The sequence below is a fragment of the Mytilus edulis genome, chromosome 6 (genome assembly GCF_963676685.1).
Source record: "Mytilus edulis chromosome 6, xbMytEdul2.2, whole genome shotgun sequence".
In the NCBI taxonomy this organism is placed as follows: Eukaryota; Metazoa; Mollusca; class Bivalvia; order Mytilida; family Mytilidae; genus Mytilus; species Mytilus edulis.
This window is the reverse complement of record NC_092349.1, coordinates 78,169,818-78,230,050: the sequence shown is the minus strand read 5'-3', so window position 1 is coordinate 78,230,050 and position 60,233 is coordinate 78,169,818. Positions and strand designations below refer to the sequence as shown.

The 60,233-nt window shown below is 31.9% G+C and overlaps 4 protein-coding genes across 8 annotated transcripts; 1 reads left to right on the top strand and 3 right to left on the bottom strand.

The window, feature by feature from the left end:
- Positions 1–4,036: 4,036 nt before the first annotated feature.
- Positions 4,037–18,486, bottom strand: LOC139528506 (uncharacterized). The gene is made up of 14 exons (XM_071324525.1): positions 18,403–18,486; positions 16,446–16,532; positions 15,958–16,068; positions 15,557–15,655; positions 14,713–14,912; positions 13,572–13,920; positions 12,923–13,114; positions 11,789–12,066; positions 11,315–11,570; positions 9,173–9,542; positions 8,718–8,771; positions 7,907–7,945; positions 6,407–6,448; positions 4,037–4,463 (listed from the first exon to the last, which is right to left on the bottom strand). Exons 1-14 carry the CDS (start codon positions 18,430–18,432, stop codon positions 4,162–4,164), a joined length of 2,409 nt encoding a protein of 802 aa, XP_071180626.1. The 5' UTR covers positions 18,433–18,486; the 3' UTR covers positions 4,037–4,161.
- A 5,628-nt stretch (positions 18,487–24,114) lies between these two features.
- LOC139528496 (BTB/POZ domain-containing protein 6-like) lies at positions 24,115–29,234 on the top strand. The gene is made up of 3 exons (XM_071324502.1): positions 24,115–24,255; positions 25,288–25,540; positions 27,771–29,234. Exons 2-3 carry the CDS (start codon positions 25,293–25,295, stop codon positions 28,840–28,842), a joined length of 1,320 nt encoding a protein of 439 aa, XP_071180603.1. The 5' UTR covers positions 24,115–24,255; positions 25,288–25,292; the 3' UTR covers positions 28,843–29,234.
- Positions 29,235–30,231: 997 nt separating this feature from the next.
- On the bottom strand, positions 30,232–56,464 carry LOC139528494 (4-hydroxyphenylpyruvate dioxygenase-like). Of its 5 annotated transcripts, none has more exons than XM_071324498.1 (13): positions 56,381–56,464; positions 56,261–56,287; positions 51,587–51,649; positions 51,012–51,162; positions 46,669–46,751; positions 46,348–46,541; positions 42,730–42,807; positions 41,708–41,870; positions 39,542–39,613; positions 38,754–38,870; positions 36,446–36,568; positions 32,187–35,326; positions 30,232–32,042 (listed from the first exon to the last, which is right to left on the bottom strand). In XM_071324498.1, exons 1-12 carry the CDS (start codon positions 56,381–56,383, stop codon positions 35,252–35,254), a joined length of 1,149 nt encoding a protein of 382 aa, XP_071180599.1. In that variant the 5' UTR covers positions 56,384–56,464; the 3' UTR covers positions 30,232–32,042; positions 32,187–35,251. The 5 variants fall into 5 exon arrangements, with proteins under 5 accessions (XP_071180599.1, XP_071180600.1, XP_071180602.1 ...); XM_071324499.1 differs by having other exon boundaries at positions 32,243–35,326; XM_071324501.1 differs by having other exon boundaries at positions 30,232–32,082; positions 32,355–35,326.
- An 882-nt stretch (positions 56,465–57,346) lies between these two features.
- LOC139526646 (uncharacterized) lies at positions 57,347–58,504 on the bottom strand. Its single transcript, XM_071321807.1, has 2 exons — positions 57,842–58,504; positions 57,347–57,427 (listed from the first exon to the last, which is right to left on the bottom strand). The coding sequence occupies exons 1-2, from the start codon at positions 58,502–58,504 to the stop codon at positions 57,347–57,349; spliced, it is 744 nt and encodes a 247-aa protein (XP_071177908.1).
- Positions 58,505–60,233: the final 1,729 nt, after the last annotated feature.

The following is a 60,233-nucleotide window of genomic DNA, read 5'->3' as shown; positions in this document are numbered from 1 at the left end:
CAAATCCTGGTTTTCCTCTTACCAATGAACGCGTCACTGTTAAAAGCAATAACTACCTGTAACAAACGCCAAAATTATTGTCAGAAAGGTTTATCAATTCTGTTCGGCACGTTTTGTGTTCTGTTTTGCACCTTCTGATTTTGCCATTGTTCCACCCATTACAATGGGTTTTGGCAATTATGCGAGCGAAACTTTAAAGCTTTAAATGTTTTTCTGCAGTAGATTCTTTGACAGTTCAGTTAATTGGAAACATTGTGGACATAAATCTGTGCAAAATGGCATTCAGCAATTTGAATAGCAGTTGACGTTGCGGCCGTAGACCTTTCTCGCAAATGACGTTGCGTAATCAAATTCTATTGACGTTGAATTGTCACTACATGTTGATCTGGTCATTGATGGTCTTCAACAAATCCAGTCTACCGATACATTGTCGGAAGGACAGTAAGACGAGTTTCTGACGTCAAATTGTCTGGTTCCAGCATGTTCACGTTTGCCTGTTTGCAGTATTATAATGGGTTGACTCAGTTTTTTATTCCTTAGTCTTAGCAATATGGAGATGCAACATTTTTTAACTGATTCAAGTGTGGTCAAGGATTGAAAGACCTGTTTCACAAAAATAACCCGAAAAATCTTTTATCGGTTCTAAATTTTGCTTTTTGAAATTCGTGCGATCTAAAAAATCCGGTATGTTCAATAATCACAGGTAAGTAAGATGTTGATCGTTTCGAAAGAGAAAGAAGTATGATAAGCATGAATAGTAGTTGTATGAGGATCAAACATGATTTGGCAAAAAAAATCTACAAAATGAGTGTTGCGTTTTTAAAGCCAGTCAGTATAGGTTTCTATTGCGATCAAAGTGTTTTACCTTTTTATACATCTTAAATAGCGTCTTTTCTTAACGGATATAAAAATCCAAATAAATCATTGACTTGTAACTGATAATTTTTTTTTATTCTATTTTATCATTTTTTTTTTGTTAGTCGTTATTTATAGCAAAACAATAATTATATATCTTCAATGTCTATCTTTATATATCACTGCATGTGAAAGATGAAACAGCAACCATTTGTATGGTACAACACAGATCTTCAATAGAGTGAGGGTTTCTTAACATTATCTGTGTATAATTGAGATTTATTATTTAATTTTGGCAACAATGATGTCAATTTGACTTTGAGTTATCAGTTTGACAAATGTTTTATCTTCTTATTTATGCATACATTGTATTATTTTAATTTTAGTTTCTTGTGTACAATTTGGAAATTAGTATGGCGTTCATTATTACTGAACTAGTATATATTTTTAGGGGTCAGCTGAAGGACGCCTCCGGGTGCGGGAATTTCTCGCTACATTGAAGACCTGTTGGTGACCTTCTGCTGTTTTTTTTTCTATGGTCAGGTTGTTGTCTCTTTGGCACATCCCCCATTTCCATTCTCAATTTTATACATAGCATACAAAGCAGTAGACGTTTGTCCTGTAGATGCGCATATTCTCTTCTTAATCTCTTGAGAGTCAATATGATTTGAATTGCAGTTTTATGTGTTATCTTGGTATGGTTATCATAATTTAATCGTGTTATGAGATTGATATAACCTATTGTTGCATTGCCTCACCTCTGAGACAAAAAACATTGGTAAAATAGTGTTGCCTTAAAGTCATATGAAACGAGTCCTTGGCGAAAAATAATGGTAATACAATTCTTGAACCAATGGATGCATATATCATAAACTTAGTCTTCTATGCACGATTTTATCATTTTTTAAGGTAGCCATATCGTCCTTTCGTCAAAAACATATTAGGTCAGGGTTGTTGTGAAAATATGGCAGCTTTTAATTAATGGTCGTGCTTTGAAACCGAAGGTTATCAATTGCCACCTTTGTAAACAATGGCATACGGAAATCATTCGGCGAAATATTGGCTGGAAGCAAACAATTATAAACAAGTACATTTCCGCTAAAATTGGACAAATAAAAGAACTTTCTACAGGAAAAGTTATGTATAAGTTTTATCATAAAAACTAACCATTTAGTAACAAACAAGAATGTGTCCATAGTACACGAACGCCCCACACGCACTATCATTTTCTATGTTCAGTGGACCGTAAAATTGGGGTCACAACTTTAATTTGGAATTAAAATTAGAAAGATCATATCATTGGGAACATGTGTACTAAGTTTCAAGTTGATGTAACTTTAACTTCATCAAAAACTACCTTGACCAAAAACTTTAACCTGAACTTCGCACTATCATTTTCTATATTCAGTGGACCATGAAATTGGAGTCGAAACTATAATTTGGCAGTAAAATTAGAAAGATAATATCATGGGGAACATGTGTACTAAGTTTCAAGTTGATTGGAATTCAACTTCTTCAAAAACTACCTTGACCAAAAACTTTAACCTGAAGCGGACGGACAGACGGACGAACGGACGAACGAAGGCACAGACCAGAAAACATAATGCCCCTCTACTATGGTAGGTGGGGCATAAAAAACAAGGGAATCATTGTTTTTTTAAATTGAAGTTTCGTATGACTTTAATTCACGCTGATGGGACGAAAAATCGGAATAAGTGATTAAATACTATAATATCGTCCACTTAAAGAGTACATGGCATGTCTATTCAAAATTTCCAACAGTTATACCGGGTTATTTTTGCAAGAAGTTTTAGTCAAACTAATTTTGTTCATATTGAGATTTTAAATTCCGTGGAACTTAAAAACAGAGAAAAAGTCAGAATTTGTATTAAAAAAAAACGAGCTCCAAGGAAAATTAGAATCGGAAAGTCCCTTACAAAATTGCAAAACCAAAAGCTGAAACAAATCAAACGAATGGAAAACAACTGGAATAGAATAACTATGGTATGTAAACAACAACACGGTCCTTGAACTTAGTAGAATGTGCAAATTAAATGTTTACAAATAATGTTCACTTTCACACCAAGAGATGTTTATTTCTTGTTTGTTTCATTATTCAACACTTTCATGTTCAAAAGAAACCTTTTTTTTAGTTCTTGCGTTTATATTTTCACGAAAGGTAAAATAGTTATTGATTTACAACATCAAATAAGTTATTGTGAACTTAAATGAATTTATTGATACTAGGAGTGATTAATTACTCCTCTGTTCCATTGCACGTACTGAAATTGAATCTAAAACCTGATTGGAGAGTTCCAGGCACAAGGGATGGTATCGTTATTCTTATTATTAGTTAGATATAAAATCAAGTTCAATCCACCATTTTCTACATAAAAAAAATGCCTGTACCAAGTCAGGAATATGACAGTTGTTGTCCATTCGTTTGATGTGTTTGAGCTTTTAATTTTTCCATTAATTTACGGACTTTCCGTTTTGAATTTTCCGCGGATTTCAGTATTTTTGTGAAATTACTTTGGACTTTTTGACGAGAATGACAAAACAACTTTTAAGATGTTACTCATGACAATATTTGTCCTTTTAATATATTTTTTGTGAATAGGAAAATGAAAAGTCTGCAAGAAAAATTTAAAGGTCCAAATTCCGTATTTTTGTTTGGAAGAATATCAAGTTTTGGACTTTTGGACAACCTTTTATCTCAAAATCGAATTTCAATAGTTTAAACAAACTTATCACATATACAAGGGCTAAATTGCGTATTTACACCAGACTCGCGTTTCGTCTATTAAAGATTCATAAGTGATGCTCGAATCAAAACAAGTTAAAAAGGACAAATTAAAGCACGGTGTTGAAGAGCATTGAGGGAAAAAAAATCATAAAAGTTTTGTCAAATACAGCTACAATAATTTATTACGGAAGTAGAAAAGCCTTATTATATCAAAAATTCAAAAGTTTTGTAAACAGTTAGTTTATAAATATGACCATATAAATGATAATTCATGTCAGCACAAAAGTAGCGATAGTTTCTAAATGTCACGACTTATAGTAGCAAACCTTAAGTGCTGCGTAATGAAACGTGTTTTTGTTTTGCATCAAAGCTTCAATCATACTAAGATCAATTAAAGTTATAATTGTAATCATTTATACAAACATATTCAATATTTTTATATTGCATTAAAATCATAAAGTGTCAAGAGGATAACTGATATACGAATATAAAAAAAAACCGGAATAAATAAAGTTCAAATCAATTGTTTTCAACATCTATGTATATAACACAGCTACTATTTAGTCTACAGAATAACTAAATTCTGATTTATCAGCGTGTGCTCTCCATACAATTTCTGCTTCGGAAATTCTTCCAATTTTTTCTAATGCTTCTGCTAGTACTTCTACTAAAGATGCATTTGGGAGGGTGTGCTTGTACCGCCACTCTTCGAATATTTTGTGCTGAATGTTTTCTTTTCCCTTTAACTTATCTAAAACCTTTTTTTCTATTCGCAAGATTGCGCCAAGTTTATAACATTCTTCGTCGGTCAAAAGGTCTCCAATTCTTCTCAAAGACCCTTTTCGCAGTACCTGTATAGTACCTGAAAGTATTCAAACACGGTTATTTTAACCCGGAAATACGCTGATACTTTTGAAAGTTTTAAAAAACGTTTTGTTTCAATATTAATAAATATAACAACGATTGACATGTTTTCAACGACGGCAAGCCCAATTCCGCATAGTCAGCTACAAAAGACCCCCCAAATGAAAAAAAAAATATGCAAATTAATTGTGAACAAGAATGTGTCCCCAGTACATGGATGCCCCATCCGCACTATCACTTTCTATGTTCAGTGCACCGTGCAAATGGAGTGAAATCTATAATTTGGCATTAAAATTAGAAAGATCATATCATAGGGAACATGTGTACTAAGTTTCAAGTTGATTGGACTTCAACTTCATCAAAAACTACCTCGATCAAAAACTTTAACCTGAAGCGGGACGATCGGACGAACGAACGCACGAACAGACGGACGGACGCACAGACCAGAAAACATGATGCCCATCAATGGGGCATAAAAATTAACGAGCTAATTTGAAGTCTTTCATGTCTGTTATTTTTATATTAAATCTTGATCTGAAACGGTACGATCATTTTAAGTGTCAATCAAAGCATTTGTTGTAGAAAAACAAAAAACTATCACCAGAAGAAACTAGATGTAAGAAAAAACAGAGGTACTTCAATAGAAAAAATATATTATTGGCGACAACACTCCAGAAACAAAATAAACAGCTGCGCCATGAGCGCATGATACACCCGACGTCTTGTGTGGAAGTTTTATGCAATAATCATAAATAGTTTCTGAGAAAGTTTTAAGCAATAACCATATATCGTTTTTGAGACACGGCGGGGACATGTAAAATCCCCAACCCTGTTTTTTTTTTACAAAAAACTAAATTTCACTAAAATAAAATTTTGAATCAAAACCAAAAAGTATACAGATCTTTAGATTAATATAACAAAGAAGTGTGTAAAGTTTTAAGCAATAATCAAAAATTATTTTTGAGATACGGCGCGACATGTAAAAAAAAAACCTCCCCTGTTTAACAAAATACTCAATAACTCCAAAATAAAGTTTTGAATCATCACCAAAAAGTATGCAGATCTTTAGATTAATATAACAAAGAAGTGTGTAAAGTTTTAAGCAATGATCATAAATGGTTTTTGAGATACGGCACAACATGTAAAAAAAAACTCCCCCTTTTTTTACAAAATACTCAATAACTCAAAAATGAAATTTTGAATCATCACCAAAAAGTATACAGATCTTCAGATTAATATAACAAAGAACTGTGTAAAGTTTTAAGCAATAATCATAAATCGGTTTTGAGATATGGTGCGACATGTAAAAAACCCCTACCCCTTTTTTACAAAATACTCAATAACTCAAAAATAAAATTTTGAATCATCACCAAAAAGTATACAGATATTAAGATTAATATAACTAAGAAGTGTTTAAAGTTTTAAGCCATAATTAAGAATCATTTTTGGGATATGGTGCGACATGTGAAAAAAACACACCCCTGTTTTAGTTACAAAGTGCCGTAACTCAAAAAGTTTTAATCTTATTTTCACCAAAAAGTATACAGATCATTTGACCATCATAAGAAACAACTATGTTAAGTTTCATGAAATTTGGATAAGTCGTTCTCAAGTTATGGTGCGACATGTTTACGCCGGACAGACAGACGGACAGACGGACGGACAGACGGACGGACAGACAGACGGACAGACAGACGGACGGACACCGGACATTTGTATACCATAATACGTCCCGTTAAAATTTTGACGGGCGTATAAAAACCACGATGTGAACTCAATGCGAATTGTTCAACCTTGGCAAATTATCTTTGTTTTTAAACCTTAGATCTTCATTTTCCTGTTTGAAAACTTTAAATGATCTGCAATAATATGATATATATCAACTCTTGTTATTTCACTTTTTGCTCAGCACATGGTGTGCTTCCACAATTTATAACTCACACTGTGGGTCGTCAGGATCAACTTTAACTTTAAACTTTTTATCTGAAATATAAATGATGTGCATGATAAAATAAAACATTAAATAGGACAGCTCGGGTATAAATTAAAGATAACAGCATTTTACTGATGGATGTTCAAAAGTAAGAAATCATTTACGCAAGTTAACAACAAAGCCGGAGGACCAAATGGACCGATATTTTGAGCATCGATGGTGTAAGTATATAAATGCCTTTTATATTGCAAACTATTTCATATTAATTGATGATGTATTGATTAGATTATACTTTATTATGTTTAGAATTGTAATAGTTTGCTGATCAAGGGTAAATACAAAAGTCACATAATGCTGCATATTGTTTATCATTTTTAAATGTAGAACTATGAACATAGCTGCAGAATCTTCTAGAAAATTACTTATAACTTTATATTGGAACTTTCAAGATTATATAAGAAGTCTTAAATTATGTTCTTATCAGGACATACAAAGATATTCAATGAATAGTTTTAAAAATCGTTCTTATCTTTCAGATTGAAGATTGTTTAATATCATCAATGGAATTGTTATCCGTGAGAATCGTATCATATGTGATCAGCTTTTGTATGGATAACATAACCAATGTTGAATTTATTAACTGTGAACTTCAAAATAATAGTCTTGCATTGGATAAATGAGGTAATCAACTTCGAATTTTCATTTACCAGTGAAAAGAAATAAAAAAAATTTTAAGATCTGTCTCTCAGTTGTTTTTGATATATGAAAATAACCTTCACTTTGTAAACTTGTTGAGGCTGAACATAATTTAAAAAACGATTAGCACACATGTGTTTTTAATTTACTGTAAAGAGGATAATCTGGCATATAAAGATCCAAGACTTCGAAAACATGGGTCTACTGAGATGCGACACAGACGCATTATATATTTTAACTAAAGTGATGGTGACCGTTCAACTATGTATTCGATTTCACCCTTGATGTTAATACTTCATCGTTCAATAGGAACCCAAGCATTTCACCCTGTATACATTAAAAAAACATGATAAAGATCATGTTTATTTATTTATTTCCTTCGTCTTCTTAGTATTTCCACCGTTTTCATTTTCATATATTTATTACAGAGCATGCCAGTATTTATATTAATTTATAGTGTATTATTTGTGTAAAAGGAGACAGATTTGTTAAAGCAAATTGCTTGTTTCTGAATCTCTATTATTTATTTCATTTGTATAATATTGTTTAATGTTGATTTATCTGAATAACTATTGTTTACATATTCCTCATTTCACGTTTACGTTGGTTAAACCCTTTTAAAATGGTTTTCTAACGGATGTATTGTTGAAATAATGATAATCGAAATAGAACTTGTAATAACTTAACTTAATATTTCTCTAGATACAACAAAATGCTTGAGATTGTTTTCCTGGTAAACATTATGAGATTTATAGAGAATTTATAATTGAAACATAATAAACAAAATACAAGATATAAATTATTCGACTTACACTTGATCTCTCCTCTATCTCTTCTGGTTGGTTCATATTCTGTAAGATATAAAATATAAGAACAGTGAGAGTAATCTGGATGTAATAATGCAAGTAGGTCAAAGCAAGATTAAAACAAAAGATGAACAATTCCTTGCAAAGAGATTAAAAATTTCTATATTCTGAAATGACGATTTATGTACTGATTTAGTACCGATTATTCGGATTAGTGTGTATAGTGGGGGAATATGTGTGTAACAATTAAAGAAAAGAACAAATATGATATACAGCAACAAACCATACATAATGGTTTATTTTATTCTGACCTGCAATTTGGACAGAAAATACTTAATTGTTGAGTTGTTAATTAAGTTGTTGTTGGCGTCTGAACCTCCACTAACCTGGGATAGTGGTCGTGTCTTGTTTGAGTGTGTGTTCTTTTTGTGGTTCTTATGTAACGGCCGTCATTCACATCTCCTTATATTTTTCGATTGCTCAATTTGTAAAGACATGTTTGATAAATCATTAAGTGTGTGCATACATATTTATTTGTGTTATCAGCAGCAATGTGTCAATGTATCTTGCTCGGATATATCTCTCACATTAGATTTTGTAACAGAAGTAGTAATGTTAAAATAGCTGTTGTGGTGAAATGGTCCAATAAGTGAATCACAAATCAAAATTAACGAAGTCATATATATAAGTAGAAGATCTAAACATTGAAGTAACATAAGTGCCACTAGTCATGAAATATTTCATGGGATCTCAGTACTGTAATTGAGTGATAATTTAAAACAAGGGTAAACAAAATAAATTGTGTGTTGTATATTACCACTTTCGGCAGCTGATTTGTCTTGAATCGCCGCTTTACCATCTTTTTCATTATCTAAAAGTAAATGAGCCATACTTATAGTTTATGTTGTAAGAAGAAGGTTAAAAGAGTCATTTATAGTTTATGTTGCAAGAAGGTTAAAAGAGTCATTCATGATTCATTTAAACCCAAAAGTATACTTACTGATTAATGAAATTATTTTACAGTATTTAAGTAAAACAGCAAACATTGAATGTAAGGTTTGAGTAGTTTTCTTAAAACGTTCACTGTATTTGTATCATGCTATCAACTTATAAAAACTGATAAAGATTTATCCAGACAAACGCTTCGGACGCATGAAATTCATTGCATGTTGTTTTTCTTTTTTCAAAGTATGACAATTATTCACTTTGTTGTTATCTACAATAAAATCTTACACATAATATATCTTTCACGTAAACACAAACAATAAATACCAAGAATAACACATTGTGCGCCTTCAGTGCTGACTGATGAGTCTTCTATGCCGATTGATGTACTTCCTTTGCCGACTGGTGCGCCTTCCATGCCAACTGGTAATGTCAAGCATCTTTCAAATTCAAATTGTGGCGGCTTTTTAATATTCTTCATCCAATTACTGTCTACATTCTCAATTCTTGGCTCGAAGTCATTTTCTTGCTTTGGAGTGACTTGTTTCTCGATAAAAATATACCCTCTAGGTAGTTCGTCTGTCGCTACCAAAGTAAACATTTTTAGACTGAATTCCTTTCTTTGGTCAAAATACATATCCATCTGGTTTTCATTTAACATAACATCATCTACCAGGAGATCTTGCGAAAATGTCATCTAAAAGAAAAAAAATTACAATCAACGTATAATATCGGTTCGATGAAGACGGAAAATATGACAAACAAAAGTTAGCCTCGCGGGCATAATCTGTATTTTGAACACCGTTTCGGAATTTTCTGTTTTTTTATGCTTGTCAACTTTTTATTGATTTAGCTCCCAAACAGTTTTGATTCGTATCACTGATAAGTCTTATTTCTCTCCTTTGGAAATGGTAAAATACATTTTCAAAGTGATGAGTTAGAACTTGCAAAAGAAATCTAGGATTAAAGTACTTTAAAGTGTTCTACATTAGAACAATTGTTATTGGTGTTTAAAAGTCCAAATTTGATCTTGGGAAGAATAATTCGAACTTTCGTTCAATCTTAGAGAAGCATCTAATTGTAATCAAGAACTTTGGCAGTATATACACGGAATGTCGCTGTAAATCATAGTTAATAAAACAAAAGGATTTAATTGTAAAAAGCTACAGTATTCGATGAATATTGTAATGTGTTATTTTCCAATAGTTATGATAAATGTTTAACAAAATATATGTACTTATATATACTAGTAATAATTCTAAAGCAGTGAAGAATGGTAATATTTGAGTAATATTAAATCAAATATTCCATTAACACATTTAGTTTAAACGATAATTTAACAGATAGCTAAGTGAATGTTTAATACAGGTAAAGAGTGAAAATACAATTTTCACGTGAAGGAAATTATAACCAAGTTTTACTTAAATTATACATGTAATGGTTTTAAAGTTTAATTATGTGAATGTTGGTTCTTGCGAAAAATTCATAAAGATAAAAAATGATAATAGCAAAACTAATAATCATTTGTCAAAAATGATAACGATAACAAAAAAAAGATATTATCCTGCAATTGGGTGTTCTACTATACAGATAGAGCCCTACAGATATCGCTATGCTGTATCTGTATACTATACAGATATCGCTTTAAAGCTCTGCCCACTGCCGGACTGAGTATTGTATGAACATGCGTGACCTCAGAATGTGTATTGCAGTCGCATTCCAATGAGGTATTAATTGCCAATTAACGATTAGTTTAATATGTTCTGTTTGTTTTCAAACATTTCTTTTAGAGCAATAAGAATCACACCAATTTTCTGATAATATACACACATGAGCAGCAGTCTGTTCTACGATGACAACTATCGATTTCAAAACTTAAATGTGTATGAACAAAAACAACCATGTCAATTTCAGCATGCATGTTTAGTGAATGTCGAGTCTGAAGCGTAGGACAACTCGTACACTCCTGTTTCAAATTGGACAATGTTTTGTTATTTGTTTTTACTGTAAAAATTAGTTGTTATGTTAAAATAGATAAATGTTCACCTTGAGCGATGTATTATTGTTGATCATTCGAGATTCCTTTTTTGGCAAACCCGTCTTCAGCCAGATGTGTGATTACTGTATCGTATTACTACACGGACCTCAAGGGATTTCAAATCGAAAATAAATGCAAAATATGTGTTTTTGTGTCTTTCAAAACACAAATAATATACAGAATTAATTGCAGGATAAAGACAATAACTGTTTAGTGTGTTTAAATATCAGCTGTATTTGTACTCGGCTCGAAACAGGGGTAATAGCTTGCTTAAAGCTCGCATACACCCTGTTTCCTAGCCTCGTACAAATACTGCTGATATTTGAAGACACACTAAACAGTTATTGTCTATTTATTCAAAGAAAAAAATTTTGAAATTTCAAAACAGGTAAACGATTGTTGATGGACATTTCATTGAAAGTTTTTTTCACCTTGTAAGTACGGTTATTCTGTATGTCTAATGTTTTAGAACACTGCTCGTCAAATTGTCTCTTTGTTTTCCAATATTTGCGTCTTTCTTTTGCTTTTATTTGTATTGCCCACTCTATGACAAGTTGAAAACTGCCGTCTGATTCTTGTTTTACCATAACATATATTTCTAATTTTCTTTCCCCATTGACTGCTTTTGTTGCCTGGCTAAATCCTTTGGAAATAATTGATTTTTTCCTCGAGCTCCCAGCCACATACCTGTAAAATAGAATAACATCCTCAGCATTATTAGGTTTTTAAAGGAAAGCAATTCCATTAATTGAAAATAAGTTCTCTCAAAGCTCTAATCTATAATGATTGAAGAGATAATTTAACCACAGAAGAACAAATACAAATAATACTTTGTAATAACCATTTGTTTACATTTATGATTATGTTGTTGCATTTACAATATATATGTATTGAATAATGCATACCATGAAAAATGACACACCTCAAACACTATTTTGCCATTTTCAATCCTTGCTTTGGTGGTTTCAACAACTTCCCAGTCATTATTTGTCTGTGGTATAGCCTGACTAGAAGACATGATAACAATGTCAGCTACCTTCACTGACTTAGAATGCAACGGTAATTTCAGTGTGACAGGCGTTTTCGGTTGTGTTCCTCCTGCAACAACTACCTTTAAAACGTTTGTGTATAGTACATCAGTATTTTCGGATTCTTCAAATTTCCAGTCAAGTGTTTCTGCTACCTAAATAAATTGGATTGAAATGTCAACATGAGTTTTGTCTTTAGTTTTCAGATTTGCAATAGTCGTAAGGTTTCAAAAATAGTCATTAGTAAAACTTTAACTTATACATCGTAATAACATGTAGACATTACAGGTCTTAAATAGAACTGTCAAAAGTGGGACCCTCAATATCTGTGTAAGGGGAAAACTGACTGCAGTTAAAAACTATGAGATTTTTCATTCATATGATAGTTTTCAGTGATCGTGATCATAATTCAAATACAAAAATAGTAGAGGTCGTATAATTATCATCTATACGCGAGAGACAAACATGGGTGGATTTAATGATCTTTATGTCATGATGATTGCTATTGTAAATAGAACATATAGTGTGGAGTTGTTGCCTTGGAGTTCAAATAGATAATAATTGCCTTCACCACTATTGGTAATTTCGACAACATCTTAAACAATCACATAAAACTCACCAGAGGTCAAGTTACCGTTAATAGTTATGAATACAAATCTACTTTTAAATCAGTTGTGAAAAAAATGATAGAGAGCTACAGATCATAGTGTGTAGTTTTATACCCCTATTATGTAATACGTCAGTTGATAACAACAAATACATAAAATTGTCTTTGTTTTCGTTGTCATAGTATTTGTTAGCTTTTTGCTGTTTCTTTCCCACATATTATCGATACATTTGTGCGCATTAATGATGATGTTAGGCCTAGTATAAGACGAGAATTGGAACTTTTATTTGCACATGTAATTAAAGAATCAGTAAAACTGTTTGTCATTTTCTCCGTAATTCAGTATATCTATTTACTACAGTTACATAATGCAAAATTTAAGAATTAACTTCAAAACTACGTACATTTACACTTAGAAGTTTTTCGGATGCGAATGTTCCTTCTGGTATTTGAATGCAGCAACCTGGTTCTATTTTGGGTTCGATCGTGGTTCCAGACTTGGGTACTTTAAAGATTTCAGGTAATATCGTTGCAATTGTAACAAACTGTACTGCTTCATCCTTCCCGTACGTTTGGCTGACCAATAGTTCTGTTATCTGTAAATAATCCAGCATAAAATACTGTGGATTCATTAATATTCGTTGGATACCAATTTTCATGGATTTCATAAGTACCTCGAATTTAAATGTTCAACGAATTACAGATTGTCTAAAGGAATGCGTGCAGATTTTGTCAACACAACGAAATAAAATATCAACGAAAATTCAAGTTTTCCTCAATCCACAAAAATTGGTAACCACGAGAAAAATTGAATCCTCAGTATATGTATGTGATAAATAAGTCCTGATAAAATTGTCTTGTCAAACAAAGATTACTAGTGTAAAAAGTGTATGATTGAAGGTTTTATTTTTTAAGAGGATTTCTTTAGTCTTTTGAAGAACACACACACTTTTACCTTTCTTCAACATTTTTATCTACTATTAATCTTTTGCATTATGCACCTACATTATGCTTTATGACTTTATGAGTTCCAACGCTTAGTATTTAACTTACTGGGTTTTGTATATCCTCCGAGCTTTTGACATTGGTCAATTGAACTTTTTGTTTCCTTTCAACTGGTACAACTGAGATACGTTCATTACCTCTGGTGTGTCCAGGTACCATGAGTTTCATTTGTGTGGACATTTTTGCATTACCCCAACATTTTGTAGAATAAATGTCACTGAAAATTCGTTGTTTGTTTTCGAGATATTTTGATACTGGGCTATAGTCTGGAGATATTTTTGAAATAAAGAAGTAAAAACTGTTAGTGTATGTAGAGAACTCCACTTCGGCACCAAGATCGGACAGTATCTTCTTATCATAGTCTTTTCCGACGTGAATCAACTTTTGTTTAATAAGTCTACAATACAATATTCAAGAAAAGCAATAATTACATATTACAATTCAAATGTATTATCAGTTATTATAAAAAAACTATGAGAAATAGAATATTTTTTTTGTATATGATGTCTGTTAATCAAAACTATGCTTTCCTTTTCAATACAAAAATTTCAGGTTGATTTCATTTGTATGAACTAGTTTGAAATTTCAACATTAACTGTATCATTTGCATCAGATGTGCATGTCGTTTTAATGTGTTAAAGTGATGATCGTGGCTAAAATAGTCAAATGAGCAATACCCAATAAAGAAGATTTAATAAAAACGAAAACCACCAATTTTCAGCCAATGTCAGAATAGAATCAGAGTTATGCATGGTGTTGGTAAAGGATGTAAGTTATTACTTGTATAAAACGTCAAGGTAAAATGAAGCAATATTTTGAATGTAAAACAAACCAGTTGGATTTGAAATATTGTGTACTGTAAAGTCAGAAACATTAGGAAACAACCCTGGTGAATCATACCAAATAACGTTAAATATTTTTGTTTTAAGCTGGTAAGCGAGTTTTTTAATCCTTCTTCTTGTTATTTATATTCTATTAATGTCAACTGCAATGATTTATCTTATGAACAAAAATAATGCTACTATAATGTGATAAATATTGCCATTTATAGAGGCTGATGACTTTTAATGAAGCGAAAATTGAAAAGCTGTAATGCACCACACAAACATTCAAAATTTGCTTTTAATGTCTTACAAGTCAACCTTATAAGTTATAGAGAGAATAAAACAATAGTATTTCTATGTTTTACCCGTATGATCGTGCCTTCATTTTTGTGTTATGTTCTTTAACCAATTCAAGTATAGTGCGATCTTGTCCTCGAAGCATGTTTATATTCATCAAAGCCAAACCCCATTCCGTGATATCTACTTCGGCACCGATATCGCACAGAAACTTACAGATGTCAATAAGTTTCTTGTCTACTGCCAGTGAAAGTGGGCTTTTGTTATTCTGAAAGAACAATTTCAAGTAAATTGAAACAACACTTAATTTTTTTTCACTTAATTATGATGATATTTTTTAAATGGAAAGTGTAAACGCATGGATCTTGTCTGATCTATGGTGTTCATTTACTCTACAAAAAATACTTTCAGATGTTATGGGCAGTTGACGTTATAAATTTTGTTTGCATGTCCCAATCGCAAAATGGCAATTGCTTAACTCTGTTCTCAATCTATTACTAAAAACGGGGCTTTTTACATTTTTGATATAGATGTCTCACTCTGCAAAAGTTTTATTCATGTTACACTCTCCAGATGTAATGGATGATATCTAATAACTGAAGGAATATTTGTATTGCTTAAGTTTTTTTGTCGTCTTTGACGGATCTCGTTGAAATGTTATAGATCTGTACTTGTACTTTATGCGAATTTAGATTATTTAGTTGTTTTACTAGTGACTTCATCAACATCTGCTTATTCTAGCAGCTGTTCTAATTGTTTGAACACTGTAGTAGAATCGACATTGCATAAAGGTAGCTTTTTTAACAGAAGAACTTTGATTCATTACAAACTATTTTAAAGTCTGATAATATCTATTGAATTTCATTCCCAAAGTCGATTGGAGCGTCAACAAACATAATAGTGAATACATACGTTATCTTGAATATTAAAGTCAGCTCCAAAAGCCACCAGAGCAGGCAATACTTGAAGCTGATTATGTTTAACAGCGTAAAAGACTGCAGTTTCTCCTTCCTTTTGAAAAAAAAGAAAAAAAAGAAAGGTCAGTGTGTATGTATAGTACAATACCAACTCTCGTATTGTTACTCAATTACTTCCCACTTATAAACAATTGAAGAGAGTATGACTTGGTTTTTTCACTATATTTCAGGATAACGTGGTAAAGCAATAATCACGCTGGAGTATGTCCATTATTGTTTTTAGATTCAGGTTTTCTACATGAAAATATCTTTTAAGTTATAAAGATTTTGTACATAAAAAAAGTGTGGAGCTTAATAAGTTGATAGATAAATTGTATGCATTATTTATATACTTACACGGTTCTTGGCGTTAAATACTTCTGTTTTGTTCTTGTCAAGCTCACCAATAACTGTTATTACATCAACGAGACCATTTGATGCAGCATAATGTAGCACTGTGCAACCAGTCTATATCATGTGGTAAAGAAACATGTACAAACAAAATGCTATGTATTACCTAGTATGCGTTATATATGTAATAACAATTTGGTATTGTAAAGAATAGAAGGATTTGAACATCGTTTTACTGTCCACTTTCACAATTGATATAAACATAGGTGTATTTTAATCTTTTCTTGGTCACCTTGTATCCATTATTCCTCAATTAGCATACTCGTCTTTTATGAGACTTTATCAAAGGATTTTTAAAGTGAGTATAAGATATAATTAGTACGTGATTACCAAAATGATGAAGAGAGAAAAAAGTTAACTACAATCATCGACATGATCGAAAACTGTGTTACGGTCATCTAGAAAAAAAGAACTTGTTAATATGACATACTCACCTCGTCGATATATCCGATATCAACATTTTGTTTGAGCAACCCAAGAACTTCTTTAGAATTTTTAGCTTTTACAAGCTCTAGTAGCCTCTGAAATGAAATGAAGGAACTTTGTAAATATAATTATTTTGCACAAACAAAGGCTGTCCGGGAAAAATCTTGAGTTTTGGTAATTGCTAAAGTTAAGCAAAACGTTTACCTATATCAGTTATAGAAAAAAAATTATCGTGATGATTTTGGCATCAAAGTTTCAAGGTCACATAACTGAATATATATAATCAAACTGGTTTTCGGATTAGAGTTTGGGTTGTGGTTTTACAAATGACGGTTGTTAATAGAGAAGATACATTAAAGAAGAAGAACCCTGTCAATTTGAATTTCAAAGGTCAAGGTCACAGCTGCTAAATAAAGACTGAAAATATAATAATATGAGATGCAATTTGTAGTCACTATGGTACACTTTAAATATGCAATTAGTAAACAGTATGAAAGCACAACGCCTGCTGATTGTGGACTCAAGTCAAGTGTCAACGTCACAGCGACAAGCATAGACAGCTATGTGGGGACATTGTATTGCTGATTATACAATATGCCTTTTACTCATTGTCGGAAGCCGTACAATAAATTATAATTGATTTTTTTTCTCTCTGTAGTTTGAACTCTTGATGGTGGTTCTGGTTGACATACGAAATCTTTTAATTTTTATTTTGTATGAAATTCTTTAAAATCTTGGTTTCTAGATAACATCTCTAAACTAAAGCTTCTTTAATTTTTTATTGAAAATTCATAGTGATCATATTCCTCCACGATCGGAGGATCAATTGAAGATTACTATCTATTTTTGCAATGGTCAAAGGGGGTGTTTCTGTATATGAAGATTTTTATCAATATTTCATGACATATTAAAGTTACATATACATGTAGAATGAAAATCTACCAGCATCTTTTTTGTCTAGATAACATGTTTTGAAAAATCGTTTTTTTTTTAATTTCTATCCCAAACCGAGCAAGTAAATCAGATGCAACCATTCATATATTATTGTCAAAGGGGCACTAGCTGTCAAATTCACGATCACCAATCTGACTCAAATTCTCTTAATAGTTTTATTTTAAACAATGTGAAACATTTATCCAAATTATAAAAAGTCTAGAATAAACAATATACCGGACTAGGATAAACGATATAATCATAAATATAGATAAAAATAGATATCAGACTCGTGCATTTTCATTTTTCTCTGTCTATTTAATTTCATATTATAGATTAAAAATATATGTAAATCATCGTTTTTACCTGTACAACAATGATATTTTTGGTAAATCGAATCAGTCAATCAAATGGTTTACCTTTGTTTCACTTTCAATATTGACATTATTTTTCTTTAAATAATTGAACAATGACAATGAATGCGGTATCCATCTCTAGCTAAGAGGTGAATTGAAGTTCACATGAATACGGATTAAATTAGGTCGAATTATCCGCTTGCAAGTGAATTATTTGTCCTAAATGTTTCTTAGCTTATTTTGACTAAATTAAACCATAATGTAGGCTAACAGCGATATATAATTTCATTATATCACTTTCAATAATAATTGAACAAAACAATCATATTTTATGTTTTTGAATGTCTCGTAGCTAGTGCCCCTTGAATGCCTTGTTAGGTATTGAAAGTATTTTTGATTTCTAGACTGATAGGACATTTTTTCGGCATTTATAATGAGTATCGCACAGAAGGGCTTTTTAGAGCTACAGTCATGGTTAGTTCTTTTATCTAAATTCCACACGGATGTTCCACCCTTTTAAATCCTGAATCCGCAACTGTGACAGTACATATTCCATTCATAAATGCGGAAAACAAACTGTACCCAATAAAAGTTAGTATAGATGATAAAAAAAAATTATAATGCAACATCAAATATGGTCATACACATTTGATATTTGAAAGGAAGGATAGTATACCTTATTATCTGTATTGTCTTTGCTTGCCATGTTTGTACGTCTTTAATACAACTCTACAGTACTTGCTATACTAGTTTATTTCCTATGTGTAATAAAAAGCATATTATAAAAAGTAAATAATTTCAAATAAATTAGCATTTTCAATTGTTTTCTTCCAACACAAACAAAAGAAAACAGACGAACACTTCAGACTACTCAGTATAATTTGAGCAACACAAATTCAAATCCATACCAGAATTGATATCAGTTGCTCAGGAACGGAAATTTAATCATGTTTGTTTATTGATTCAATTATTTTAATGTTTTCTTCCTGTTTTTGCATTTATCTTATTTAATATGTTATTATTTTGGACTTTGAATAGATTGTACTTGCATTTTAAATTCAAAATGTAACCTACACTAATCGCTGATGTTGCAAGCATGTATTTAAAAACAAAACTGCCATATTTGTTTTAATGTTTTTATAAAATTTTGTATCGAAGAACGTCCATATAACCAAAATGAATCAATTGTATCCAATCGACAATATATATATATAGCTTTGCTTTGAACAAATTATTTACTTTTTTTGTTTAGAATGCCTTTCAATTTATTGGGTTAAATATTTAACTTTGGCATTTTCAGTAAAATGTATGGTTTTGAGCTATCTCCTAACATTTATTCTACTAGGTCATCTCTTCAAAAAATATAACCCCATAGCGACTCACGAGGAACGGGTAATTTGTGAATTTTGATTCAGATTGAATGACATTTTAGAAAATAATTGGCCTATCCTCTCTTCTTCATCTTTTCAAAATTGGATCTAATATCAAGCAAATGTCATCCCTTATCACTTAAAATTCGTTGTATCTAACCCTAATATATATATATTTGTTTAATTTCTAAAATCTAAAATCAAAGTTTTCAACTGTTATAAACACATTTGATAAAATAGCTTACCTTTTCTCGTTAAACAATTGTAATTTTCATTTGTATAAATCGAACCAAAAGATAAAAACAGTACTGAGATTTTCTGTAGCTATGATATTTTTAATCTCGTTCTTTTGTATCGACACTTCTTTTTATATAAATTAAATTGTTTATATATATATGTGTTTGCCAAGTCAAAAGCCTTTCGTCTAATGATAAAAAAATATAGTTTACAGGCTAGGATTTTACGTATGTTCTATTTTATACCAATATACCTGTTAAAGGTTTATAGGCATCGATTATCAGTCTAAACAGTGAAGTAAAATATTTAATATTAAATGGTTATTCTAATAAAGATATTGCATATTTGGTTTACCATAAGGTATGGATTGATTTTTGAAAATATGTTGGACACCACTGAGGAGGTCCTCTTTATCAGTACTTCCTTGTTTTTAATATTCAATAGTAAATTCCTACAATTTATACCAAATGAATTGACCTTTGATCGATTGAAACATTTTCATGGGTCAGAGGGGCGAAATTTTGAATTTTGATTTTGGTTTTTTTTCACTGAGTCTCTCCTAAATCTAAGTTTGTTTCAACGTTTTCTGTCACTGAACTTATTGTGGTAGACTCGTGCTAGAACACAGTGTAGATTTAAGTAAGTTGAAGCTTTGACATGGAAAATTAGAATGTCGACTGAATTTATATTTGTTTTTTTAAACACCTGCATCAGTAAAAAAAAATAATATCGGAACATAAGCAATTTTAAAAAATCGACATATGGATATATTGAAGTAGATTTATAAGAACTCAATGTAAATTGAAAGCTTTAAATAAAGAGAGCTTATGAAATCACTGAATAAATTAGAATACAGCAACCAGCTCTGGTATAAACCTAACATATGATATATAGTTTCTCTTTCATATTATCAACTCATAACTGTATCATCATTATTGGAACAATTACATATATGTTGGCGGTACTTGACATTATCATGTATATGTTACAGGCATTTACTAAATTTATGCATTTATTAAATGACTGAATTTTTAGGCAATTTATAAAATGCCTAACTCTGACAGGCATTATACAAAATGACTAAAAATACCTAGTCATTTTGTAAAATGACTGAAATTTTGGGAATAATTTCCACAAATTGCCTGTTCAGTTTCAGGCCATTTGTAGAAGAATGATATCATTGAGATGCATATATGACAAAAGTGGAAAGCACACAATATGTTTCGTTATATATATATATATATATATATATATATAACGAAACATATTGTGTGCTTTCCACTTTTATATATATATATATATATATATATACAACTCGTCTAAACATCAACCCAACAATGTTAGATCTGTAAATTTGCTTTCGCAAATTTTTGGTTCTTCCCTCACCGGGATTCGAACCAATGCTACTGTGATATCGTGACACCAAATCGCCTGCACTGCAGCCGTCCCGCTAGACCACACGACCACCTGGGCTCTCTAAAAAAGAGCTTTCGCTGGCCGTGTGTTACCTTTCTTCGTCAGTTTTAATCTAGCGGCGTACTACAGTACATGATATATAAGGCATGAAGATGTTATTGTTACAGATCAGCTAAATTATCTATAGTAAAGGATCCTACAAATTAATGTAATATACAGTCACAGAAAATAATTATATTTATAAGTACGTCTGAGTCAGTGACAACTCTACAACAGATGTATCCATCGGATCGCCATCAATGATGGTGATACATGGCTGTGTACATAATGTATATACAACTCGTCTAAACATCAACCCAACAATGTTAGATCTGTAAATTTGCTTTCGCTGTTTGGAGTAATTTTCAGACTTATATAAATATTTGTATTAACCATGTATCTCTATCACTCTGAGATCCAGTTGGCATATATGTTGTATGGTTTGTCACTTGTTTAGACTTGTTTGTATGATATACTTATTTCTAGTGACTGTATAATGAAATGCATCATGATCCCATATGATATATAAAAATTGTTGAGTTAGATTACTGACAAATGAAAAATACATTGTGTATAAAAATAATAATATAACATCTACACACGCTTAAAAAACACGTGTCTCGTGTCTATCTCTAGATTAGCCTTCCGTGACAAGGTAACACTACGACTATTGAAGTTATATTTTTATATAGCGGATGTGGTCGAGTGGTCTAGAGCGCTGGACATGAGGCTAAGCGATTGGTGCTGTAGTGTATCAAAGGTGTGAGTTCGAATCCCGCTGAGGGACGAACAAAAAATTGTCAGTAGAAAATCTAACTCTAACACTGTTTGGAGTAATTTTCAGACTTATATAAATATTTGTATTAACCATGTATCTCTATCACTCTGAGATCCAGTGGGCATATATGTTGTATGGTTTGTCACTTGTTTAGACTTGTTTGTATGATATATATATATATATATATATATATATATATATATATATATATATATATATATATATATATATGTCTCTGTTGAAACGACTTCAATACATCAACATCACTGGATGCAACAGCCAATGGGACTACAGACTCATGCGGGACAGAACCAGATTTATCCACATACTCAAATGATAAATCCGCACCACCAAGTGCAACACCATTTTCAACAACAGACCCTGCACTTCAATCCATTAAACGCACACTATCAATATTAACGTTTAACATAGAAGGTTATCGACCAAACAAACTTTATTTAGAAAGATTAAGCAAAAGAGCTGATATTATATTTATTCAGGAACACTAGCTGGTTATACAAGCATGGAAAACATTTAATTGGGTCTGAATTTCCAGAATTGAAATGCCATGTGAAGGCTTTTGATGAAGATATTATGATTGAGCCTAGAGAGCGAACTAGAGGTCACGGGGGGGGGGGGGGGGGGGGGGGGTTGCTATATGTAAATAATGGAATTGAGCAATATACTGAACTAATTCCTAATGGCAGAAACAGGATCGTTGCCATCAGATTAACATTAGAAAAAAAACACTGATACTGATATGCGCCTACATGCCAACTAGAGGTTCTACAATAACATCTGATGATTACCAGGCTGTTTCAAATGAAGTTTCAGAGATAATAGAGAAATATGGCACTACTGCAGACATAATTTTGGTGGTGATATGAACGCATCCATCACTACATAGGAAAGGTGGGATATCAAGAGACAAAACTTTTAGAAACTTTTTGGAAGAACAAAAATTGTATGTACCAAAAACTTGCCTAAAGCGAAATTTATACTTTCTATCATTACAATGGGAGGGATGAATCAAAAATAGACTACTACAATTAAAATAAAGACATCCTAAACTTGTACACAACATTTGAAATAGAACCAGAAAATACTTCGACCCATGACCCAGTACTGGGGATGCTTCCATGTTCTATTCCAAAAGCAGATATTAGAAATGAAAGAAAGATCAAGAAACGTGTTGTGTGGAAAAATATAGATAAACAAAAATATGCTAATGGTAAAGAAAAAGATTTAGTATCCTTCACAGCAGATGTCAATGCTCTAACGTGTGACAATGCAGCAGAAAAAAATAGAACAATTATGCACAATACTTCATGAAAACGCGTTAAAGCAGGTTAAACAACCCCAAAAAAAATCAGAAAAAGGGGAAAATTAATTGGAACCCAGATATAGCCTCAGCTGCAAAAACTAGCAAAGAATGTTATAGTAGATGGAAAATATCAGGAAAGCAGAAAGATCCAACTCAGAAAGCTAGAATATAAAGAACTGAAGAAAAGCAAACAAATTTTGAGATCTATTCAGAGAAAATCTGAAGCACAAAACTAAACGAAAAATATCAACGCATTATGGAACTTAATGAAAGTGACAAACTAAGAAGGATTTTACAAACTTGTTCGTGAACAAAGAGATCCACTGAATTCATGTGCATCCATGTTTAATTTTAAAGGGATAGAACTGAACACTGATACAACAATCCGAGAAGCCTGGGCAGACTTTTTTTTTTGATTTGGCAACTCCAACTGAAAATCTGAACTTTGATCCACTATTCAAAACCAGTGTAGAGAAGATGTACAAAATTTGCATAATTACTTTTCGGAAGAAAACATAACTAACATTGAACCAGTGACAACTAAGATGGTTAAAAAGACTATTTTATCTTTTAAAAATGGAAAGACACCAGATGAACTCAAAATATCTGCCGAACACCTTAAATATGGTGGATCGTATCTAATGACTGCTTTAGCTTTTATAATCAATTTCCTATATAGCCAGGTGGATGTGTTATTGAAGCAAAGAAAACGAACTCAAGTCTTTATATTGCTCTGATGAATGCGAGAAAAGCGTTTGATATTTTGTGGCATATGTGTCTTCTTCGAGAAATGCATAAAACAAAACTTGAAGGAAACAACTGGCTGTTTTTTTTGAAAATTGATACACTGATCTGACATAGAAAAATAAAGTGGATGTGCTTATATCTAGTTTAGTGCTTTAATTGCTTGTGTGTGCTTTTATATATATGAATTTTGCTTATACTTATGCAATATAGCTTTCGTCTCTATATTGTCTATTGTGTGTGCTGTAAAATATGTCTTAAAATATTGTATGTGTTGTTATTGTTATTAATTATCTTATTTTATCTTATCAGAATAGGCTGAGACTACTATAACGTCAGATATAGCTATAGAATGTGCGTAAGCAGTTAATTAATATATTTATTTTTTACACTGTGTTATAGTACTAGTCTCAGGAATTCAATAGGTAACAAGCAACAGTTAATAATAGGAAAAGTTGATATAGAAATACTCGTTTCTCTTCCTTCTCCCTGTACGTCCCGTTAAAAATAAACAGAGAATAGGCCTCGGAATAGGCAATAGTTCTTAGACCCACTAAAACAATGTAAAAACATGTCAGTTTTCTAGTTTTGTCGATTGTTATTGGCCAATATATAAAATAAGTAAGTGCATAGCTGTTGGTTCAATACAAGAATAAGAGGGTGGTAAAGGGGGGCATTGAACACGGAAACACATGAAATTAAAATCGAGAAAACATATTACACGAAAATACGGGAAATAAAAAGGCAGAAAACAGAGCACGGAAATAACCCTTTACCACTCTCGAATAAGAAAAAGCTCTCACTGGTAAGCATGTTTTATCACATAAATATCGTGAGGTATTGACCAATAATATGGAATTATAGTCATTTTGTACCCTGGCATAAAGCATTCGGTATCCTGACTTTGTTACCTTGACCATTTTGTACTTAATCATGTTAATGAAATATTAACATGTATACCATTTAGTACCTCATGGAAAATTTATATTTATACCATTTAGTACAGGATTTAGGGGGTGGGTGGGGGGGGGGGGGGGGGGGGGGTAATCATGGTAATGTAAATACATTTCAACAACAAATGTTTCTTCAGTGATACTTGAGGCCAAAATCCTTCAAAACTCCAAAAATCAAAGCCTTGCTAAAACCAAAAGGGACAAAATGTATAGCCAAAGACAGTAATTGTAATCTGAATTGAAGAAAAAATCTTCATTCAAAGTCAATAAAGCACAAAACCTGAGCCTGAGGACTATTTACTGAACCAAGTCTTCTCACAATGTTAGGTCATCTACATGTACCATGACTACATACTATATCACTAGCCTGAACATTGTACATGGCTGATGCATTCCAGTCCAATCTTAATTGACTAACAAGTCTATGATTCTTATAATTAGTCTTCCTGCTGAAGATTAATGGTTCTCTCCGGGTAATCTGGTGTCATCTGCCAAGAAAAACAGACCACCACAATATAGCAAATAGTGCTGAAAGTGATGTAAAACACCAACAATTAATCAAACAATCATACGCATGTATACTAGTATATATATATATATTCTTTGATACTTATTAAGACATTGATCATGTTGATCATGTTGATTGTGGATACAATTGTATCAAACAGAAACAAGTCTCTCATAGCACTTTTTTTTACAGATAAAATGGAGGACAATAACCATTGGCAGATTGGCAAGTCTGTACTGGAACGTAATGAACATATGCTGACCAATCAGGTGATGTGTGATGTAACCTTCATAGTAGGCCAGGATAAGTCTCCTATAAAAGCACATAAATACATGTTAGCCAGCAGTAGTCCTGTATTCTTTAACATGTTTAATGGAGCAGTGGCTGAGAAAGGCGATGTGAGAATTCCAGATATAAAGGCTGACGTCTTTATTGAACTACTACAGTATGTATAGATAACTGATAGATAGAGGATCTAATTGGGATGTCCTTCATTTCTAAAAGTCTTAAATCATGTTAATTTTTAACCCGTTATGCCCCTTGGAAAAAATAATTATGAACAGATATATCATGTTATGGAGGCCAGGGGTATTTGCATTAAATACCAGTAAAGGGACTAGAATATCAATAGCCACTAATTGATCAATATACCCCTCCAAAATACATATATAATATGATATCTGTTTAAGTACACTGAACATGCTGAATAGATTTTGATTGAAACTCTTTTCAGGTAAGTGGAAATCTTTTTCCTTAACATGTTTTTGCATAATTTTGAGGATAAGTACAGACTATTATGGCATTTATTGTACCATGGGTATAGTATTATACATGTACTAATAAGCATTAATGCTGTCTTTATGTAATTATGTCATGGTATTCATGTGTATTAACATCTTTGTCATTCCTTCATTAACAAATGATTTAATCATTCATTGATTGTACAAGATTGGTGCTGTGTAGTCGTGTTGTCTGATATTTTTATGCCCCACCTACGATAGTAGAGGGGCATTATGTTTTCTGGTCTGTGCGTCCGTTCGTCCGTCTGTTCGTTCGTCCGTCTGTTTGTCCGTTCGTTCGTTCGTCCGTCTGTCCCGCTTCAGGTTAAAGTTTTTGGTCTAGGTAGTTTTTGATGAAGTTGAAGTCCAATCGACTTCAAACTTGGTACACATGTTCCCTATGATATGATCTTTCTAATTTTAATGCCAAATTAGAGATTTTACCCCAATTTCACGGTCCACTGAACATAGAAAATGATAGTGCGAGTGGGGCATTCGTGTACTGAGGACACATTCTTGTTGTTTACAGTTTTCAGATTACCTCTATCAATCAATTTTGCTCCCTCATGTTGCCTTAATAGTCATGAGAAAGGTTCAAAATAATTTTGGGTGGAAGAGGATTTATATAAGGTGTATTTCAGTGGAAAACACATTGCATTTGCTCTGAAGCCTTCATTTCTCTAAGATATGAGCTGCTTCAGATAGAAATCAACATTATGCAAATTAATATCAATACATCTGTTAACGTTCATGTGGACCCTATGGCAAAAATGGCCGTATTTTCACCTCAAAATTTACTCTGAGTACAGACAAACCTGTGCAGCTTAATTTTTTTTAAGGCATAGCATGCCCTAGATAAATAGAATTCAAATGTGCATTGTATGATTTAGAAATTTCATAATTTAACTGGATTTTGCCGTGCACTTTTTTTCGTCCCTGCAGAAGATGATAAAATTAACAAACAGTTGAGTTTCCCTTGATATGGTCCACTCAGATACACAGTTAAATCACCAATTATTGCCAGGTATCTATTGTCCATCTATTGTCCATTCCAATCAATACCGCTCACTTCAATTATTACCTGTGGAGAAGTTCTCAAACCTGTTTCCCAACTTAGTTCATGTAGTTTATTTTGGCACCTTCTCGAGGAATGAAAAAAAGTGCACTGCAAAATCCTGGTAAGTTTTTATTTTTCTAAAAACATATTTGTAATTTATTTATCTAGGGCATGCTATGCCTGAATATTTTTACAGATGTGCAGGTTTGTCTGTACTCAGAGTAAATTTTGAGGTGAAAATACGGCCATTTTAACCATAGGGTCCACATGAACCTTAACCTCTTTTGGGTTGAAAAAAATCTCATGGGGAAGTCTGTAACTGTTTGAAAACTGATTTGTTATAAGAACACATCAAAACCGACCAATATGCACCTTTTAATTTCATATTTGAATGTACCAAAATCGTTCAAAGTCATATAGATGTACATGTAAACACACACTGGCATAAGATTGGTTTCTAACCGACGCAGCTCATATATTTATAAATAAATTTAAAGAACAAAAAAAAAAGGTTTCATTAGTTATTGCCCTTATTATTGCCCTTAGATGAAATATGTGCAACGCTGGGGACATAATGGAACTATAAATTTATTTTAATAAAATCATGAAAATTGAGAATGGAAATGGGGAATATCAAGAATATCATTGAATATGTCAAACAGACAACAACCTGACCATCAAGCAGATCTAACATATTTACCGTAACTTCTGTGATGTTCATGCATCAGCAATCGCCTTTTTATGGTGGACAAATAGTGATACGGTGTATACATATTGTTCCTTTTGTATCTTCGCTACAAATTCTTGATATTAAATTTTGCACTTTATTTATTTTACAGGTTTATTTACACAGAAGAAAATGACATCACCAATGAAAATATTCATGATATGATTTATGTAGCTGATAAATACATGATGGATGAATTAAAGGTAAAATGTGATCTTTTTCTCAAAATGAAAATGAGTGTAACCACAGCAGTTTCAATTTTACATACAGCACACAGTTTTGATTTGGAAGGAACTATTGATAAAGCTATGTTCATTATAAGCTGCAAACCAGAAGACTGCCTTTTGTCACCAGAATTTATTCATTTATCCAGACAATGTGTGGAGATGATTTTGAAAAGCAATATAATGATTTGTCAGGAGGAGGTTCTGTATGAGGCTGCTATGAGGTGGGGAAGACATCAGTTGGAAGAGAAAAATCTAGAGGACAATGACAAGAATATGAGAGATGAGCTTGGAGATCTGATTTTACACATTAGGTTCCCACTCATGAAACAAGATTACTTCTCCAGACAAATTTCCACCAGAGATATCTTAACAAAAGATGAAATAGTCCAAGTTTTTCAATCATTTAATGATCCGCAGTTGACCAATTGCATCTTTAGAATAGAGAAAAGACATCCCAAACCAATATCTTTCTTCAGGTGTGAGGTTAATAATAATCGTGCAGCCAAATGGATAACTAAATGTGAGGATGACTTAGCCTTCAAAGTGGACAGAGATTGCTTTTTAAAAAGTGTAATCTTATTTACACCAAGGGTGATGGGTAAAACTGTACCAGAAATTAACTTGACCATTATCATAAAATCCAATGAAGGAAATAAACAGATAAACAAAACAGAATGTATGGAGACTTTGGATTTAACAACACAAAACAAATCAGTAACTGTTACCCATGTGTTTTCTATCCCAGTACCAGTCAAAAAGGAAATAAGATACACGATTCTTCTTATGTGTGCCTCGCCAGAAAGCTTTTATTTCTTTAACACAGGTAAAAACTATCGACCAACAGTGACTGCAGATGATATTACAGTTACATTTCTTAAAGCAAACGCAGAGACCGAGACAGATATCAATCGGGGTCAATACCAGGGAATTGAACTTGGAAAAATAGAATATACATAATTAGAAACTTACAAGTAATTTATAGAGGCCAGGTATATGACCTTTTATTATCTCCCATTGATGAAATTGCTAAAAGAGACATTATTATATCTTAATATTATTAATTCGTATATTTTAACAAATTTGATTCGTTTAGGGATAGTCACATTTTAAACTATGTTTTCGAAGGTAGAGAGAAAAAGGCGGATAGCAAAATGCATATTTATCGGCAAAAAGCATATTGCACGGTTATTTTTAGAATATCTAAAAACTGATATACTTTGTGACATCATGTAATGAATTTCAGGATATTGTTTAACGTTTTGAAACGAATGATATCTTTGATCGATTATTTGACGAAAAAAATCTTCAAATACATAAGATGTCAAAAAGAAAGTAAATGAAATAACAACTAATATGTTGTTATTGTCAAGGAGACAATGTTATATCTATAAACATGATAAAGTTTCAACAAACCTAAATGACAATTTTGATACAAACATAGTCGGAAATTAATAATATAACAAATATAGCCTTTGTATGAGGTCAATACAGGATATATCGACCCAAAGAAGTATATCGACCTCGGACTTCGTCCTCAGTCAATATACTTCTTTCAGGTCAATATATCCTTGTATCGACCTCATACAAAGGCTATATTTGTATAATATCATAATCACATTATGGTATCCTTAATATCTTATAATAAATGCTATTTTAACTTCAGTTGATTTAAGTACCGCTATATTGACCCAAAAAGTGTATGTTTTATGTTTCAGAGGGTTTATGAAGAATAGTACAAAATTGATATATGATATGCTGTTTAATACATAGCACTCAAACATTTCAGTTGAAGAATATAAGGCTTTGCCTACTCAGAGAGGCATACTTGCCCAAAGCCAGGTTGTCTCTGAGAGAGGATTTTTGGGGTCATAACACTCAACTTTGAAAGTAAAATTCCAATTTTAATTCAACATTTTGTTATGGTATTTGTATGCCTTATTTATGGGCATAAAGGGGGTAGGCCTCAGTAACCCCAAAATTTTCCAATCGTTTAATATTTTTTAAATTTACACCAATGAATTGGTATGCCTCAATGCATGTTCTGGACATGTTTAAACAAAATTGACCGTTTAGTTCTATTTGTCTGGTCTGTGCGTCCGTTCATCCATACATGACATTAAATCAGTACAAGGATACACTTTTATTGCTGTTCTTCATCTTGAAGTCTTTTAAAGTAAAGTTACATGTAGGGTTTATCTTGTTTAAGAAATCCAAATGGTCAAGAAATGGAAAAATTAATTTCGGATCGAGGCACAAAAATAGTAAAACTGCAAAAGTTGTGTATTAAATATGTTGCTTCTATTTGTCTTCACATATATAAGGGATGATGTAGAAGCAGGTTTCTTATTGTCTGCCTAGATTTCACAAAAAATGTTGATATCATTCTTCAAGTGAAATGACTTTACATGCTCCTCCAAGGTAGTACAGAAGATTCATAAGTGAGTATTTTGGGCGAGTACTTGGACAAAATGGTTAGTATAAATATTTGGGGCAAACCTTAAATAGTACGTTTGTAGAATAATATTAACAGAATTGTGTGAGTAAACTTTGTGTATGTATGTTTTACTACAGCATGTACAGTATGCTAATGTAAATATCTTTGGTTTAAAAGTGAATGTTATCATGGTAAGGAAAGTAATTTGTTGAATATGTTTGGAATAAAATCACTGAGAGTGAGATGAAAAATCCTTTCTCTACTCTTTAAAGGCCAAATACAATCACATAGAAAAGTCAAGGTGGGTTTTCAAAATTTATTAATTGTATGATAATTATATATATACTCAACCCACATGTAAATGCTTAAAACAAACAATCTAAATGTTTGTCACTATAAAGTAAACATATACATTTCTATTCTCAATTTTATATTCAAAATAATAATGAGATCTAGTCTGTTTAACAAAATTGATATCCAACAAGCAAGCACTGCAAGTATAGACGGCTCCAGCAGAAATAATACAAAACTTTATATTGTAAATTAAGAAATTATTGCCAGGTTTTTAATATTGCGAAAAATACGGTAGAGTTGTAAACGCAATAATTTAAATTATTGCATAGCAATATAATATTTCCCACAGAAAGTAACCAAACTTTAGCGTGCAATAAATTCGAATATTGCACTAGTGCAATAAATCTTCAAAATTCATGACGTCATCAACGACAAAATCTTAGTTTAAACCAATTTTTACTTTCAAATATTATATTGCTATACAATAAAAGGGTTATTGCATGAATATTGGGGAATATTGTCCCTTGTAGAACATATATTGCACTCGCAAGCTCGTGCAATATAAAATTCTACTCGGAACAATATTCCCCAATATTCATGCAATAACCCTATACTCCCATTTTGAAATATTTAAATAAGTTAAACAAGATCTTTTTCAAAATCTTAAAAATTAAAATCACATTTAAGTCTAAAGTTTCAAAATCGCAATAATAAATGCACGTAATAATTTCTGAATTTACAGTATTACATATGTATGATACCTTCTATCCACATCTGAGTATTGATTTTATTTACATTAGATTGTGCTTTGCAGTTTCCAGCCTCTATTACGGTCATTGGTCTATCTAAACATGCTAATATAAAGGGCTGTATATAAAAGGAGTTTACTTTTTAAATTCAGAACAATGTTTACTTGTCTTTTAAAAATGTTTAAATCAGGGCCTTCTAGATAATTAAACTGACAATCATTAGAACAAATTCTAAAATATGTCAAATTTATCACAAAAGTTTTTCAACCAATTACCTGTTTATATATGGCTACAAAACTAAAGTCCAGATATAATACACCATAAAGCCCATGCATGTGAAATTAACAAAAAAATAACAACACTTAGTAACAAAAACAAATTCTAAATGCATAAAATAAAAGAATAAGTATTAGCTATTTCATTGTCCTTTTACTTACACACCAGCTGCAGTGAACTTGTTTATATATTATTGTGCAAAACAAAAATGTAGGAAACATATTAAGTAAATATGAAATTAACAAACATATTTCGCCTCATCCATTTAACTGATTATGTTTAAATACACAAATCTGCCCATATAAATATATATATATACAGGCAAAAAATCTCAATAAAAATTGAAAACAACACTTTATCATGTTTATAAAATGTATGCATACAAAGCCCTGTTCTTGACTTACCTATACAATGTATGCATACAAAGCCCTGTTCTTGACTTACCTATACAACACTTTATACAATGTATGCATACAAAGCCCTGTTCTTGACTTACCTATACAACACTTTATACAATGTATGCATACAAAGCCCTGTTCTTGATTTACCGTCACAAGGAACACTTTATAAAATGTATGCATACAAAGCCCTGTTCTTGACTTACCGTCACAAGGAACACTTTATAAAATGTATGCATACAAAGCCCTGTTCTTGACTTACCGTCACAAGGAACACTTTATAAAATGTATGCATACAAAGCCCTGTTCTTGATTTACCGTCACAAGGAACACTCAAATCTCAATATTAAAACACAGCTTTCACCTAATCAAACATTGTCATTGATGTAAACCCGAAAAAAAGCTTTGAAAGAACTCCAAAACTCAATGAAAGAAATTTATTAGTTAAGAATGATCTGTTTGTCAAACATTTCCCACATAAAAGCGTGTACATCCATTCTTATTTTCTTGATATTTACACACACATGCAAAGCTGATGTTTTCATATAACATGTATAAACCAAACTCAAAATTGTATACAACCATTATAAGCTGCCTACCATTGGGCTGTTGTTTCTATAGAAACCATTTCATACCCCAATAAAGCTATACCTCACATATTTCAAACAGTATAGAGAAAATATAGAAAAAATTAAATGCATGATCACTCAGAATTAAATTAAAAAATATGAAATAACAAATGAAATAAAAACTATCCATAATATTTACATGAAAACGAGATTAAATCCTTCACAACATTAAACACAATTTTTCTTTATTTAAACTGTAGTAACATTTTTAACACCATTCATGCAAACAATGCAATTTCCATTTGGCACAAAAATGATAATTAAATCTTTATAATATATTTCAAATGTGAACAATATAATGTATTAACAATAAAATTGTACTTAAACAATGCAACAATATGTAATATTTATACGTAAAATTTCCTAAATCGGTGTTCTTTAAATATGGATACCTAAATCTGTTGATGATCAAAAACAGTGTACACAGCTGTACTGGGTAGGAATATGAACGATAATGGGAGTGTGTATCATTATCTATTGTCATGACTGTTATATTTTTTAAAATAATTACAATGAACAATTTTGTTTAAATTTGGCTTAATAATGTCTCATACTGTTTTCTGAGATTATTAAAGTAAGGAGTCATCAGACCAAATTTTACCATCACCATGGTAACATGTTCTTAAATATTACCCTGATTTGTTATCCCAGATTTTTTACTTGGGATTGTTCGAGGTTTACTTATTACAGTTTTTGAAAATAATGTTGTCCTTTATACAACATGATATTACCCTATCTAATATGTCTGCCATATGAGGATTGATAGATTGATTCTTGGTTACCTAAAATCCAGTGACAAATATGTCTGCTCTATCATGAGTGTATATTTCTTAACCTTCTTGAAATTTTCCAGGCATTTACTTTTTTAATTTGTGGAAATAAAAATTTATTCATATGGATTTCATTTTCTTTTATCAAATGAGTATTTAAAACACATTCATTTTGATAACTGATTGTTTTATTGTAATGATTTTTATAGATAAAACATTTCGATTAGGCTAAGAGATCATCTGAATCTTGAGAATTACCAACATAATCTGACTACTCTAAATACATGTATAATACTGCTGTCATTTCAAGCAGCTTGAAATAGTAAATTAAGCAATAGTACTTGAAGTAAGATAAAAAAAAAAAAAAATTCATATACAATACTGCTGTTAATACAAGACATTACCAGTGTAGAATAACAAAAATAAGCAATAGTGCTTAAGGTTCATGTGGACCCTATGGCTAAAATGGCCGTATTTTCACCTCAAAATTTAATCTGAGTACAGGCAAACCTGTGCATTTTGAGAAGTTTTAAGGCATAGCATGCCCTAGATAAATAGAATTCAAATGCATTGTATGAATTAGAAAATTCATAACTTAACTGGATTTTACCGTACACTTTTATTTGTCCCTGCAGAAGATGATAAAATTAACAAACAGTTGAGTTTACCTTGATATGGTCCACTCAGGTACACAGTTTAAATAACCAATTATTGTCAGGTATCTATTGTCCATCTCATGTCCATGTCAAACAAAACAGCTCACTTCAATAATTACCTGTGGGGAAGTTCTCAAACCTGTTTCCCAACTTAGTTTATTTTGGCACCTTCTGGAGGAATGAAAAAAAGTGCACGGCAAAATCCTGGTAAGTTTTTATTTTTCTAAAACACAAAACATATTTGAAATTTATTTATCTAGGGCATGCTATACCTGAATTTTTTTACAGATGCACAGGTTTGTCTGTACTCAGAGTAAATTTTGAGGTGAAAATACGGTCATTTCAGCCATAGGGTCCACATGAACCTTAAAATAAAATTAAAAAAAAATGCAATTACAAAGCAACTGTATAATTTGATTGGTTATAAAAATGACTAGCACATATAACAAAGGACTTAGAGTACACAGAGTTTCTCACTTTACTTGATACATGATATTTTAGTTGATTTCAAGATTTGTTGAAACCTAACGAATAAAACTAACCAGTGCTAACTGAACTGCAAATCTTAAACAACTACATGAACTATTGACCTAATTGTGCTTGAAGTTAAAATCTATAAGAAATAAACATGCAAACCAATTCTTGTTTATAAAAAAAACATGAAAATTGATGATTGATTGAAAGTAGTTCGGATATTTTATATGTTAACAAAATACTGAAAAGTCTTTGGTTTAAAATATGAATAAAAATCTGAATACATAAATAAAGATACTATAAAGCTCTTATGACAATTTATCATACAGAAGCATCATTTAAAAAATAGCTGAAAACAATATTTTCTCAAAAAATATTTTTTATTATAAAATGAACCTGAGGGAGTCAACAACCGAATTATTGCATAGATATCTTATAAAGTGTATGGTTGGATTTGATTGAATTCCAGTAAAAATATTTCTGTAACAAGATTTTCAAATGAAGTGACATGGTCTTTATGCCGTAAAGTTTAAAAAAAAATATCTGGTTCATGTCAATTTTGTATTATGCAATATTGAGATTTCAAACAGGCATAATTGGCTATTAACTAATTATTAAGTAGGTGTTAATTCAGGAATCCCTGGAATGTTTAAGATTGTCTGGTCTCTCGTCTGGTCTTCATCAAATCACAAGTTGCCTCTTGCTGCTTGGTCGATTTCTATGGCTTCAAACAATGATTTGAAGTTTCCAGCACCAAAACCCTAAAATAAAAAGAAATTGTATAATAAATATCAGTTAATTCTTAAAATTACAGACTGGGGTTAAGTGCTTCTGAATTATTCATAACTGTCACTAGATTAATTGTCAGGGTTACAAGATTTAAGCAAAGTGAAAACTCATGGATTAAAGTATTACTTAATCAGATATACAGTACATTTCTTACAATTGATTTTTTCAATCCCTAATTTACATCAAAATCATTATTTATCAGCAAAAGATTATTATTTGAGTTGTATTTCTTGAGGAGAAAACATTTTTGAAACATTCTGAACAGGGTTTCATCGACTAAAAAACGCTGCAATCAATTATTCACTTCAGTTGAAAATTCAGCAATGCATATGTCTTTTTAAAATTTCTAGATGTCCCTAAGAGAATGATTGGTAATGATTGGTTGCCTGTAATGTACATCATCAACCTGACTAATCTCATTTGACCTTGGTCTCTAGTTTAATCAATGAAGGTTTTAAAGGTTTAGTTTTCAGGTTGAGGTCTGTACTTCAGTAACTATAAACAATAGGTCAACAATAATATTGTGGATTTGTTGTAAGTATGTTATTTGTCATACAAGTGAGAGGTTTAGCGCTATAAAACCAGGTTCAATCCAACATTTTCTACATTTTAAAATGCGTGTACCAAGTCAGGAATAAGACAGTTGTTGTCCATTCGTTTGATGTGTTTGATCCTTTGATTTTGCCATTTGATTAGGGACTTTCCATTTTGAATTTTCCTCGGAGTTCAGTATTATTGTGATTTTACTTTTTAGCCAGCTATAAAACCAGGTTGAATCCACCAATTTTTTTATATAAGAAAATGTCTGTACCAAGTCAGGAATATGTGAGTTGTTATCCATTCATTTGATGTGTCTGAGATTTTGATTTTGCCATTTGCTTAGGGACTTCCCGTTTAGAATTTTCCTTGAAGTTTAGTATTTTAGTATTTTACTTATTTTACTTTCTTCGTATGATAATCTATTTTCTATAAAACTGCAATGCAATTAGTGTAAAAAATTTGTATTATCAACTGTCAGTTGCAAAGTGTTTTAAAATATTTAGTATCACACAATTGTTGATGATATAGATATAGGTGTAATTGTTGCATACCTGATGATTATTTCTCTGTATAACTTCTAAGAACAATGTAGGTCTGTCCTGCATAATCTTTGTAAATATTTGTAGCAAGTAACCATTCTCATCATAATCAATCAAAATGTTCAGTTTTTGTATCTGAAAAAAAAAATGTATAATTCATTGTTAAAAAAATTAAATAGGGACAAAAACCTTTTTCTAAAATTATGTCTATGAGCAGCAAATTATTTGTTCGTTTCTTGTTTATCAGTATGCTTCAATGGTCAAGAAATCGAGAAAAAAATTTCACTCATGATTGATTTTAAATTCAAACAACCTGAACTTGAAATTCTTATCTTCTGTAATTTAATCAAGATTGGACATCTTTAATTTCCTTTTATCAGAAATTGACTTGCTTTAAGAAATATCAGTCATAAATCTTGAATTAATGATTTTTTGTTCATAAAACTGTCATCAGTAAAACAGAAAAACCAAACATGTGTAGATAGAGGTAAACCAGTGTAGATAGAGGTAAACCAGTATACCTCTCCTTCTGCAGTGGGATATTTTTATGATTATTATGAATTTACATTCATAAGGGTACTTTTAATTAAAAAGATCATTTTAACCTTCTACCCTAGATGGTGAATTATTCCTAAATGAATCATTATAATCAGTCAGGGGACTTACTTAAATGAGTGATTATTATATATGTTCATAAAGGTTGGAAGTTAGAGTTGTCTTTCTTTAATAATCACCTATTCAAGTAGTACAAATTTATCACTAGACTAAGTGATTGAATTTTATTGTAGTTTTAAATATAGAATACTAATGATCCAGGGACTAATTATGTTTCTAAACTTAATAGAACCAACATCTGTGTTGTCTAGGATGACCAGGTCATGTCAGGTGATGACCTTGTACTGAATCTAGGATAATGACATAAAAATCAGTTGTTTAAATAAGTATCATACCTCAATTTCCTTCCAAAAAATCACTTCTTTAAGTATCATTATTCTAATAACCCCCACTAATTTCAACACCCCTGAACAGTGAAATTTTATTACATAATCTGAAAGATGAAACCTTGAACTTTACAGAAAAAATACTCCCACTGCTGGCAAAAATCTGTTAACCCTTTCAACGCTACACAAAATAATAGAAAAATTGCTGCTGCTGCTGCATTTTTTTTGTGTTCATTCATTAAAACAGTATATTCCTTTTCAGACTGCTGTATCTTTTTTATTATAAGAGATACAGAAAAGGTTATTGCATGAAAAATGCTCAGGAGAGTATGAACTGTAATGTTAGGCAGTTATTTCAGTAAAATTTTTATCAGGTTACCTGCATTTTCAGGTAATTAACAGGTAAAAGGTGTAATTTATTACATTTGTGTTGAATTTTGAAAAAAAACTACTTTTAGTCTTCATCTATTTCGTTTTTTTATCTGCCATATAATAAAGAAGACACCAATTGCTCGATTCCGTAGCGTATTGCGCCATACACAAAGTATTATGTAATCATGGCACAAATCAGTGGCTCCGTCCTCAAAATTTTCAGTCAACCTCCGTTTTCCCCCTTTTTCTATGTCTTGTAATGATCGATCAAATCATATTTCCCACATGAATTGAATGTAATAAACACATTGAGATAACAAGAAACCTTTTAACTAATCCTCGTCGTAAGTTTCGCCATAGAAATGCTGAAATATTTTCATATTTACAGCTTCGTTTCTGATTTCCGCCATTTGCATTTGTCAAAAATTTGTTTTATTTTCCTTCAATTTTCCTTCTACTGCATGATTTTACAATAAAAATTGCCGGGATTTCAAGCGCAAATGAGACCTTGCATATCCTCGATTCATACAAGGAAAAATTAGAGAGGACCCAAATGAAAACCGAATGATTTAAGAGTCCTTATGAAAAATCCGTTGTCATCGCGGCATATGCCACGTGCAGTGGCGGACGGCGTATGTCATCGCGGCATATGCCGTGTATAGTGTTGAAAGGGTTAAGAAAGTAACAGTTCATTAAGTTAGGCCATTATTATAGCATTTTATCCACTAAAATAGAATTTGCAGCTAAATTATTGCACCAAAGGCATAAACCTTTCTACTTAAAAGAAGCAAAAAGTTTATTTTTTTTCAATTTTACTAATGAAAAGATATTATTTAAACCTTTGTGTTTAAAATTTTAGTAAAACTACAGAATCACAATCTTTGACAAAATTTCTAATTTGCTACTTAAATAAGTGATTTAAAAATCACTCATTTAAGTAAGTCCCCTGACTGATAATACATAATTTATCAATCTATGATCATGATGATTATCATTGTAATACATACTGTATCTAAATTTTCCTTGACTTTACATTTAGATTTCTTTAGTCTCTCCCTCAGATTTTTGTAGTAAGTATCTGGTATGTCTAAAAACAACATCCCTCTCTCCCTTAACTTAGTAACCTGTAAAAAATCAAAACTCTATACAGTTAACATATTTTAAATAACAATGTTCATTCCTAATATAGATGATGCCGATGATGGCCGACTACCTAACACTCAGTTGCAAATTAATATGCATATTTAGGATGGGAACATATTAATGTAATATGAATATAACCCTGCTATTTACTGGACCAATGCACAGAGCCGAATGTTTACGTGCTAGTTCATAAGGTAACACAGGAAGACATCACCCCAACTTCTTAATGCTGAATGCTTAGCAAAGAACCAGCAAATACCAATTTTAAAGTTTGAACAGGCCAGTGTTCTAACCCAGGACCTCCTGCACCTGAGGCATGGTCACTACCATAAGGCCACAAAGACAGTATTTCTTATAAAGACTGAGGTGTTATTGGGATCACAGATATTTCTCCTTCAATGCAGTCGACAGTTTTATACAGGCATACCTATTCATTATTTGAACTGTGGATTCATTTATTTTCGTGGGCATCAATTTTCATGGGTTGAGGAAAAATTGCCTTTTCTTGGATATTTGATTTCATGGTTTTGCCAATCTCTGAATACAAAAGCCTATATTAAATTTTTAATTCGTTGAATATACATGACATTTTGTGTTATTTACTATTTTATCTAAGGTTCCTTAAGAGGAGGTACATAAACATGTTACTTACTGATTTTATAATATCATCTGACTGCATGGCAATATGCTGTACACCTGCTCCCCCATAAAAGTCCACATATTCCTGGAAACATAAGTAGATTTTAGTGTTTGGTATGCATATATAACCACAAAACCAAGAACATAACTCATGATTGTTTTTGTTTTGTTTTTTTTTAATTTGGAATTCTTATTCATTTTTTCTTTCTTTCCAAACATGTACACATGAAAAGTACTTTATAAATAAATGGATAATCAAAGTAGCAAAAATCAGCTGAACATTGATCACAATTTTTGTCAAGTTGTCATCATCCAATGAAAATTGTCCAATAAAGTGTGTGGTTCAAGTTTTATGATTTTTTTAAAGATTTTTTACCAAAGAAAATATTTTGTCAAAGTTTTATAATAATTAAACAAGCCAAATTAATTTTAGTCCATGTGTCTTTTGGACATTCTTCATATTTAAAGGACAAGAATATATATTAATTGTGATTGGAATTTGTTAACTACTGTGTATTGTGTGAGCCAACCTGGACACATTTTTTTTACTTAAATCTGACCACTACTTGCTTTAACTCCAAATAGTGTATGCCTACCATGAGCCTATCAAGGCTGTAGAAATGTTTTGAGTTATCACCCCTTTTTTTTGTCATGTGTGTATGATTCATTAATATTAAATTTAAACTGGAACATGAAAACACATATATTATGAATAAAATATAAAATTAATTATACAACTGCTTATTTGTTTTTTCATTCAAATCGTTAAATCAAAATTGATAAGCACAATTCGTATATTTTCTTTTATGATTTTTCTTTTTGAATACAACTATGAAAGCATTCTTCTTGTTGAATATTCTGAATTTTCCTTCTTTAGGTTTAATCTACATTTTCGTACAAAATGTAAAATCCCTTTTTAGCTCACCTGACCTGAAAGGTCAAGTGAGCTTTTCTCATAACTTGGCGTCCGTCGTCTGTCGTCCGGCATTCGTAAACTTTTACTGAAACTACTGGGCCAAATTTAACCAAACTTGGCCACAATCATCCTTGGGGTATCTAGTTTAGAAAATGTGTCCGATGACCTGGCCATCCAACTAAGATGGCCGCCATGGCTAAAAATAGAACACAGGGGTAAAATGTATATTTTGGCTTATATCTTTAAAACCAAAGCATTAAGAGCAAATCTGACATGGATAAAATTGTTAATCAGGTCAAGATCTATCTGCCCTGAAATTTTCAGACGAATCGGACAACCTGTTGTTGGGTTGCTGCCCCTGAATTGGTAATTTTTAGGAAATTTTGCAGTTTTTGGTTATTATCTTGAATACTATTATAGATAGAGATAAACTTTAACAGCAATAATGTTCAGCAAAGTAAGACCTACTAATAAGTCAACATGACCAAAATTGTCAGTCAACCCCTTAAGGAGTTATTGCCCTTTATAGTCAATTTTAATAACTTTTTCGTCATTTTTTGTAACTTGTACAAAAATCTTCTTCTCTGAAACTACTGGGCCAAATTTTAACTTACTTGGCCATAATCATAATTGTGGTATATAGTTTAAAAAATGTGTCCCATGACCCTACCTACCAAACAAAATGGCTGATAAATAATAAATGGCTAACATTAGAACATAGTGGTAAAATGCAGTTTTTGCTTTATATCTTTGAAACTAAGACATTTAGGACAAATCTTTCAAGATTGAAATGTCCATCAGAATAAGATCTATTCCCTCACGTTGTTGGGTTGCTGCCCTAAAATTTATAATTTTAAGAAAATTTTGCAGTTTTTGGTTAATATCATGATTATCTTTAATACTATTATAGATAGAGATAAAATGTAAACAGCAATAATGTTCAGCAAAGTAAGATCTACAAATAAGTCAACATGACCAAAATTATCAGAGAACCCCTTAAGGAGCTATTGTCCTTTATAGTCAATATTGAACAACTTTTCGTCATTTTTGTAAATTGTACAAAAATCTTCTTTTCTAAAACTATGGGCCAAATTTAACCAAACTTGGCCACAATCATTACTAGGGTATCTATTTTTAAAAAGTGCCTACCAACCAAGATGGCCTACATCAGTAAATACAGTAACAGGTGAGCGACACAGGCTCTTGAGAGCCTCTAGTTCTATTTTTTCAAAACGTTTCAACTTAACCCTTTATTGGACTCACCTGAATCTGACTTTTCCTTTTACCAGGGGCTGGTTCATTAATTGGCATTTTGATAGTTTCTTCATAGTTTGTTACAACTATGGATCGTAATGCTGAATATTCTGTGTGCATTTGAGAATCATCAATAGACCAGAACCGATGGAACATCAAATTCTTCTCATACCTGTTGTGTAAGAAATTATCAAACTATTTAAATCAAATCTCAGCACTCATTCATCTTTTTTTAAGCTTGGTTGTGGTGTGAGCGAGTGAGGAGAATTATATTTAGATACTCCAAAAGAATTCTACCCTGGTATGTTGAAAGCGCTTTCACTGCTTGACCACCATATCTTTCATTGAACTCAGATGTATACAAAATAAGTAATTTAAGTGATCTAACACTTTGAAGTAAAACTAACATACATTTACAATTTCATTTCTTTAAATTAGTAAAGTGTAGAATAAATGGTATATGTATAAATATATTCAAGATTTAAAAAATTTAAGCTTGCAGCGACAAAACAAGCAATACAATTAATCAATTCCAATATCATAAGATTTGCGTTACACAAATCTTATTTCTTTAGTGAGCGTCATGGAAACATATCTGACAGTGAAAATGTATGAATTTTTATGCATAATATTATGAGTATGCATTTCTGCACGGACAAAATAGTTCTGTGAACCTTGCTACTTTTTTTTTTAATCTGAATGATATTTTCAAGTCTGGAGCCAATCAAAATCAAGTGGCATGTTTAAAATTGCATTATACTAAAAATGTTTTGCTTTATTAATAAAACACAATGAATAATGTAGATATTTAGTAGATATTAAGTTTGGTAGGTCAAAAATTTGTTTCTACTGCCTGTACTTTCATTCAATATGTTATCTTTAAAATTATTTTTCTACAAACTAATTGATAATATTTGAGAAACAGTTTCAAAGATTTGATATTGAACAATCAGGGCTGCAAGACATTTTCTACAAGACTGAATCCCTGTATATTTTTAGCTGGCTATAACATATTCAGTATTTACACATACCAGTCTGATACTGGTACCATTTCTTCGTCTGGCTGGTTTCCAACGATGTGATCAATGAAGTTTAAACCAATTGTTGGTCTGTAAAAATAAACAAACATTTATGCATCATTGTCCTGTGCAATAATACTTAACTAGAAGATGCCCCCGAAATCAAGGTATACTTTGGCAAGTGTTAAGAGTTTTTAAATTTCGCAGGCAGTATGTCAACTGAGCATGCACCATAGTGTATAAGACACAAATCAATAACAGTCTCTGAATTTGGGTATTTTTCTCCGAAATTGGCCTTCTCCTGTGGAAATAAAGATGTTTCAAAGAAAAATTTAGGAAGTATAAAACACTATATCTATACATTGTCATATCACGAATATTTCAGACATAATATGGTTTCAGAGTAGTTGTGGCTCAACATGCTCAATGAAATCAGTCTCTACCTTTAGTAGTATCGAACTTTCTTTTGGACAATGGAAAATTCTATATACAAAGCATTATAAAAAAAAAATTATATATGATTCAAACACTTTTACTGACAATTTACCCTTTCATAGCACATGAGTTTGTCCCTTTTGATTATAATGTTTGTGGTTGCTCAATCTTTGATGTACAATGTAATGCTTTGTGGGTGTACTGTTTTATTATATAAAAATATAAAGCAAAAGGTGATGTGGTTTGATCACCATTGAGACAACTACCCATCAAGGTTCAAACAAAGTAGTTGTAAGCAATAATAGGTAACAGAAAAAGGGGTGTATGGTTTTCTTCAGCAATGAGAAAACCCTTAAATAGTTGGCTATAAAGTACTGTTCATATTTGTTCTTTAGGATTTTGATTATTGCTTTGTGGGTAGACTGTATATTATTTTTTTATCCATGGATTGTTTTATTCATCTTCTATTGATTTTTGATTCCCATCTTAGTTTTTTGGTTTTCAATGCTGTACAATTATTCTGTAGAGGAAACAACATTTTTATAGTGCTATTGGTATAAATTTTGGACATTCAATTCTGGGGCGTAGCTCCATATACGCTGTCACGCCATGGCGTGCACATCGCGGGGTCTAAAAAAATAATTTACGCCGAAAAATAAAATAAAAGTACAAACGACTAAAAAATATTAAATCTAACTTAACCAATCAAAGTAGAAAACGATACAGTATAACTATTTTAATAACGTCACAATAATATTTCCGACTGTAAAATCAACCCTGACCGAAATCGTTTTTAATTTATTTGCTATAATTTTCTTCTGGTACTCGACGTAAAAAGCAGCGTATAAAACATGAACAGTTTAAAGCGTGACAACCCTGAAGGGCAAACGTTAAACATTTTTTTTTCTCTCACAAAAACGCCTACCAACAGTGGTAGTCATACAGAAACACAACCAGCAACAAATCAGGACAATTTAGACCCCTGAAACGTCATAAATTGACGATGAATGATTGAACTTAGCTGCCACATCAGTGTCATGTCAAAGCCAGTACAAAAAAATCTGAGACCATCTTATCCAGATATTTCTTTGTTGAAAGATTCGAAATCCTTAGGAAAAGATATAAAGTTACAACTTTTGACCGACAAATGGAAAGATGTCCACACCTTCAAATTTTCGACAAGGTATATTAACTCCATTTCAATTAAAAAAATATATAATGCGCATCGTTGAACTAACAGGGTTGCAGGGGTTGTAAACCCACGTTTTTGTTTAGATAAGGGTTGTAAATTTCGTACATTATTTCAATTTTTATCTCTTAACTTTGGATCCGACCCTGAACAATTTAATGAATTACAGTAAACATTTTCAATGAGTTTGACTGTCCCTTTGGTATCTTTCGCCCCTCTTTTATATGTAAATTATGATAACGGTAAATACAAATCTGAATTCCCTCTTTAAATTATTGTTTTGAAAGGCTACTTCATATTGTTCTGTTTTGACACCTTCCTGTCGAAATATTAAGGCGTCAATGCATTAAAAATAAAATAAAATAGCCTTTCAAGACTTCAGTCCGAGAAAAATGATGATAATGTTTGGAACGAGCTATACCAAACCAATCTAGATATAGCAGAGCTTTTTGGTATAGATGAAAATGTTCCTAGGAGGTGTGGAATACAAACCTCGAGTGCTAACCATCCAGCCGAAATCCATAAGGATTACTGGCGAATTTCTTTCTACTATCCGTTTCTGGGTCATACATGTATGATCACGGAACTTGATTCTCGACCAGTCAGGGGACTTACTGAAATAAGTGATTTTTAAATCACTTATTTGAGTAGCAAATTCGAGGTTTTGTCACAAATTGGGATTTTGTAGTTTTTTTCAAAATTTTAAACACATAGGTTTAAATATCATCTTTTAATTAGTAAAATTAAAAAATATGAACTTTTTGCTTCTTTTAAGTAGCCAGGTTTATGCCTTTGATGCTATCATTTACCTGAAAATTCTATTTTAGTTGAAAAAATGCTATAATAATGGCTTTACATAATGAACTGATACTTTCTTAAAAGATTTTTCACAGCAGTGGGAGTATTTTTCCTGTGAAGTTCAAGGTTTCATCTTTCAGATTATGTAATAAAATTCTACTGTTCGCGATAAAAATTTCACTGTTCGGGGGTGTTGAAATTAGTGGGGGTTATTAAAAGAATTATACTTAAAGAAGTGATTTTTGGGAAGGAAATTGAGGTCTGATACTTAAACAAGTGATTTTTAAGTCATTATCCTAGATTCAGTACAAGGTCATCACCTGAAATGACCTGGTCATCCTAGACAACACAGATGTTGGTTCTGATAAGTTTAGAAACATAATTAGTCCCTGGATCATTAGTATTCTATATTTAAAGCTACACTAATATTAAATCACTTCTTCTAGTGATTAATTTGTACTACTTAAATAGGTGATTATTAAAGAAAGACAACTCTAACTTCCAACCTTTATGGAAATAATGTTACTTGAATCAGTGATTTAGAAAGTCACTTGTTTAAGTAAGTCCCCTGACTGTCGACTTCTGAATTAAGAAAACCGTTTTCATGCACAATATCTTCTTCCGTGGTCGAACAAATAACTAATGACCAATTGACCAAAAATACAAAGGGCAAATTTTTGAAAAATATTCAGGATGTTTCTCAATAAAAAATGATCAAATACAGTCTTAATAATTTGCTAATCAAACCAATTTTAGGCCCTCAGAACGCACCATTTTGCGTCTAGCCAAAAAAAAATCTTGGGGGGGGGGGGGGCAATCCCCCCCCCCAAACCTCCCCTGGTTGGCGTGCACTTCAAAGGGACCCAGCTACGCCCCAGCAATTTCTTCAGGTTCCAAACAGTTTTAAACCATAATACGTGTGATGTAGAACTCTACTTTTCATTCTTAATTCTATCAAGAGCTTATTTCATTGGTCATGTTGGTGTTGGAATCAATCCATTTCAATTTATAGAGCTTTTACATGTTTTTGAGCTTTTTTTTTTAAATATTTTTTTATATTTAATAGCTCAGGTTTCATATGGACAATTTTTGTTTGTTTCATCATGTTCATGGCTTGATCTTTTTAAAATAGCTCCTGGTTCATTAAAAATTAGACTTGAAAGAAAATTTGTTGACAAATTTATTATTTATAGTGCAATTGAACTTACAGCATATCACTAAGTGGGTCTTTAAATTTGGATGGTTGGTATCCTGGTAAGAATAATCCTTTGTACTTTGATTTGTCTATCAATGTATGAGTAGTGTCTCCGTAGGTCTGGACCTGAGCTAACTTGACAGTCCCATTCTCATCACTCTCTTCCCATGGCTCCTTAACAACTATAGCACCTCTGCCTACAGCTCTCTAAAACAATATGACATATTATAAATTTTGACCAATTTGTTTTAAAATTGTCAGTGCATTATATTCTCTTTTTTTTATCATTTAATTTTCTACTCACACATGTCATATGAACATGATGAAACCTTACCTTGAAAATAGCTTGTAAATCTTCTACTTCAAAAGCAACGTCCTTCACACCATCACCATGCTTCACAAGATGGGCACCAAATTCTAAAAATAGTACAACATTAATATTATTGCTATGCTACTTATAAATACAGCTACATTATCTACTCTTAACCAGTACACCTGAATAACTACTACAAGTAAATTTAACACTTTTAGACCTTCTTCTGTCACCCTTATAATTTCTCATCTTTAAACCCCAAAATAAACATCAAAGACGCCATCTATCTTTTTTGCTTGTTGTCTGCACAACAGTTATAAATCATGAAAAAATAACTAGATTCTTAGGTTCAAAGACTTAGTCTAATAACTCCTACAATAATTATTTCTTAATGGCACATCTATATTTTATGTCCTACTTAATGAAATTCTGTACTGTGGTTTCAGAGGAGTTGCCACTTAACAAATTTGTTGCAGTAGTATATTTAAACTAAAAAGTTCAAAGGTGAATAACTCCTATATGAAGCATTATTTCCTGTCAATATGCAAATCTTAATAGTATGTCTGTAAAGGGTACTCCTTGTTTATGCTTGTAAAAGTCATTCTTAATTACTCAAGCTTTATAAGAGGTAAATTATAATATACTTAAAATTTACTTACATTTAACCCCATTCAAACCCTCACTTATATAAGTAAACTTGTTATATTCATGTTTTTGTAAAGTGTGTGAATAATCTCTCCTTAACTTTTTAAAAATAATAATTACTTGTACATCATGGACATGTTGTATAAATATATATTTTTTTTTAAATTCTAAACATTTTGGGATGAAAAACATGCCTTGAACAATTTTTCTCTGGTCTCTTTGTTTGTCATTTGTTTATTTTCAAATATTCCTTATTTACAAGCTCTAGGGAGCAATTTTTGGCATGGTGCAGTTACTAAACATCTATGTGCAGTAGATCATATAGATTTCTTTAGTTCTTCAAAAAAAAAGGATGAACTCTCAATTAAATGATTATAAGCTTAATATCATGTATAAACCAGATGCTCCGCAGGGCGTAGCTTTATACGACCGCAGAGGTTGAACCCTGAACGGTTGGGGCAAGTATGGACACAACATTCAAGCTGGATTCAGCTCTAAATTTGGATTGTGATTAAATAGTTGACACAGCATAGGTTTCTGACACAGAATGAATGTGTTCTAATGAACTTAAAATTTTTGTTTTCTCTTAGAGCAATTCACTATGCTGTTGAATATTAATCCTCTCAAAAAAATGTTTGAAGAAATTTTCTTTTTTATTTATGAAATTTCAAATGAGAAAAATTGAACCCAATTTTTTTAATCACATCCCCCTTTCCCTTATTCCAAAACTAATCTCAATTAAAATTTCTAATGGAGTTTGCAACAATAACTACTCATTTAAATACATCATAAAATATTAAGATGTAAAAAAAACTGCTTGTTATCACTGAATGTTATTTATTATAATTTATCAGTTGGTAGTAAAAAGTGAATATACATTGTATATTGTATATAACAAAGATTTAAGTTGATTCTGGACAAAGAAAGTTTAATTTTGGACCCTTTGGACTTTAGTGTAGACCAATTTGAAAACAGGACCAAAAATGAAGAATCTACATACACAGTTAGATTTGGTATATCAAAGAACCCCATTTATTCAATTTTTGATGAAATCAAACAAAGTTTAATTTTGGACCCCGATTTGGACCAACTTGAAAACTGGGCCAATAATCAAGAATCTAAGTACATTTTTAGATTCAGCATATCGAAGAACCTTACTGATTCATTTTTTGTCAAAATCAAACTAAGTTTAATTTTGGACCCTTTGGACCTTAATGTAGACCAATTTGAAAACGGGACCAAAAGTTAAGAATCTACATACACAGTCATGACAGTTAGATTCGGCATATCAAAGAACCCCAATTATTCAATTTTGATGAAATCAAACAAAGTTTAATTTTGGACCCTTTGGGCCCCTTATTCTGTTGGGACCAAAACTCCCAAAATCAATACCAACCTTCCTTTTATGGTCATAAACCTTGTGTTTAAATTTCATAGATTTCTATTTACTTATACTAACGTTATGGTGCGAAAACCAAGAAAAATGCTTATTTGGGTCCCTTTTTGGCCCCTAATTCCTAAACTGTTGGGACCTAAACTCCCAAAATCAATACCAACCTTCCTTTTGTAGTCATTAACATTGTGTTTAAATTTCATTGATTTCTATTTACTTAAACTAAAGTTATTGTGCGAAAACCAAGAATAATGCTTATTTGGGCCCTTTTTTGGCCCCTAATTCCTAAACTGTTGAAACCTAAACTCCCAAAATCAATCCCAACCGTTCTTTTGTGGTCATAAACCTTGTGTCAAAATTTCATAGATTTCTATTAACTTAAACTAAAGTTATAGTGCGAAAACCAAGAAAATGCTTATTTGGGCCCTTTTTGGCCCCTAATTCCTAAAATGTTGGGACCAAAAGTCCCAAAATCAATACCAACCTTCCTTTTGTGGTCATAAACCTTGTGTTAAAATTTCATAGATTTCCATTCACTTTTACTAAAGTTAGAGTGCGAAAACTAAAAGTATTCGGACGCCCGACGACGACGACGACGACGACGCCAACGTGATAGCAATATACGACGAAAAATTTTTCAAATTTTGCGGTCGTATAAAAATTGAACCCAATTTTTTTAATCACATCCCCCTTTCCCTTATTCCAAAACTAATCTCAATTAAAATTTCTAATGGAGTTTGCAACAATAACTACTCATTTAAATACATCATAAAATATTAAGATGTAAAAAAACTGCTTGTTATCACTGAATGGTAAAGATTATTTTAATTTATCAGTTGGTAGTAAAAAGTGAATATACATTGTATATTGTATATAACAAAGATTTAAGTTGATTCTGGACAAAGAAAGATAACTCCAATTAAAAAAAAATCTTGCTATTGCACAATATTTTGCAATTAGATATTTCTTGCTTACTATTCTGGACAAAGAAAGATAACTCTAATTAGAAAAAAAATTTGCTATTTCACAATATTGTGCAATTAGATATTTCTTGCCATTGCGCAATACTGTGCAATTGAAAAGACTTGCTATTGCACAATACTTAATATAATAATTTTAGATCCTGATTTGGACCAACTTGAAAACTGGGCCCATAATCAAAAATCTAAGTACATTTTTGGATTCAGCATATCAAAGAACCCCAAGATTTCAATTTTTGTTAAAATCAGACTAAGTTTAATTTTGGACCCTTTGGACTTTAGTGTACACCAATTTGAAAACAGGACCAAAAATGAAAAATCTACATACACAGTTAGATTTGGTATATCAAAGAACCCCATTTATTCAATTTTTGATGAAATCAAACAAAGTTTAATTTTGGACCCCGATTTGGACCAACTTGAAAACTGGGCCAATAATCAAGAATCTAAGTACATTTTTAGATTCAGCATATCAAAGAACCTCACTGATTCATTTTTTGTCCAAATTAAACTAAGTTTAATTTTGGACCCTTTGGACCTTAATGTAGACCAATTTGAAAACGGGACCAAAAGTTAAGAATATACATACACAGTCATGACAGTTAGATTTGGCATATCAAAGAACCCCAATTATTCAATTTTGATGAAATCAAACAAAGTTTAATTTTGGACCCTTTGGGCCCCTTATTCTGTTGGGACCAAAACTCCCAAAATCAATACCAACCTTCCTTTTATGGTCATAAACCTTGTGTTTAAATTTCATAGATTTCTATTTACTTATACTAACGTTATGGTGTGAAAACCAAGAAAAATGCTTATTTGGGTCCCTTTTTGGCCCCTAATTCCTAAACTGTTGGGACCTAAACTCCCAAAATCAATACCAACCTTCCTTTTGTAGTCATTAACATTGTGTTTAAATTTCATAGATTTCTATTAACTTAAACTAAAGTTATAGTGCGAAAACCAAGAAAATGCTTATTTGGGCCCTTTTTGGCCCCTAATTCCTAAAATGTTGGGACTAAAACTCCCAAAATCAATACCAACCTTCCTTTTGTGGTCATAAACCTTGTGTTAAAATTTCATAGATTTCCATTCACTTTTACTAAAGTTAGAGTGCGAAAACTAAAAGTATTCGGACGACGACGACGACGCCAACGTGATAGCAATATACGACGAAAAATTTTTCAAATTTTGCGGTCGTATAAAAAACGAAAAGAAATTGCTGAGGCATGTTTTGACCTTACAAAACACGAGAATTTAAGTAATAGTAAAATAATCCAGGTAAATCCTGTTAGAATGTTTGAATGTTTGAATGTAGTTGATGTAGTACATTTATTTCTTAATACCTTTTGGTACATCTGGATTCAGCATGGACTGGAAGGCAAATACTATTTTATTCTGTTTGACAACATGTGCTGCAATTTCACGACTTCCTGTCTCCAATCCTTTGTAGGCAAATGGTTCAAATCCCATGCGGGTACAGTAATAAGAGGCTGCCTACAAAGTGTAAATGGCATTAGTATTATGTAACTTTGGTAACGAGTTTGAAAGAACTATAAATCCATGATTGTCAGTATGGGAGTTACCAGACCATTAAATCAACACTAAAACTAACATGATAATTATCCTCAAAATCCCTCACCCCAAATTTTTTCAATCACTATATCCCCATCATCCTTTTCCTTTTGTTTTCAACCCACTTTATCCCATGTTCCCATTTTTTCCCCCTATATCCCACGTCCCTATTTTTTTACCCCCTTTAACTCACTTCCCCCTTTAAAACCCCTATATCTAACTCCCCCTCTTTTTACCCCCTATATCCCACATTACTACTTTTTTACCCCCTATATCATGTATATCATACATCCCAAAAGTCTGTCATGCCACTCACAATATTTCTTCAGAACTGTCTTGTACTTACCTGCTTTGCATTTCCAACCCAGAATGTTACATGGGCGAAGTTAAGAAATTTTCCAGATTCTGGCTGAAATAGATAATAGGAACATCATTGTAGAAAAGGATGGCTCAGCTACATTCATTTTAGACATGTTAGACAAAATAATTTTTTAATGTTGTGTGTGTTTGTATATGTTATTCCATTCTTTTTCACAAGAGACAGATTTTTCGGTCTACACCTATGTACATGACCTTGAAAGAACTGTTTGAAAAAAATCTATTGCTAACCAAAAGGTGAAAGATTTCAGTATAAATTTAAATGTATTCAAGTTCACTGTAGTTCAAGTTAGAAAGATTAACACATGTTGTACAATAAAAATATATCTTCAATTTTTATTTAAAAGTAACTCTTTACTCATAAAAGATTGCTTAAATTACATCTGGGCATAATAGAATACTTTGAAGTAGCTCATAAATTCAAAATATGTATAAGTAACCTTTCCATTATTTTCAAATACAGATGATACTTTTATAATTTTAGTCTAGTCAGTATCTATATTTAGATCAGAAACAAAAATAAACATACAGTTGATCTGCATGATCTGTAACTTGGTACAAACATGACAAACTATATACATGCAGTGTTTCATACACATATAGTGTCATACAATATAATAATACATTGCTTCAACTTTTTTTTTATTAAATCCCTGATGTTATTGTTTTGTCTCATTTTACATACATTGTGCCTCTATAATATTTCATTCACATATCAATTATGAACATGATGAATTCAATGGTCATACATTAACTGATATAATACAAAATGAGTTTACTGTGACCTGATTGTTGATTTCTGTCATTTGGCATGTTTAGTCTGTGGTGAAGAGTTGTCTCATTGGCAATTATACCATGTATACCAAATCTTTTAATTTTTACATCAAGCATGTTTTATTAATGCATCAATAATATTACTCCATTTACCAATGTTTACAATTCTAAACATTTGATTCTATCCTGACACACATTTAATTTTTTTATTAAGATATTTTCGAGATATTTGATTTTTAAAATATGGCAGGAAAAGGCTGCATGACTCTTTAACCAAGCAATCATTGGGTATTCTGTCCACAATGTATCCATGCAAGGTAATCTTTTGCGAGTGCAAGGACTCCCTTTACTATCAGGTTTCAAACAGCATTTTTCGGCTACTGCTCCAGTAACCAATTTAACAAATTTTGGCCACACTTAAAATATTTTGGTTTGCCAAAACCCTACCCAATGGTAGAGACAATGGGTAGGTAGGTTGGCATTTTCTTTTTTTTTTTTTTCCAAAAAGGAAATTGAACTATCAGATGTTTTTTTGGTCTGAGTGAGTGATGCTGATTTGATTATAAAAAAAACTTTTTCAAATCAAGGCAATAAAAATTTTGAGTAGGCAGCTATTTTCTGGTTAAGTAGGGTTAGGGCAAACATAAATATTCTTTTTTATGGCCCTATTGTGATTAGTGTAAAGATCCTTATTGTGTATTGTCAGAGGTCTCTAATAATTTACTGTTCTATTAATATTTTTGGAAAGAATTTAACCCGATTCATCAAAATCACTCCATTATTGTGGTAAATACCGTGAACATTTTATTGGCATGCACGGCCACCAAAAATTACTGTTCACCAGGGCTCACACTACTTCAGAATTATAGGGAGAAGTGACTTCTCTTTTTGAAACTGATAGGGAGAAGTGGTGAGATTTGAAAGAGAAGTGCTCATTTGCGCGGGTGCGCTACAATGTTTGGATTTTACAATAGTATAAAGGGCCATATGTAAATAATGTTCTTTTTATGTTGTTCAATTCATATGAGTAAAAAATTACAATTATTTTTTAAAGTAACATTTGAAATTAAAAGTTGTTTAAGTTTTACTAAGGTTCTTGTGAGAAACTACCAACTAAATATCTAGCACTAAAAAAAATAATTTTATTTTAAAAAATGTAAAGAAATTATATCAATTACAATTTAATTAAAAATTATCTTGTGTATGAAATTCAGTGTTTCTCATAAAAAAAATATAAAAGTTATTAAGCTGGGCCATAATATATTGATATTAGTAAAATAGTCTCAGAGTTAAGCAACTTTAATCAATAGTTTGAAACATTCATAAAAAATATAGGGAATTATATGGGCGTTTTTCAATAAAAACGTATTTTCTTGTCCTAGCCACTTTAAAAAAAATGTGTTTGATCTTTGCAAGTAATGTTTTGTGCAGTCAGTACATTGAATTAGATTTAACATTTTTAAGCAAAGAAACAGTTTATTTTTTAGAGGGATTGATAAGATATTGACTCCTGAATGGTCCAAAACAACCAAAATGGCATGTCCCTAGACCGCCTGTTCAACATTCATACTCTAAAATATCGTAAAAAAATGAAGAAATTAATGGTTTTTTTACTTTACATAAGTTCTTTAATAATTCAAAAGTATGTTCAGAGCCAAAATATTCTAATAAACAGCTTTCAATATAGGTTTTTTAATTTCAGAAGGTGTGTCCCTCACAAATTGTCCACTACGAAACGAAGTCATTAAAATTTGCCAATAAACAGTTTTATAAAATCAATGTTATTTTTGTTTGCAAGAGATATAAACATTAGGGTCTTACAAAAGAAGTGATGCTTTTATAAAGGCAATTAAGTTGTTGGTAAGAAAAATTGAGCACATCAAATGGACCAGAATGATACCGTATTTTTGAAAATGTCCCCTACGAAACGGGTCAAATCTACTTCAGTATCTGGTTTTAAAATTATGAAAAAAATATCAGTGTACAGCTTGATAAATGCTTTGATGAATACAGTCAGTCTTGTTACTATTGCAATATAGGGATTGTGGTGAAAAAATAAAGCATGCGAATACGTCCCTTACGGAAAGGTCCCCTACGAAACAAGTATGGGAGAAAAACGTTTCGTAGTGGACACTACCACTACCATGGAGTCTTTTTTTAATCTTTTTTCAATTATATTCGTGCAAAACAAATAACAAGGGTTAGTTTCATGTAATGTTTATTATGTTTTTATTAACATATAATAGGGTTGATGTCAACTACGAAACTTTTTGTCCACTACGAAACAGTTTTGTCCACTACGAAACGCATCAAAATGTCCACTACGTAACATGAGTTGAACCTTCATATGTGAAGTACTGTCTAATCTTTATCGATAAAAATGATTTTCTAATTCAGAAAAAAAATGATATTTTTCTAGTATTTAATAACAAACTGGAATGTCTATAGGAAACATTTAAAATTGCAAAAAATATGTGTGTTTAGAAGAAGTTTCGTAGGGGACAAAAGTCCCCTACGAAACAGTACACAAATTATGAAAATAATATCATTTTAAAGAATATTTAAGATTGCACTTTTTGTTTACAAACAGGTCTATTATAGAGGTATTCAAAATAACTCTTGAAATTAAATTTTAGACAAGTTGATTTTCCATTTTTTTTAGGTCTGAAATGTACGCTTTTATTGAAAAACGCCCATATACACCAATCAATTAGATGTAACCAAAAGTCTCTTAATGCGTGTGGGATGTGTAATTTTTCCCTTTGGGATCAATATTCTTCTGTCAGCTGTTCCATCCGTGCGTCCATAGTAATTATTGTAAAAGTACGGATTTCGGTCATAGCTGGTCCGGTTCAGATCCGTAGTTTAGAAATCGGTCAATGGCGGAAGAATGCAAGAAAATTTACAAAAATAAACGATGTTTGACAAGTTATTTGGAAAGGAACATGACGGTTTTAATGCAATAAATGGATTAAACATTTACTGGAGGCAACTTTTATCACCTTTAAATGAAGTAACAAACTTATTTTGCCGCCGAAATTTAGGTTGATGTACATTTTCGAGTAACAAGCACCGGAACTTGCGAAAATGCACGAAGTGATAAAAAGTTGTATTTTTATCAAATAACCTGATACACACTGCGAAGACAATGCTTCAACCTCTTTTCTAAAGATAATGAATAGTTTATATCTGAATTTCTTTAATTATCAGTTAAAAATTAATGTTTCATCAACTTGGTAAAAATTGAAAATGTCCGATGATGGAAGCGACTTTCGTCAAGAACAGGGCGACTTGTTTTCGCTTTTGGGGGTCGTGGAAAGCGAAGTGACGGTCGGGAGGGCGACTTCTTCGCCCAAGTCGCCTGGTAGCGTGAGCCCTGTTCACGTCATTCACATAATTTTTTTTTTACAAATATTCTTCATGAATGTACTAGGGGCCGATCCAGCCATTTTAAAAAGGGGGGTTTCCAACCCAGAACAAAGGAGGAGTTCATAAAATTTGAGGAGGGGGCATTAACAAATTTCTCATTATCCAACATTTTGTTTTCCTTGACTACTTTTATGAAAATGTTAGGATAATTTGCTTTTCCCTACAGGCTACAGTCATGACAGTTGTTAGTTTAATAAGCTGATAAGTCCATTATTTGTTCCAAACCGATGCATAGTTTTGAAATGCATATACAAAGTCTGAGCATAATGGTAAATCAAATAGAAATACATAAATTGCACAGCAACCTATTGCGTTTCCTACATAAAAATTGAAGTTATGAACAACAAACATATTAATCATGGAAGTTTATAATCAGTAAATAATATGTGTGACCTTGATAAAACCAACTTCACTCTACAAATATGCTTCTTTTACTCACCTTCGGACCTTTATCTGTGTATGAAGTCTGAAAAATAAAACATTACTTTATCAGATAATGCAAGTTGATTTTTATGACATTCTGTAGATTCGGCAAATTTCTAACAAAAACATCTCCTACCATTTTTGTTCAGTAATCTCCTCCGCTGACATGGACAGAATTGACCAATCGTGGCGTAGATCAATTACACACCCATCAAAAAGTCGCCGAAGTAACCTTACTTTTCATTGGATGTTGAAACAAAGATGAACCAATCAATATTTGGAATTATTACACACCTCCGAACGGAAAAAGTGTAAGCTTTATGCAAAAGCTTGTTCAATCAATTGAGAGGATTCAGAAAAGAATAAAAAACAAAACAAAACAAAACGAGTCACTATTTTAAATAATAAATTTAATCATCCATTCTGGATCCTTTCTGTGTATTGTAAAACAATGTCGTAGTATCTTCGTATTGACGTTAAGCACGATATTGCGTCTCAAATCCCGGGTAACGTCAAATTTTGTTTTGCACATCAATATGGATACTTCTTAATGGTTGGTTGTACTGAATATGCATGGAATATTTCCCTATGAAAGTATCGTAAGCAACAAACAACAAAATATATCGTATTTGGGTAATGCTCACCAAAACATGATCGAGAATAACTTAATATGAACAAGATATATGGGACAGACATATCTTATCTTGCACCAGACTTCCTACGGATTCTTAGAGAGTTTCTGCTAAGTTTCTTTCAACGCGAAAAAGGGAGGGTGACACTGTCTCTAGCCGGCTACATCAATATCCGAATAAAGTACCAATTATGGCCGGACACCCAACGCTTGCAAGGCCGGGTTTTACTACCGGTCGTTTTTCCTTAGAGAGATGACCAAATGTTCATGCCCTAGTCCTAGTCAACCATGCACTTAGGTACATTTTGCTTTGACAAAAACTACACGTGAAAGGTACACAATTAATTACCAACAAAACTTTGACGAGAACGGCGTGCCATAAATTAAATTTGGCGGTGTTTCAAGTTAAGATAAAAATATTTGGAATCTTTTACAATTTGTTTAATATCTGTTTTAAATCAATTGTTATATTTATATATATTCAATATAACCAGCATTCTTTTTCTGATGATCTGAACCGCCCTCAAAGAAGATGATAGGAATAGCATAATTCTTAAAATATTACGAATATACATTATGTATACTCATCGAAGATACCAGTCTAATCATTACCATTCGGCAATCCTCGGTAGAATCCGCTACTCTCCTTAGATGAGGATACGTAATCGGCCGAGTTGAGACGAACGTAATCATTAGCATGTGATATTCAGTTGGGGCCGTTTGTTGATGTTGTTCATTAGTGTTTATCATTTCGCGTTTTTATACGACTGTTGGTTTTCCAATTTGAATGGGTTAACACTAATCATTGTGGGTCCCTTTATAACTTGCTGTTTGGTGTGAGCAAAGTCTCCGTTTTGAAGACCGTAATCTGACCTATAATGGTTAACTTGTGCAGATTGTGGATGGAGAGTTGTCTCATTTGCACTCATACCACATCTTATTTTATCTAGTTACCTACCTACCTACCTGGTCCTTATTATGCCCGTAGGCACATAGGGCAAGAACTAGATCTTTCCATACATCTCTGTTCTGTGCTTTCTTTTCTATTACACCCCAGCTGATTCCATGTTCTTTCATTTCAGCTTCAACAGTTCTTCTCCAAGTTGTTTTGGGGCGTCCTTTCTTTTTTGTCCCCTCAGGTGTCCATTTTAGGGCGACTCTGGTCAATTCCTTCGCTGGTCTTCTTAGAACATGGCCAATCCATCTCCATTTTTTGTGCTTCAATAAAGTCTCCATATTGTTGGATCCTGTTGTTTCATGGAGGTCTTTGTTGGTGATCTTACGAGGCCAGAATATCCTCAAGATCTTTCTAAGGCAACTGTTGTGAAAGCTGGATAGCTTGTTGATGTCTTTTTCTGTCATTCTCCAGCATTCTGCCCCATATAGAAGCACTGCTAGTACATAGCTGTTATATAGTCTAATTTTGGTGTTCTTACTGATGTTACTTGTCTTCCAGATGTGTCTTAGTTTTAAAAATGCAGTTCTTGCTTTTCCTATTCTGGCTCTGATGTCTTTGTCTGCTCCTTCTTCAGATGTAACTATACTGCCCAAGTAGGTGAAAGATGAAGTGCAATCTAGGGGTGTCCCATTTAAATCTACTACAGGAGGCTCTGATGTGTTAAGAGACATGACTATTGATTTCTTGATGTTGATATTCAGTCTTTTGTAACTTAGTGGTTTTGTCTTGCATGTGTGTTTCTAGATGTGACAATAAGGCCAGATAATCTGCATAGTCCAGATCTTCTAGGTAGTTAAAAAGAGTCCACATAATGCCTGTGTTGTTACTGCTGATGGTGGAATTCATTACCAAAACGACAACTTTTATGTATAGAAGGGAAGACATAACACAGCCTTGTCTAACTCCGGATTTCACTAGAAAACTGATGTCTGATGAAGTTCCCACAGTGCATCTGAAATCTGTATAGAACCTTTTGATAAGTTGTACTATTTTTGATGGTATTCCATAGCATCGTAAGATCTTCCATAAGCTTTCCCTGTGTATGCTGTCAAAGGCTTTTTCAAAGTCTATAAAGTTAATCATCAGTTGTCTATGCCATTCGGTGCACTGTTCGATGATGTTTCGTAGCACAAATATGTGGTCGCAACAACTCTTTCCTTTTCTAAAGCCTGCCTGTTCTCTTCTGAGTTTGTTGTCAATTGCTGTTTTAATTCTGTCTATTAGTATTTTAGTGAAAATTTTACTTGGGATTTGTAATAAGGTGATTCCTCTCAAGTTTTTGCAGTTTGTGAGATCGCCTTTCTTAGCCAGTCTTATGATGTTACCTTCTGACCAGTTTGTAGGTATCTTGATATTTTGCCAAATCTTTTTGAATGGTGTGTGAAGAATGTTCGATGTTAAGGATGGATCTGTTTTAAATAGTTCTGCTGATAGCTTATCGTTTCCTGGGGCTCTATTGTTTTTAAGGCTCTTTACTGTTCTAATAATCTCTGATCTTGATGGAATTTCTATGTTTCCTTCAAAGTCATGTTCTGCTATGGGTATGTTTGCTGTTGTTTCTGGTTTTGGCCTATTTAATACTTCTTTGAAATGTTCATTTCATCTACTCTCTTGTTCTCTTCCAGATATTATTAAATTACCCTGTTTGTCTTTTACTGGCATCTTGGTGTTTCTTTTGTTACCACAAAGTTTCTTTGTAATTTGATAAAGGTCGCCCATTCTTTGTTCTGAAGCAGCTTTTTCAGCCTCTAGAGCCAATCATTCGATGAAATCTTTTTTTTTCTGGTGGCTTTCTTAACTTCCTTATTAAAGTTGGAGTATTGACCCACCAGTCTATTTTTTAGTCTATCAGATTGAGTGTTGCAGACCTTTTTCTTTAGCTCTTTCCTTATGTCCATCAGCTGCCATGTCTCTTGATTGGTCCATCATTTGTGCTGTTGGCGTTTGAAACCCAAGATTTTTTCGCTGGTCTTTTTAAACAGATCTTCCACTTCTTGCCATTGTTCGTCTACTGTTTCACTTTCCATTGTTTAGAACGTTTTCAACCAAACACAATGTTTTGATGTACGCTTTTGGGAATATAACCCAGGATGCATTAGATTCAGAAACAGCGAATTCGACAACTGTTATTTTGAAGGCTATTAATAATATAGTTAAAAAGATAGGATTGATCAATTGAAAGACCATCCTTAATATTGAACTTTAAAACATACATTTCCCAAGTAACTTATAGTTTTGCATTTTTATCAAGGAAAGTAATTACCTTACACAGGTCATTGTTTTATGCCTAGTTATCAAAACTAGTTCATCATATTCTAAGAACTTTACATTTGCTAATAGACTTAATGATGTACTTAGGCATGTTAGGTGAAATTGAACAAATTAATAATTCAAAATTGA

Bases quoted from the DNA above. Each gene is read 5' to 3' on its own strand.
- LOC139526646 (XM_071321807.1), bottom strand. From the start codon at position 58,504: ATGTCTCTTAACACATCAGAGCCTCCTGTAGTAGATTTAAATGGGACA. The intron at 57,428-57,841 runs GTAGGTAGGTAG...TAATATTTTAAG, and splicing joins ACGGGCATAATAAGGACCAG to AATTATGCTATTCCTATCAT.
- LOC139528506 (XM_071324525.1), bottom strand. From the start codon at position 18,432: ATGGCAAGCAAAGACAATACAGATAATAAG. The intron at 13,921-14,712 runs GTAAAACATAGA...ATTGTATTGTAG, and splicing joins ATGAAGGCACGATCATACGG to ACTTATTAAACAAAAGTTGA. The intron at 7,946-8,717 runs GTAATATACAAC...TATATCTTACAG, and splicing joins CAAATCAGCTGCCGAAAGTG to AATATGAACCAACCAGAAGA.
- LOC139528496 (XM_071324502.1), top strand. From the start codon at position 25,293: ATGGAGGACAATAACCATTGGCAGATTGGCAAGTCTGTACTGGAACGT. The intron at 25,541-27,770 runs GTATGTATAGAT...TTTATTTTACAG, and splicing joins GTCTTTATTGAACTACTACA to GTTTATTTACACAGAAGAAA.
- LOC139528494 (XM_071324498.1), bottom strand. The intron at 51,163-51,586 runs GTAAGTACAAGA...TACACTTTGTAG, and splicing joins GGGTTGGAAATGCAAAGCAG to GCAGCCTCTTATTACTGTAC. The intron at 39,614-41,707 runs GTGAGTCCAATA...TTATGTTTCCAG, and splicing joins AAAGGAAAAGTCAGATTCAG to GAATATGTGGACTTTTATGG.